At 38.5% G+C, this 72,089-nt stretch overlaps 4 protein-coding genes and 1 pseudogene across 4 annotated transcripts; 1 reads left to right on the forward strand and 4 right to left on the reverse strand.

The window, feature by feature from the left end:
• Positions 1-1,550: 1,550 nt before the first annotated feature.
• LOC147474783 (uncharacterized) lies at positions 1,551-2,713 on the reverse strand. The gene is made up of 2 exons (XM_086585189.1): positions 1,925-2,713; positions 1,551-1,829 (listed from the first exon to the last, which is right to left on the reverse strand). Exons 1-2 carry the CDS (start codon positions 2,711-2,713, stop codon positions 1,551-1,553), a joined length of 1,068 nt encoding a protein of 355 aa, XP_086441315.1.
• Positions 2,714-20,940: 18,227 nt separating this feature from the next.
• LOC147474784 (uncharacterized) lies at positions 20,941-21,754 on the reverse strand (annotated as a pseudogene).
• A 1,800-nt stretch (positions 21,755-23,554) lies between these two features.
• Positions 23,555-30,414, forward strand: LOC147474785 (frataxin, mitochondrial-like). Its single transcript, XM_086583955.1, has 6 exons — positions 23,555-23,846; positions 23,927-23,960; positions 25,033-25,077; positions 25,476-25,535; positions 25,649-25,722; positions 30,257-30,414. The coding sequence occupies exons 1-6, from the start codon at positions 23,626-23,628 to the stop codon at positions 30,384-30,386; spliced, it is 564 nt and encodes a 187-aa protein (XP_086440081.1). The 5' UTR covers positions 23,555-23,625; the 3' UTR covers positions 30,387-30,414.
• Positions 30,415-32,045: 1,631 nt separating this feature from the next.
• On the reverse strand, positions 32,046-33,563 carry LOC147474786 (protein FAR1-RELATED SEQUENCE 5-like). The gene is made up of 2 exons (XM_086585190.1): positions 32,662-33,563; positions 32,046-32,484 (listed from the first exon to the last, which is right to left on the reverse strand). Exons 1-2 carry the CDS (start codon positions 33,561-33,563, stop codon positions 32,046-32,048), a joined length of 1,341 nt encoding a protein of 446 aa, XP_086441316.1.
• A 25,366-nt stretch (positions 33,564-58,929) lies between these two features.
• LOC147474787 (uncharacterized) lies at positions 58,930-65,884 on the reverse strand. The gene is given in 3 exon segments (XM_086585191.1): positions 58,930-64,182; positions 64,185-65,064; positions 65,110-65,884. Coding segments are annotated over 3 exon segments (1,983 nt in total). The 5' UTR covers positions 65,662-65,884; the 3' UTR covers positions 58,930-63,631.
• Positions 65,885-72,089: the final 6,205 nt, after the last annotated feature.

Raw genomic sequence — 72,089 nt, forward strand, 5'->3', positions numbered from 1 at the left:
CCCCGAAATACTTTGAGACTCCGATTATGGATTCCTTGCCTTGGCATTTTGTTTACTCAACTTGGTTATATTGTCTTGTGTGTCCATTTGTGTGAATTCTGTATTCCTTTTGATGTGGACTTGACATTAAGGATGTTTTGTTTCATGTACTAGTGTTACATCTTTTACTACTTTTGTTTCTCAGTAACAAAGTATTAACCCCACTTAGAATCTGTTTGCTCTTGCACTCATATTTTACTTTACTCTAATGGTCTCCGAGCCTATGGATTCTCCTTCCCGCTCCTCTTTAGCTTATTGTGTTTGGATAACTTTCCATTGCGGCTCGTGCGCCCTACTAAATATAAGATACTCTCTCTTTCATACTCTACCATTGCTTTTCGGTTGTCTCTCTTACTATTATTTTACATAACTCTATGCTCTGGGGCCTTTCTCCCCAAGAGCTTGCTAGGGCAACTCTCTTTGCCCTACAGTTTGATTCGGCTGTTATGTCTGCGAAGGGCTCTTCACCCCGCTGTCTCTCTATGGCTGATGAGCCTACTGGGGCCAACTCACCTTGCCCCCAAGTTTGATTCAGACATCATGTTCGCGAATGGCTCTTCCCCCTCGTTGTCTCTTGATAGCTGAGGAGCCTGCTGGGGGCAACTCACCTTGTCCCCAAGTTTGATTCGGACATCATGTCTGCGAAGGGCTCTTCCCCCCCGCTGTCTCTCAATGGTTGAAGAGCTTCACTGGGGCAACCTCATATTGCCCCCTCGGACATCATGTCCGCGATGGGCTCTTCCCCCCCGCTCTCTCTCCGGGGTCGAGGATCCCGGCCGGGGCAACTCACCTTGCCCATAAGTTTGATTTGGACATCATGTCTCAAGGGCGGATCTCCCCACGCCTCCTCTCGATGGCTGAGGGAGCCCTACTTCAACTAACTCACCTTGCCCCCAAGTTTAATTCGGACATCATGTTCGCGAAGGGCTCTTCCCCCCCGCTGTCTCTCAATGGATGATAAGCCTTTAATAAGTCGCCATATCAATTCTCAAAAGTGTCGTTATATTATATATTTGCAAACATCTCAAGTCCCTTGCACTGGACATGTATTACATTTAAGTGTAAAACTTTTTCAATATTCTTGCATTCCAGGGTCTCTTTATCAATTTTCCTTCCATTGTTTGCAGCTTGTAGGTGCCAGCCCCTCCTACATCCACCACTGTATAGGGTCCCTCCCAATTTGGGCCTAGCTTCCTGTCATTCACCCTCTTGGTAGTTGGAGTCACTCTGCGGAGCACAGAATCTCCCACTTGGAATTGCCTCGGCTTTAAACTCTTGTTATACTGCCTTTGCAAGCCTCTGTGGTACTCCTCTAGCCTGACACACGCGGATTGCCTCCTCTCCTCTACCAAATTCAAGTCCCTAGATAGTATGCACCAGTTCAAACCCTCCTCAACAACCTTAGTCCGGGTTGTAGATGCCACTATTTTTGACGGGATCACTACCTCTATGTCGTAAGCTAGTGAGAAAGGAGTTTTTCTAGTGGAAGTCCGCGGTGTAGTTCGGTAAGCCTAGAGCATATGACTCAACTCATCGGCCCACACCCCTTTTCGATCCTCCAGCTTTCTCTTGAGATTGTTCATTATGGTCTTGTTAGATGATTCAGCCCGTTTATTACCCTTTGGATTGTAGGGAGCAGAGAATCCCTGTTTCACATTGTATGCCTGTAAGAAATCTTTCACCTTTGATCCCGTGAACTGTGTTCCATTGTCCGCTATGATAGAATGTGGAAGTCCAAACATACATATGATATTTTCCCATAAAAATTTAATCGCCTGCTCCTCCTTCACCTGTTGCAATGCCACGACCTCTATCCATTTGTTGAAATAATCTATAGCAGCTAGCATGAATCTCCTCTACGGCTGGCCATAGGCAGCGAACCTACAATATCCATGGCCCACATGGCGAATGGCCACGGACTTGATACATTGTGCAGCGGCTCGGCTGGTGCAAATATCAATTGAGAAAACCTCTGACATTTTCCACACTTTTTAGCAAACTCCACCGCGTCCCTTTTTATATGGGGCCAAAAGTAACCCTGAGTCAATAGCCGGTGTGTTGTGGTTCTCCCCGCTGAATGGCTCCTACAATCTCCCCCATGCAGTCTTGCCAATACCTCTCGTGCCAGATTTGGTCCCAGACATTTCAACAGTGGCCCATCGAAATTCTTTTGGTATAGCTCTCCCTCTAGCAATGTGTATTTATGTGACGTTTGTTCCAACCTTCTCCTCTCTTTCTTATCAACTACCTCTCCTCCGGACGGAAAGTGTTTAATAGGGTCCATCCATCCTCCTTCCCCTTCTGTGGTTTGGCATACCTTTTCCACCTCCTTGATGCTCGGTTTCTCCAATCTCCTTACTTTTATCGTTCTTTCTTCAGACCCCGGTATTGCGCCCACTACATAAGCTAGGGCGTCCGTATGCCTGTTCTCACCGCGACCCAAATGTATGAACTTGATTTTTTTGAACTTCGCACCTTTTCTTTGTACAACCTCCAAATATCTCGACATTCGTGCACATCTAGGGACGAATCCTCTGTTTGCCTGGCATACTACCAAGTTCGAGTCCGAATACACTGTTAGCTCATCCACCCCCAAATCCTCTGCCATTCCCAAACCCGTTATCACAGCCTCATATTCTAATTCATTATTGGCTGCCGTGAACCCCAGCTTCATAGTTAGTTCTATTCTATCGTTATCTGGTGTAACTAATATGACCCATATTCTGCTGCATATATCTGTAGCGGACCCATCCACGAATATTCTCCATCCGTTCCTCTTATCCCATGGATCTAGCAAGTTCGGTTCCACCTCATGTTAAGGCTCTATGATCATCTCTTCCCCCCAAGTAGGATCCTCTACTGGGAACTCCGCCAAAAACTCCACCACTACCTGTGCTTTCTCCGCGGTCCTTATCTGATATTGGATTTCATATAAACATCACCACCCATTTTAGCATTTTTCCGGACTTCTCTGCTTTCAGTGATTGCTTGAGGGACAGATTTATTACCACCACTACCGAATGTGCTTCAAAGTAAGGTTTTAACTTCAATGCAGAGAATATCAATGCCAAAGCGTACTTCTCAACTCTAATGTACCGGGTCTATGCATCCAACAAGGTTTTGCTCTGGAAATATACCAATTTTTCTATCCTATCGACCACTCGGACGAGGACTGAGCTTACTGCGTACTCTGTAACCCCCAGATATAAGTACAACCTCTCTCCTTGTTCCAGCCACGATAGCAAAGGAGCCTTGCCCAAATAACTCTTCAGTTCCTTAAATGCTTTCTCACATTCAGACGTCTAAACAAAGTCCGGGGTACTCCTTAACAATTGATACAACAACTTACATTTGTCTAACGACTTCAAAATGAACCTATTCAATGTCGCGACCCTTCCCGCTAGTTGCTGCGTACCTCTTTAATATTATGAGGAGAGGGCATCTCTATCAAAGATCATATTTAGTCGGGATTAATCTCTATTCCCTGATGAGTAACAATGTAACCCATAAACTTCCCTATGGTCACCGCGAATGTGCACTTCTCTGGATTGAGCTTCAAATTATGTGTCTGTAGTATGCTAAATGTTTCCCTTAGGCCCTCCAAGTTCTCTTCCTCCAACATGCTCTTTTCCACCATGTCATCTATATGTATTTCAATTCCCTTTCGGATCTTGCTCTCGAACCTTTTCTCTCCCAACCGCTGGAAAGTGGCCCTAGCGTTCTTCAAACTGAATGACATCCTCGTATAACAATATGTACCGCCTTCCACCACGAAGGACATCTTCTCTTGATCTGGTCTGTACATCGCGACCTGATTATACCCCATAGATGCGTCCATGAACAAAAATATTTTGAACCCCGCCGTTATGTCCACTAACTCATCCACACGTGGCATGGGGTAACTGTCTATAGGACACTCTAGGTTAACGTCTGTGAAGTCAACACACATGTGGACCTTGCCATTTTTCTTTGGTACCGCAACGACGTTAGATAGCCAGTCTGTGAACTCCACCTCTCGTATTATTCCTCCCCCTTTTAGCCTTGTAACCTCCTCCCGAATCCCCTCATCATACTTCGGCCTAATACTCCTCATCTTCTGTCTCACAAGCTTTGTGTATTCATTCATGTGCAGGCGATGACATGCGAAGCCTTGATCTAATCCTGTGATATCCTCAATTACCCAAACAAAGACATCCTTATTTTCTGACAAGAACTACACCAGCTTTCTCTTCCACTCCTCCGATAAACTGGATCCAACTGACATAAATTTCTCTTCCTCTCTCATTCCCAAATTCACTATCTCGATCTCGTCGAGGGTCTTCGGTCCCATCAACAACTCCGCCTCCTCTACCACAGTGGCACACTGTAATTGCTATGCTTGCCTCTTCTTGGAGTGGGATGACTCCCCTTCTGTTCTGCGGACCATACCTTTCACCGTCTCCTGATGACTATTCTTAGCTGCCACTTGATCACAGCGAACTTCATACATCCCTTTCGTGGTGGGGAACCGAATTACCAGTATGTTGACGGTACCGCCTTCATTTCGTGGATCCAACGTCTCCCCAGAATGACATTATATTGAGAGTTGGAATCCACTACCATAAACCGAGTGAATACTGTCACAGGTCATGTTGTCACAGGCAGCAAGAGTTCTCTCATAGGCTCTGTCATATTTCTATTGAACCCATACAAATTGGTCCGCGGAGATCTAAGCTGCCTTAGATCAATCCTCATTTCCTCTAAGGCTCCTCTGAATAACAAGTCCATGACACTACTGCAATTAATCAACACCTTCTTAACTATGTAATTGCCCATCGCTACCATAATGACCAACACGTCTTCGTGGGGGGAATCGACGACCTTGAGATCAGCGCTTAGGAATACAATCTGATCCCATCCCTTTACCGACCATGATTTCGGCCGCGGCACTCCCGTTACCTCATTGATTTGCTGTATACTCGCAGTTCTCCTTATCTTCTCTCTATGGGCGTTCTGACTCAGAACCTGTCACACCCCGAATTTCGATAGAATTCGGAAAAACATTATTTGTTCCCGACTCTTCGATCTCCGAGGTGTGACGCACTCTCCACTTCCAAAAACCCATAAACAGTTTAAATATGCGGATAATTAAAAACCAATAAATTTTTTAACTTAAACAAAAGTCCTCTTCAATACAAAAATTAACAAATGAAAATGTGATGCTAACGCAAACCACAAGCAGCAACCAATCTTCTTCAACACTAAACCTGTCAAGACTTATCAACTATGTTCATTTAATGAACACACCCAATAAGCAAATATGCAAATCGGGTCAACATTATAAAAATGCTGGTGTGAGTAGCTCTAAAATACAACATATACTTATACATATATTTACACAATCTATAAGGCAGTTAGTTCCTCCACCGAGGTGCTTTAACTCCCAACAACTAATACGACATTCTTAACTACAATAGGTAAGACAGGTAATTCCTCCACTGAGGCGCCTTAACTTCCAACAACTAATACAACATACCATACGCATAATAAAAATACATTTAGTTCCTCCACGAGGCGCCTTAGGTTCTAACTAAACGACTAACCAGCCAAACATATACAATCATCTATCTAAAGATATATCATTAACCAACATATTACCATAATTATATTAATTAAGGCTTTCTTTGTGTGTCCCTAAAATTCACGTCGTATCTATGTCTTACCTAGTTTCCCTGGCTACCACAATCGCTTCCCAACGCCAAACATGTACATCCACATGCCTCCCCTTACATAATGAACCACTCCGTGCGTAACTACCGAAATGGATGGGATGCCGTAACCGTAACCTCTCACACGAAAGCCATTATGTAAGTACTGCCACTATTCGGCATAAAATATCGTGTGTCTCGTTCTATTTTGCGAACGGAATAATCAAGTCACTATTCGGCTATGCCAGAAGGGCCATTCAGCTTTACTGAAATGCCAGAAGGGCCAATCACATTACTTACGCCAGAAGGCCATTCAGATTCAATCAAACGCCGGAAGGGCCAATCAAATTACTTAAGCCGAAGGCCATTCAAATTCAATCAAACGCCGTAAGGCCAATCAAATTACTTTACCCGAAGGCCATTCAGATTCACTGAAACGCCAGAAGGGCCAATCACATTACTTACGCCTGAAGGCCATTCAGATTCACTGAAACGCCAGAAGGGCCAAATTACATGAGTTGTGGTAGCTAGGTTCTAGGATTTTCGTTACGTAATTTATTCAAATGTCATCCATTTATGACTCATAATAATTCCACTATATGATGTGCAGGTCAAATACCTTATTGTACTATGCCACAATATTTAGAAATATCTTAATTATATCTCATAACCACTTTCATTCTTTCACGTGCCAATATATTATTGCACTACGCCACACTCCCATGGGAAATATCCACAAATACTCTACTAGCATCTCACAAATAAAATAATGGAGTGTATATACATTTATTTCTCCATGACTATTGCATTTAATATATATATATATCCCAACATATTATATAATGTCACAATATCAACGTCAAATCTTAATTAGATAATGACAATCAAATTTATACAAGCTTCCACAACATTTTAGCATTTGATTTGTCCATACAACTTACAATATAAAACGTAGCACAATTAAACAGTCCACAGTCCACAATCAAATCCCAATACTAAAGTCCATAAATCTAAGTCCGTATATAATTTAATACTCATAAAAACATTTATATCAAATTCTTATTATCAGAATTCCCCTCTAGTTACGTGCCAATATTATATTGCACTACTCACGTCAAAACTTAATTAGATAATGACAAACAAGGTTATACAATATCGACAATATTTTATTACTACATTTGTCCATATTCTTAAATATGTGAAAAACTGGAAAAAGTCAACATTCCACAGTCAACGGTCAAAGTCAAAGTCAACACGTCATTGTCAAAGTCAACACGTCATTATCAAAGTCAAACTGTCGTTTCCATGTTCAACAGGTTCAGAGTCATAGCCATGGTTCATGGCTAAAGTCAAAGGTGCATAGTTCATGGGCTCATGGCTAAGGTCATGGTTCGGACCCACTAGCCAAGCCCAAACCCAAACCTTATAACCCAAAAGTCTAAAATGTTGAAAGACCCATTTGGATCTCTATTAAGTCCTATGGACTGGCCCCAAACAATATTAGAAACTGGCCCAAAACTAATTGGAAAAGGCCCAAACAAAACAAACTAAAATCGGGCCCAAAAACCAACTAAGGCCCAAGACCAAATAATAGAACTTTGGCCCAACCCAACTAACAAGCTAAGGCCCAAAAACTGAAATTAGATTTCGGCCCAACCAAAACTAAAACATTTCGGCCCAAGCCCAAACTAACCCTCTTGTTCATCTTCTCCAAAGGTTCTCTCTCCACCACCACGAAAATCGACCACCACAAAACCTTCACACACCACCCCAAACAAACCCATCGAAAATTGTGTGGGTGAAAAACCCCACAACTTTAATAAAACAAAAATCCCCAAATCCTTCAATCCAAACTTCACCAAACTAGATCTGAAAATAATTCCCGCCGCCATTAACGCTTGTTTCAAGCTTCCAACAGCCCCTATTCGACCGCCCTCACCCACTCAAACACACCCCCCCCCTTCAACCCATCCTAAATCAACCAACACAATCCATCCAAAAATAGTTCGAATTATTTACTGAGGAAGGACGTCTGGGCGTCTTGCCGCCATTTGACGCCTCCTCTCCTCCGAAGCTTTCAAAGAAACACCTCACTACACGACCCAATCAAACATCCAACCAATATAACAACCTAATAAACACAATACAAGTTCAAACAAGGTGAGGTGATTTTCTCGTTCTCTAGGATGGGCCCCATTTCCGACCTCTTCTTCCTTGTTCCAACAGTTAATAAAGACTTTCAATGCTTAACTAAATAACTATACTAACATCTAACCAGTCCAAAAATTCCACGTGACGACGAGAAAATAATCCGACATAGGAAAAGTAGAAAACTAAGTGCGAACAAAACTCTGACAATAAAGCTTTTGTGAAATAGAGTAAAAATATAATTACTCACCTGTAATAAAACTTCACTCGACGAAACCCTCATCGTCCGAATCGTCGCGCTCCAACGCTCAAGCAAACACGTTTCTATCTCTGCCTCCATTTTTATTATATTATTTATCTAAGAACCCTATTCTCCATAACAATACGAATATATACTCGGGTTTGAAACCCAAGCCCAACACAGACTCGGGCCCAGAAACCAGACCCACCTATCCCAAATTCAATCCAACCAATTTTAAATAAATAAATAAATAAATAAATAAATTAATAAATAATTACGTATTTTAAATACGGGCGTTACAGAACCTCCCCACTGAAAATCACGTTAATTGTTCCTAGTATCCTACCCTAAGCCGATTCTTGCTCCTTAGTCCAGGCATCCACCACAAACTCTCTCATCCTTCCCTTTTCTACTAGCCTATGAATCAACCATTTCAATGCATAACATTCATTAGTCTCATGATTTTGTACCTGGTGATACGCACAATATGGCTTGTTCGGCATCTCTATCGGTTTGCTTTGAGGTCCTTCATATCCCTGAATATTTTTGATCAAATGCAAGATCTCACTCAATGGCCTATGTAGTGGAGTTTGTTCCAGTTCGCGGTACGACTTTCTCTCCCTATTCTCTCTCCTCACCCCCTCCCTAGGGGTGGGCAATGGGCCGGGCTAGCCCGGCCCTAAATATTTAAAGCCCTTTATATATTAGGGCCGGGCCGGGTCATAAGTCTAAATCTCAAGCCCTGACCCTACCCTAAGCCCTCTTTAAAGGCTTTAGGGCCGGGCCTATATATTTTCTTCTTTTTATTGCATCAATTTAAAAACTCATTTATATTACAAAAATGTACATAAATCTACAAACTCAAATTCCCACCAATCTAGTAATAATCCCGGATAAGTTCAACAATTTAAAATATACATCCACAATATAAAATGTTACAATCTATAATTCTATATCCATCCAAAGATAATTTTTATCTTCATTGATAGTTACAAAATGTTATTAGATTCCAGTCTGTTGGTCTAAGTAAATAGATGACCTACTTCACTATGCAAAGACAAAAAGAAAGCCTGCTAAAGGAAAATTCGCTGACTGTTAATACAATAGAGACTTAAGATCCCCTTAATGAACTAGGATAATATACATTATAGAAAATAATCAAAATTAATTAAGTATATATGTTATAGAAAATAATCGAATGTTAGTTCACAGAGAGGAAGACTGCCAGTGTGAACTTGACAGCACCTTAATGTCTTCCAAGGCCATGACAATCTTTTTGGCAATCAAACTGGAAGGCCCTCAATTCTTCTCACTTCGTATATGAAATAGAATGGCATACCATAATTTTCCTGTAAAGAAACTTTAGCACTTGATTGCAAGACAACTCAGGAAAAAATTAATTAAGTATACCATCCATCTTTGATGCTTTTAGGATATTATATAGAAAGTTCTTTTTTTCTTAAAAATAAAAGTTCGAATCAAAAAACATAAACCGAAAAGTAACTTGTTCCACAAAACTCCAAGATCTTTTCCAACAAAGAATACCAATCCGAACAAAACTCGGCGACTCCACCTAGTAAAAGAATCTAGGTACTTTACCACCAACATTCTTCCTTCCTCGCCTCTTCATGATCCATGATGCCAAAGATAAGTTGTCATAATATATCCAAACTGCAGTGTCCAACAGAAACAATTTTGGATGCTTCACATACAACATGATCTAGAGCATTCTGTCACTGTAATTTGTCTAGACTCTAGATGGAAGCAGCACATGTAACTTCATTCAAAACTAAAGGACTAAACAAGAGGATCAGACTAACCTGTCTAGATGGAAGCAACCTTGCAGTCCAGGGCTCGATGTCTTTAACGCCAACATCAAAACGAGGACTAATGACTCCACACTTGTTAAGTCGCCCATTGAGTTCAACCACAATCTTTCCAGATCTATGATCATTGACATACTCAAACTCCCCAATATAACCATGCTTCTGCATAACAAGAAGGAACTTGATTTTTTTTATATAGAAAGTTCTTAATCCTTCACAAATGAAACAAGTATATATTATCCATGTTTCCGAGGGAATAAAGAATGTTGCATTTACCACTTTACCAGTGCACTAAGCTGAAAATGTTGTTTCAGACAAGCAAGGTACATAGCACGCACTATGGTCTTGACAGGGTGAGAATCTCATATACAAGAAGGCTACAGATGACAGCCAAGACACCATTGATTGAGCGAAGAGTTGCAGCAGTGAAAATTTCAGAAAATGAAGAAACTAACTCTGTACAAAACATTCTAGGAAACAAAGAAGCAACATGGCCAAGTGAAAGAAAGTACCTGCAACAGTTATAAGAAAACATAAATTAACATATAATAAGAAGAAAAGCAGAAAATGAGATTATTACTAGATTCTATAACATAAAGAATATAAGAATTAAATGAGATGAATCATGAATAAAGTAAACAGAAATTCTTACAAGTTATAAACAATTAATCAGTAGAGTATTGCTCACCTCCAAAATAATATCAAGGAAGTGAATCTTCATAATTCCTCCACTGCCAAAACAGAGTCACAAAAAGTGGGAGAACCTTGTGAGATAGCTACAAAATAAATAAGTTCCAAGTCCAAAAGATTCTCCTACGCAAAAAAGGATCGCTGCATATACAAAATTACAGGTCCTGATCTTCCATTAACATGTGTGCCTCGAAGTCTTCCAAATTTTCATCTTGTAACCCTTCCTCAGCTTGAAACCAGTCTTTTAAACAAATTAACGCCTCAACTGTTTCAGGTAACAAAGAACTTCGACATTTGCTCACGACACGTTCACTTGCACTAAATGCTGATTCAGACGGTACAGTAGATACTGGTATAGTTAATAAATCACGTGCCATTGCAGCAAGAATAGGATACGCAGTTCCTTGGGTCTTCCAACATTCTAGAACATCAAATGATTTGCTAGAATCAACGATAGTCGGTTGGTCTAAGTAACGATGCAAATCAGATTTGCATGTTTTAACAACCTAACTCCTACGCTTTGATAACAAGGCAAAGACCATGTTATCATCTCCAATGAACCCGGTAGTTGCTTGATCCACAACACTCCCATCTTGATTCATCTTTTGAGAATACTCCTCAAAGAGTTCATATAACGTAACTCTATAATCTTTCAGTTTTGGATTCTCTTTAGGAATAGGATTAGCCCGCAATGTGGGGGGCAACATAGTCATAATTAAGGTCCAAGCACAACTCTAAGACTGTGAGCTTATAACGAGGGTCCATGCAAGAAGCTAAGCCAAGAACCTTTGGAATGTCCTTCCAATATTTGTCATACTTCAATTTTATGCTTTCACACAGATACCTAAAGCTAGGTTCATGTTCATACCTTTTCAAAAGCATTGCAATCTTAGTCACCAAAACAAAAACACTAGAGGTAACATATTTCATCCCGAAAAACAGCTTAGTTGACTCATAAAATGGTTTCAAAAAGTCTCGAATGACAACTGCGTTATGCCAATCAGCATCAGAAGGTATATTCACAAAATCTGAATCATAAAAAAACAGTTCGAATGCACCCTTGTATGGTGCAGCAGCTAACAACATGAGGTAAGTCGAATTCCATCTTGTTTGAATATCAATGGGCAACCTTCGTTTTTTCATGTTGGAACTTTCACAAGCATCGAAAAACTTCTCAAGCTTCGATTGAGAAGACTTGGCATGTCTCACACTTTCTCTTATATTATGAAGAGAGCTCTCAACAAATTTCTATCCGTCTTTCACTAACAGGTTTAAAATATGTGCACAGCAGCGTTGATGGAACAACTCTCTACCCACCTTATCATTTCTAAAAAGTGAACTTCACAGTCTAGACACACAAAATCATTATTGGAAGCATTATCCAATGTTATAGTCCCTATCTTGTCACATAGATTCCATGCTAACAAGTTAGTATAGATGGCATCACCGATTGCTTTACCCGTATGAGGTGAAGGCAGCATAGAGAAACTAATAATTCTCTTGTGTAACTTCCAGTCTTCAGTAATAAAATGGGCAATAAGACACACATACCCTAAAACCTGATTTGAAGTCCACATATCAGATGTGAAACAGACCTTACCAGGGATATTTTTCAAAAGCTCTTTTAGATCATCTTTTCCTTTTGAAAACATTTCAAACATATCGACTCTTAAGGTTTTACGACTAATAGGCTTGAACTGAGGGCCAAAATGCCTTCAAAGATATACCTTTTAAAAGTAGGTTTGTCAACTTTATTGAAAGGCAATTCTTCACGAATGATGTACCTAACAGTTTCTTTCCGAGCTCTTTCTTGATTAAAGGTAAAACAATAAATCCCACCGGATTTCGCCTACTATGGTCTACGTCCCCAACACGCTCTCGATTAAACTTCACACACCGGATCATATGTCTCTTAAGGTGGGTTGACCCACTAGAACCCCCAAAAACCAGTTTTGAACTACAAATTTTGCAAACGACTTTCATTAAAGCTTTCCCATCAGGTTTTTTAATCACAACCCTGTCCTTGTCTTTCTCGGAAACTTGGTCAAATTGTTTCCAAACAATTGACGTCTTCCTAGTAGATAATTTAGGTGGAATTTGAACCACAGGTTCAACATTTGGTTCCTCAGCAACACCCATATCAACATCGATACCCATATTATCAACATTAACATCCATGACAAATCAATGAACAAAAATTTGAGTAAAATCAGAAACCAACAAACCTCGACAACGTGCAACACGTATATCACAAGGGAAGAAATACTACTGAAACCTGTACACAAATGAAATAGCATAATAATCAATCACCAATACCATAACACATAACAAATGACAAAGGTTGTTTTTTGTTTTTTGGTTTATGTGTAGAAGTAAGTGGGAAATAAGTGAGAGAAACCTTTTTGAGAGAGTGAGAGAGTAGAGTAGAAGGGATCAGGAGATTTGATGAATAAAATTTTATTTTTTATTAGGCTCATTGTAATGGTGCTCATTACAATGGTGCTCATTGTTCGTAATGGTGAGAGAGATACCTTTTCCTTTGATCATTACAATGGTTAGAGAGATACATTTTTGAGAGAGTGAGAGAGTAGATTTAATTCGAGCCTGCTAAGTTAGATTGGGAGTTCCAAGAGATAGAAACAATTAGGTTTAGTTAGATAAGTTTTTGTTATATATCACAAGTTATTGGAAATACCCCCCCTGTAAGTGATAAATTACAAAGGGCAATATTATTTTAATTGTAAATATTTAACAAATAGTTGGACAATTATGGTATGTATATTTATAGTGGTCAAAGTATAACTAGGGCTAATTAGGGCTGAATTAGGGTCAGGCCTATTTTTCAGAACCTTAGCCCTAGCCTTGTCTTAGAAGGTATTAGGGCCGGGCCGGCCCTGCCCTAAACTCTGTGAGGGCTTTCATTGTGAGGGCTTTATAGGGCTTAGGGTTGGGTCGGTCAGGGCCGGGTTAGGGTCGTTAGGGCCAAATTCCCACCCCTACCCTCCCTACTCTTTTCTGGTCGTGATGAGTATCCGCGGTACCCACCATTCCCTCTATCGAATGCCTCCATTTTCTGATAATCCCCCTATTTTTCTAAAGATAGTACCGCCTTCCCTGACCTTCTGGAATCTTTCTGCATTGTGTCCTTATACCTTATGTATTTTTCCACCCGAGGATATAACTCGTGTAGGGTCGCGATCTCATTTTTTACTATGGAATGATGCACTCCCGTTCCAGTTTGCAGACCTCTTTCAAATGCTATTACCGCGGTCCTTTCATCTATGTTTTCCACCTTCAACGTCTCTGCCTTGAATCGGCACAGATAATCCCTCACTGATTTCGTGGATCTTTGCCTAACGTTGAACAATGTCGCGATGTCAACCAACCTCCTTTTCTGATGTATAAAATGATCTATGAATGCCTATTCTAATTCTTGAAAACTATGTATGCTCCTAGATGGCAACCTGTAGTACCAATCCGAAGCCCTTCCCTTGAGACTAGCCGGGAATATCATACACCGCAACCCACATACTGAGCCTCTTGCCAAAGAGGCATCTGTTATCAAAAATGATGAATGTGATTTGCTAGGTCCCCCTTGTCATCATATCTTTTGAATCGGGGCTGATTAAAGCACTTTAGAACCTCTGAAGCCCATATATTGTCTACTAATGGGTTACAGTTCAGACTCGCCACCATTGGCTGGCCACTCCACCTTGCATTTTCACCTGTTGAAGGTTCGCCTCTCGGTCCTTGTTTATCATTTCTTGAACTTGCTCCATCGTAAGGCTGGTTACTGGGTTTTCAACGAGGTCTGACATGACTTCTTTATTATCAGACTCCCCACTTGCTTCCTCTCCCGGTCCTTCCTCCGTCCTTTCTCTTTCTCTTCTGAATGCGTCATTCTCTTCCCTTAGCCTCACGATCTCTTCCATGAGCCATGTTTCTTCCGATGCCGAACTTGCGTCTGTCTCCTCTGCTCGGTTTCCTCCTCCATTACTCACCACCTCCACTTCTGGCTCTTGCACCACCACCTTTTTCGGCCTTCCAGCCCCTCTCTTCACCACTGTCGTCATCTGTATGTTGCTTTGCTCTCTCTCTCTCTCCCCACAGAAGGAGCCAAATGTTGTAACTCTAATGCTTAACACTCTTCTCTCCTTTCTCTCTTAGGTCTCGCCTCTCTCTAGTATGGCCAAAAGTCCCTTCTTCTCTCTCTCTCTCACTGTTCTCTTTTTACCCCCTTGTTTTCCATCTTAGTCGTCCACCTATCCCTCCATCCCTCACTCTCACTTCTTCCACGTGTAGGGTTTCTACCGCGTACCTACAGGACCGCGGACCGATCTTATACTCGCGAGTTCTCCGCATATCTTGCCTCGGGCCCATCATATTGTTGATCCTCTACACCCCGGCTTCCACTACCACATCTTGCATCGGGCCAATATTACCCATGATCCTTTATATCACAGACCCTACCACTATAGTTATAGACATGTTTTTTAATGTCTTTAGGTAACCCATTGCTAGAGAGTTAGTTTGAGACCTTGAGGAGCTCCATCCATGCTGACTTTCACAAAACTTTTAGTGGTTCCGATCCGTCTCGGATGGAAAATATTCTTCCTATATGAATCTTATAAGTAGCCACCCAATCACTTGTTGCCTGGCAAAAGAAAGAAAACTTCATATCATTTTGGTGACTACTAAAAAATTCTATGGTAGGGATGTAGTGCTATAGGCACACCAGTAACGAAGAATTTCTTTTATTTTTCCATTTTTTTTTTGTCGGTTAATGAGTCTTGGGGATTAAGCCCACTTCTGAAGCACAATATTTAAAACATCATGCCACATGGAGAAATTTAATTGTATTAAAGTAATTAAACACATCACCTAATCCCCTTAATTAGAGGCCGGGCTCTGGAGAAGAAGTTGCCGACGGGGTTTACTAACTTAACTCATAAATGTGAAAATTTATTTAAAAGCATATAAGTTAACCATAAATTACGGGCCAAGGACAAAACCTAATAATAATTTCACCATATAAGTCCACTTCAATTTTAATTTCACCATGACTCCAAAACTAGGATGTCATCATGTCATCATTTTTTTACTTATAATTTCGGCTCAATGACACATTTTCATTAATAATTTTGGCTCAAGGACAAACCGGGTTAACATCATCATATGTAAATTCAAATTTATATATGACAATTTTAAATTTACCTAGTTTTTCTTTACCTATGCAAATTTAAATTTACATATGTAAAATTAAATTTTCATATGAAAATATAATTTTTTTTGCACACAAGTAGGGATATTATTAGTAATAATAAAAAAATGTTACATCGAGAGTATAGGTTAAACTTAAGACTATAAACAACACAGATATCCTATTCAAATATATAGTAGGTCCTGTGAGGACATTCTATACTGGTAATGAATAGGGGTCTACTTGTGCTCCAAATTGTTTCTCCCATAATCATAGTAGCTCCCTTCTTTGCGGCCGCATCCGCACCAAAATTGGCCTCTCGCAATGTATGTGAGATGCACCAATGATCGAGTTTTTGAGTTGCCTCTTCCATCTTGTTGTTAAGGTCCATGGAATGGAGCCTTTTCTGAAAGAGAGAACTGCTGGCATCGAGTCACTTTCCAACCATAGCCTCCTCCAGTTGTTTTCTACAGCTCGTTCCATTGTTAGAACAATTGCTGTACATTCAGCCACATAGTTTGAGGTGACTCCCATTCCATGTGCAAGAACCACCAAAAAAATTGAATTATGATATTTGAATATAACACCCGCATCTCCAATCCCAAGATTTCCTAATGCAGAGCCATCAGTGTTAGCTTTGATTGTACCTGGTAGTGGTGGAACCCATGAAACTTCTCTGATTCTACCCGAAGTTCTTGCTCTCCCCCGTATGTTGAAGAGTGCAATATAATCAGATCATCGACAGTGTTGAACAATGTCCCTCTAGCAATAAGACCAGAAACTTTGACTCCTTTAATTACATCTGATTTCAGGTGCATTAAGTTTAGCTTCATGTCCTCAAAGAGGATTTTGTTCCTTGTTTTCCAAATTTGAGTCATTAGTTGTACTGCTCCTGCGTTCCAAAGCTCATTCCTAATAGGGCTATGAACTCTCGCTGCTTTCATGACATTCTGAAGGTCCAAAATAGGAAGTGAGACCTTAAAAAGTTCAGCCAGCCAAGACCACACAACTCTCTTACAATATCACATTCCCATAGCATATGTGAGACACTCTCCTCCTCTTTGTTACATATTCTGCACCTAGAAGCTAGAGGAATGCCCTTCCTTTTAACTTTCTCATCAGTGGGCACCGCTCTCTGAACCAATTTCCAAGCCAAATCAGCAGCCCTAGGATGTATGTGTTTGCACCAAATCCACTTATGCCAACTCACCTTTGTTTCTTTTTTCCTAACTGCTTTGAATGTATCTTTGACAGAGAAGATTCCATCTTTGGCCGGCTTCCAGATTCTTTTGTCATGCTCATCTTTGGAAGGTGGCAACAATGAGTTAACATCAATGCCAGTTCTGTTAAGCACTGCAGCTACTGGGGATGGAATGACCCAATTGTTATCAACTATGATGTCCGACACTTTAGCTCTGAATTCCTTCCAGTTAATGCCTTGGACAAATTCTGCAATTGCATTACCGGCCCAAGCATCTTGCCAAAGGTTTATGTCAGTACGTTTTCCTACAATCTAGCCCATATGTGGAGCCATTTCTTGAAGCGCCCATCTCAGCCTAGGCTACACCGAGGACTTCTTGTAGTAAGTGATCCACTGCCCACTCTTCATAGTGAACTTGCTCAGCATAAATTTGCTCCACTCAGTTTTCTTAGTAAAGAGGGACCAAGAAAGCTTCATGAGAAGAGCTAGATTGAGTTCTCTTAGTTTCCTAAGACCCAACCCCCCTTCATCTAGGGGCTTGCAAACATTTTCCCACTTCAATGTAATACCCTTTCGAACAGTTGGATCACCTGACCATACAAAATTTCTTATGGCTGCTTCACATTCTCTAATACATTTGGATCGCCATTTGTATACTGCCATATTGTAAATAGGTAGGCTATTGAGTATCGAGTTAGCAAGCAATACTCTACCTTGAAAGGAAAGCATTTTCCCAGCCCACCCACTAGCTCTTTGTTTGACTCTATCCACTAGAACTTGCAAATGAGCTCTAGTTACTTTTCCCTTGAAAATAGGAGCTCTAAGGTATCTTTCTGGCAGTCGACCCTCTTGGAAACCGAAGAGTTCTCCTATTCTTTGTTTCTTTGCTTCTGTCTAGCCCCAAGAAAAAGTTTACTCTTTGAGGCATTGAAGAATTGGCCTGCTGAATGTTGATAAGAAGTAAGAAACTTCTCTAGGAATTTGAGACCCCTAATGTCTCCATTTGCAAAGACAAAAATGTCATCAGTAAAAAGAATATGAGTGGGACTCGGATAGTTGCCAATGGCTGCCATATGTTTTATCTTACCCAAATTGTAAAGCTAGTTGAGTCCTCTACTAAAAACATCCTCTGCTATATCAAAAAGAATATGAGATAGTGGATCCCCTTGCTTGAGCCCTCTACCAGCACCAAAGAAACCACACGAACCTCCATTGATCGTAATAGAAATTCTTGCACTCTTGAGGAGCGTCAAGATCCAAGAGCACCACACCTAGTTAAAACCAAATCTCGATAGCACTTCTAACAAGAATTCCCAATTGAGAGAATCAAAAGGCTGTGTGATGTCTAGTTTGATTCCCACATTGCCTCCTATAGTCTTTGTGTCTAGCTCATTCATCATCTCAGAAGCAAGAGCTATGCCAGTTGTCCCTGTCCTTCTTGGATAAAAGCAAGTTGTTCCCTACTAATAATGTGGTGTACAATATATTTGATTCTCAAGGAAAGAATTTTAGTGATAATCTTGAAAAGAAAATTGCTAAGACAAATAAGCCTAAACTGGTTTATATTGCTAGCATTTTCAATTTTAGGAACTAAGACAAGGAAGCTAGAGTTCATACCTTGAGGAAGAACATTGTCTCTAAAGAAAGATATGATAGCTGAGCTCACATCGAGACCAATAATACTCTAGAAAGTATGATAGAATATGCCTTGGAATCCATCAGGGCCCGGGGTGCTATATGCATCCATAACAAAGACTGCATCCTTCACTTCCTCTCTTGAAGGAATAACTGTGAGGTAAGCGTTACCATTATTAGCTGAGACCAATCGAGGAATAAGATTAAGAAGATTCTGGTCCATAGTCACTTCATGGTGCTTGTATTTCTCTTCATATGCCATGACCAAGTAATCTTTGATCTGATCTTGTTGTTTGAGTAGAGTACCATCAACATTTTTAAACTCCATAATTTGAGATCTTGACAATCTAATTTTTGTGGTTGCATGAAAATAGGTAGTGTTTTGGTCCCCTTCAATAGCTTATGAAACTCTTGCCTTTTCCTTTGCCATCATTGCTTGCACTTTCATAACTTCTTCTAGTTCGGTGGCTTTGTCTTGCTCAAGCTTATGTAACTCAGGATCGAAAGGATACAACTCTTGGTCTTTAAGAATAAGTTCCTAGTCATTATCAATCTGTTTGATGTGTTGATTGAAGTTACCATAGATTTTATAGTTCCAATCTTTCAATACCATCTTGAGCCTTTTAAGTTTCTTTGTGACCTTCCTTATAGGAACATCAAACAAGGGCTCAGGCCAACTCTTCTCAATGACTTCCTTCAAGTTAGCATGGAGAATCCAAGCTCTTTTGAATTTGAAAGGAATATTAGTTGGTTTAGGTATCTTTGTGTTCCACCCCACAATTGGACTGTGATCCGAGAGTTTTCTCTTCATAATTCTACTTTTCCAACTTGCACTAGAGTCAATCCACTGCTGATTTATAAGAATTATGTCAATCTTTTGATACATTCTTTGGGCCCCTCTTCTTTTATTGCACCATGAATATTTGAAGCCCATAGTGGTAGAGTCAACAAGAGCATTGGAATGAATGAAACTATTAAACTCTATAACTGCTGCAAGACAAGGGATGCTGCCACCCTTTCTTTCTGTGGAGGAAGTAACAATGTTAAAATCCCCTACAATAGCCCATGCTGCACAACCACTTTCTAGAATAGACAACTCATCCCAAAGTTCTTTTTGAATGCCATAAACACAACTAGCATGCACGAAAGACATAATAGAATTCCCCACCTTGACTGTGATCTGCTGGTGAGATAAGCCAATAAGGTTTATATTCAAACCTTCCTTCCAAAAGACCCAGATATTACCTACTATATTAGGTATCATATGAAAATATAAATTTACATAGTATTTTACAAATGAAAATTTTAAATTTACATGCTGACATTAGCCCGTGTTTTTGGACTTAGGGCGAAATTAAAATTTAAGAGGACTTAGGGCGATTTTTTTTTGAAAATTGTTAGTATGATACTAACTGAAGAAATTCTAAGACAGTCGGATAGTGCCTCCACTTCAGAGTCTTCATTGATCACAAATAGTAAAGGAATGAATTCATACAAAGGCTGACATCGGTTAAAACATAAAAGGGGGGATGGAAATCTCATAGCCTTGATGATATTGAACAGGAACCTAGAGATACAAGTGATGATTTGTGTTACAATTGTGGCATGCAAGACCATTACAGTTATGAATGTAAAGCTCTAAGAAATAACAACATTAGAGGCCAAAAAGGGGGACTTTGGGCCTCTACGTCCATTAGGTTAAGTCTAAAGAGACCACAGCTGCTAGAAATTACTTCAGTACCATTTTCATCCACTTTTACAATTCTATTTGGGGCAAGGCCGGGTCCATTGAAAAGCTGATTCCGAACCGGTCGTTTTGACATAAAGTAAGCCCAAGTGTAATGATTGATTAATGGGATAACTAAAAAATGAAGCTTTATTGATAATCTCTAATGGAGTTACAAAAGTGATTTCGTTTCTCTCCGATTACAAGAAAAAGTTTGAAAAAAAAATAGACTCTCCTCTCTCTCTATCTCTCTCTCTCTCTCATACAATTAAAAGAGTCATGTCAATATCTCAGTTTATAAACAAAATTACCGGTTGAAATATCGGTTAGTACGATATTTGGCCACTACAGTCAGCTTGCCAAGAATAGGCATAAATGTTGAAGTGCATAACGCTAAGTGGAGTATGTGTAAATGTGTAACTACCCAATTCCTCAAATATTGTCCATCTTTCAAAAGACCACGAGAAATGGATCAATACTTTAAAGTACTTCAATGTAACTAACAATTTTCAACAATCTAAGCGTATATCATATTCGTTAGGCAATATTAAGCTACACAGATTTTGTCCATTCTAATAATTTCAAGATAACATTTTTTCTCCAGAAGAACAGGGTAAAATTCAGTGATCTCTAGCTGGGAGACGACAATAAGATGTTGATTTCGAACAAAACAACGAAATTCTATTTCAGCATGGAAAGATGAGTACCACTTTCGAAGGGCAAGAAAAATGTTGGAGGTCTAGATGGAGTCCTATCAGTGCAAGATTCATAGGCATGTCAAAGACCATGAACCAATGATATTGAGGATCGTACAAGGGTGTGATTTCACTGAAGGAGGTGCATTTAAGGTTTCCAGTTGTACTAATCCAAGCAGAATCCTTTGGGGTACTCCAATTTAGCTTAGGGAATCTAGCGCCACCAGGATAGACTCCTTGATGCCTAGCTCAAATTCTGGGAAACTTGGTGGTGAAGGAGGTTGTTCTTCAGACCCTTTAGTGACTTGGAAATCCTCTTCTTCTTCAGGATTGTGGATTCTCCTAGGTAAGGCATCTTCACTAGAGATGGATTGGGGAAGCATGAAGTGTCCAGAATCATCCGAAGGTGATGAACAAAGGTCTCCGGAAGCTCATGGATTAGGGTTCTGATTGAAACTGATTTGAAAATTGGGTACAATTGTTGAATTTGGCATCTGTTCACTTCTTCTTCCGCATATTTAGACCTACTGATATTTATCGTTGAACATAACTGGTAAAGACCCAATCGCAAAGAAACAAGGGTTCAAATTTTTTGCTCTCTTGAATATCTGGTAACGCCTCGTTGGTATTGTCAGTCTTGAAACTGACTAGAATACTGCACTGCATTGGGTTTAGGGTAAACATACACAATCTTCTAAAAAAAAAACCTACAGAAGCAATTAGTTAAATCCAAATAAAAACAAACAACATATAGTGAAAACCCAAATTTGATTACATTTCCACCAATAACAGTATGAGTAATGGAAACAAAATAAGAAACCCGAATAAAGTAAAAGATTCATTTTGGCTGATCATCAGCATCCCATTCATCTCAATAAGAACTTAAACCCTCAAAAGTTCAGATAAGCAGCCATCATGACAGATATGTGAAACTATAATACTCCAGGGAGAAAACTATATCAAACAACTTTTTTGTACCAAAGTAAAGATTTAGAAAACAAATTTAATAGTCATATAATAGTGAAGTTTCTGTTAGGAATATACAATTTAATTGTACTTACTCTTTACCAATTACCAAACTATACAAATCTTTTGTCTTGTAAGTGTCTTGTACTTCTTAATTAAATCCGAGCTTAGTGTAGATACACTATATCCTTAAGACAGATTTTCTCCCTCACAGTGCTTGAAGGTTGATGGGAAACTGTCTCCCAAGATAGAATGGATTTCCTTTTATAGAAAGCTAGCACTTTAATTCTATAGAATCAGTGAATACAACATAGTATTTGATTAAGAACAAGGGGAGAAGAGAAAGATCAGAACTCTGTGTGATCTGGTGTGTCTTTCTCTCCAAATTCATCCACTATTTATAGGTGAGTGGTGCCTCTTCGAAACAATACAGTGACTCTTGGGAAAAAGTAAACAACTCTTTGAAAAGTCACATGTTTCGAAAAGACACACCATTTTGGTATAAAACACTGTTTCAAACCAGTGCCTATTTCGAAAGGTCACACCTTTTTGGCATGATGCACTATTTCGAACCAGTGCACATTTCGAAAGGTCGCACCTTTTCGCATAATGCACTATTTTGAACCAGTGCACCATTTCGAAAATGTTTTTCTCACTTTACGTACTGTTTCTTTTTAGAAACCCATTTCATATCAATATGGGATAATTTGGGAGACAAATTACTCATTCATATCTCAAATGGATTTAAGCAAATCATTTTTCTAACAGTTTCCTTCCTAGTTGTCTACAACCCTATAGCATAGCCAACAATTTGAATAGAAATGTAAACCCAATAATTATTTAGCAAAAGAAAAATATAAATACAATCTTACAATGTATGGTTTGCATGTATGTGTGGAAGAAGGAAAGAAAAAAAGCGTGTGAATTAAGAATGAGAAAAGTGAATGAAGAGAACAAATATTACAAGTTTATGGTTTGCACAAAGAACTACGACAATTATTTTACAGTGAACTTCTTCTTTGCTGATGAGGGTATGCTTTAAATAGAAATGCTTGTAGAGATTCAATTAATGAAGTGTTTCTGCAATTTAACTTTATGTATTTAGTTTATTCTATACCAATCATCATTGGCAATTATGTAAATAGGTATGATAAGTTAAAAGTAGTAGTGACTGGTGAAAGAAATTAATAAGCATGCAATGAAACTACAATTATTTATAATGAACGAAAAAGTAATCACTGGTTTAGTACCATTAAACAATGAAACGCAGAATAAAACAATTGTAGAAATCAAAGGGAATAAAAATTAATTTAGATAGACTACAAGAAACCTGATAAGTAAAACAATTACCACGTGAATTGCAATTCAGAGAACAACACAACTGAAACCCAATGAAAGACCAGAATCCAGTATCACACAACAATAATTCTAGGGAGACAGGGAATGAAGCCCTTTTTAGTGACTGGCTGACGTGGCTATACTCTCTCACGTGAGTACTTACAAAAGCAGAAACTCAAATATAAGAGAGAAATTCAACGGAAAACAAACACTCAAAGCGTCTGTTGAGCAAGATGTTTTTATCTTCTTCAAGATGTCTATTGAGTAAGATAACAATACTGAAATCTACATCTGTACTATCTTATTTGATATCTTCTTCTTCACAATCTCTTCTAAAACCACTCAAAACGTCTCAACATTCTTTCTTTTCTCCTACAATCACTTCTAGAGTGTCTTTTTGTTCTCGTCCTCTAAATCTTGATGAAGCTCAAGTACCTGCATCAATTGATTATCAGTGCGTAATACTTATCTCAATCAGTGTTTATTTTCTTTGAATTTGTTATGACTCTAAAAGGGTTTATGGTGGAATTGTAGGTCTCTTTTGGAGGAGGATGAGTACCATAAGTTAGTTGATTCTACAACAAGAAATTGGGCCTAACACCCAATTTTGGAGAAAATGAAGTCTAGAGGACACGGTTTTTGGTGAGTAACTCACAAGGACAAATTCTAGCAATTAGTAACTCACGAATCCACGATTTCAAATTTTTTAACCCTCAAGGACAAAATAAGTTGGCCCGGCCATTTTACTTTTTTTAAATGTCAGTTATACCCTTTCGTGAAAATAACCCTCAAGGACAAATGGCCCGGATTTAAAATAAATATTTTCTAATTTTACCCTTTCTGTCATTTTACTATGAACAATGAGTGTTCATACCTTCTGCTAGTGTATAAACAATGATTGTTCATATCCAAATAGGTGAATGTTCCTTATACAATATATTGATGTATGAACATTGAATGTTCATACCCAAAGGACTATGAACATTGAATGTGACTATGAACATTGAATGTTCATACCAAAAGGACTATGAACATTCAATGTTCATACCCAATCAATGTTCATACCCAAAGGACCAAGGACTATGAACATCGAATGTTCATACCCAAAGGATTATGAACATTGAATGTTCATACCCAATCAATGTTCATACCCAAGGACTATGAACATTGAATGTTCATATCCAATGACTATGAACATCGAATGTTCATACCTAAAAGACTATGAACATTGTTCATACCCAATCAATATTCATACCCAAGGACTGTGAACATTGAATGTTCATATCCAAGGACTATGAACATCGAATGTTCATACCCAATCAATATTCATACCCAAGGATTGTGAACATTGAATGTTCATACCCAAAGGACTATGAACATTGAATGTTCATACCCAATCAATGTTCATACCCAAAGACTATGAACATTCAATGTTCATACTAAATACACCAGGTCGTTTCGTCTGGGCTGGGCCTTAATTATTTCGCGTCAGGGGTATACTTGACATTTCATCTACCCGATCCGTTTTTTATTTCGCGTCAAGGGTATACTTTAACTTTCATCTACCCGGTTCTTGAGAGTTACAAAAATAAAAAGGTGTCCTTGAGAGTTACTTTTTTTGGCATTTTTGTCCTTGAGAGTCACTCCTTGATTCTACAATCCATGATCTTCAAGAGAAATTTGAGGTAGATATTTTACGAAATTTATGGTCTCTTTATTATTTGCTTAATAAAATAGAAAGTATGTTTTTAACTTGTATTTATTTATCTTGAAAACAGAGTTTGTGAAATTTATCAAATTTTCGCCTGCTAAACATATTTCTCCGAAAGAGAAAATTAACTAATCGAAAGCACCAATTGTTGTTTGTAAAATAAAACTAGATTCTGTAAGGACACTGCTTTGTGTGAAATTTATATCAACATACTCTGGGGGTTGTTGTTAGATTGAATTATTCATAGTTCATATAAGGAGATTTACAAAATTTTCATCTGTATCAAGCCCCTTAATATTGTGATATACAACTTTATGCTTTTCTGTTCATTTATTTATTTTTTCTTTGTTGTTTTGTTGAAATTTTGTTTAGGAATATGGTGATTGCAGTCAAGTTGATGGTTTCAACATAGATTATGGAGTGAGGACAATTGTTTTTGGATTGCAATTGCTTTAAAGTGCAAATATAAAGCATTGATTTTAAGCTTTATATTTACACTTTAAGCTAACTTTAAAGTGTAAATATAAAGCATTGATTTTCTCAAGCTTGGGAACTTGGGCACCTTTGTGTTGAACAAGCAAACGCCAAATAGACAGCTCTGGTTATCGTCCCCTGTGAGGTATTAAATATGCAATTTATGTGTTACAGAATGCTTTACACTGGAAAATTTTCATTTTTCCTTTTCTAGACCTAGAGAAAATTCCTTATGGAAGCTTCACATTTCAACCTCCTTAAGACGTTTATGAGGCCTTTTGTAGATGCCATATTGCTTTAAAGAATTCTATTAGTATTTGATTGAAGGGGCCGGGGAGGGGACAATCCTACCTTGAAAAGGAAAGAAGCTTGTGTCTCCACCACTTAACGGGCTTTTTATTTTTTCCACCAGAGGCCATGTAGCTCTATCTAGTACTTACTCTACCTTAAAAGTTAAAACAAAGAGTCAACCAAAATAAGTTTAAGGAAGCATGCCTTCCTTAAAGCCCAAAGACAGATGCAATTCTCTCCTAGCAAGTGTATGATCCCCGTGAAGATTTTACTCGCCTTTACTTCTGTTACAAGTTAAGTGGTAGGATTGATTGTTTGTCTTAACTAAATTGTTAGTCATGGTTATATTTCATTGTCGTTTTGGGGTATACTTCATTTCACATTCTAAAATCTCATGAGATCTTACACATCTGTCAAATTATGTCTTCCATCTTGCAGAAGGCATTAAGTTAATTTGTGATTTTGCTATGCATCAATGACACGGAGACAATGGTGCTCAACATTGTACTAAATATCTTAAAGGATGGTTTCTAGGGCCATATAGAAATTTAGCCAAACCAACTCATAATTGCTGAGACACTAGAACTTTTAGAATTGACTGCTTTTCATGGATATAATCTTCTTATCTTTTATCAGTAATTTACCGTGAGTATGCAATACATTGGTTTTGGTAATTCGAATCACTAAAAGAAACATGCCTACTGACATATTTGGACCTTTTGTCCGTCACTGTATGACGCCTCATCTAAAGTTTTCTTCTGTTTAGTTGAGGTGTAGCTCCATGTCAGTAAAATAGAAATCATTCTCGAAGGGGATTAAGGAGGTTTTAACAAAATTTTCACAAACTAGAGACACGCATTATTTGTGTGTATGTGTCCCATTACGCATTACGGGATATGTATCAGACATGGATTATTTTTAAATATGGTGTGTCCATGCAACATAGCTAATAAGATATGATCAAGTGTAACGCCTATATTTAAAATACTATTTATTTATTTATTTATTTATTTTCATTTAAAATTTATTGGATTGGATTTGGGATATGTGGGCCTGATTTCTGGGCCCGAGTCTGTGTTGGGCTTTGGTTTCAAACCCAGATATATATTTAGATTTTTCCAGAGAATAAGGTTTTTAGATAAAAAAATAAAATAAAAATGGAGGCGGCTTGATTGCTAGAGAGTTAGAGCAAGACGATTTGGACTATGAGGGATTCGTGGAGCTTTTAATACCGGTGAGTAATTATATTATTTTTAAATCGATTTCACCAAAGCTTTACTGTTAGAGTTTTGGTTCTCGCTCAGTTTTTCTGCTTTTCCTATTTTTGTTGTTTTGCTCCTCCTGTGAAATATTTGGACTGGTTAGGTTAGATGGTAGTATAGTTATTTACTAAATCCTTGAAACTCTGGATTTAACTGTTGGAACTCGGAAGGAGTCGTCAATGGTGTCGCAAGTCCAACAGCAAGAAACCGTCCTACATTTTTGGTGGAACTCTTCTGTGGTGGTGTTGATATTGTAGTTTTACCTGTTATTTTGTATTGTGGATTGGTTGATTGATGAATGGTGGTAGTGGGGAGTTTGGGTGTGGTTGAAAGCTTCAAGGATGCGACAATGGAGGTCGGATCCAAGGTTGATACTGTGGTGGTGTTGATTTTGTAGTTTGAACTGTTATTTTGTATTGTGGGTTGGTTGATTGATGAATGGGGGTAGTGAGGAGGTTTGAGTGTTGATTGAAAGCTAGAAGGAGGCATTAATGGCGGTCGGATCTTGGTTGGGGAGTGATTTTTGAAGTTTATAGGTTAGAGTTTTGTATGTATTAAAGTGGCAGGGGTTTTCGCAGGGAGTCCAACTGCTGGGATGAAGGGGAGAGATAGGGGTGGCCAGTGCGCGAGCTGGTGCGGTGGAGGAAGTCGGTGAGCTGAGGAAGATAAAGAAGACGACCTGTTGGGGTTGGGCCTTGGGTCTTAGCTAGTTTAAGTTGTTGGGCCATTTCATTTTAAGTTGTGTTGGGCCCATTTCATTTTAAGTTGTGTTAGGCCAATTCATTTCTTTTTGGTTTGGGGCCAGTTTCTATTTTTATTCTGGGCCGACCCATTTGACTTAAAATGGGTCAAAGTGAGTCTTTAAGGGTTTAGACTTTTGGGCCTTGGTTTCGGCCCCAGTTTTGGGCTTTATTTTGGTTAGTTGGATTAGGACCATGGGTTGAAGTGTTTACCCTCGAGTTTGCGTTAGGACCTGTTTGGATGAATGCCGAATTGGTGACTATTGGGTTTGACCATTGACCGTTGACTGTGGAATGTTGACTTTTTCCAGATTTTCACATATTTAAGAATATGGACAAATGTATTAATAAAATGTTGTCGAAAATTGTATAACTTTGTTTGTCATTATCTAATTAAGATTTGACGTGAGTAGTGTGTAAAGAATATAAATACTGGCACGTAATAAGAGGGGAATTCTTATAAGACTTAGATATATATATTTTTATGAGAATTAAACTACACATGGACTTATATTCATGGACTTTAGTATTGGGTTTTGATGGTGGATTGAGTTCACATAAATATATTGAATGAATGCATTACATGATTGATTACTATTATGAGTTGCTACTTAAATGAATTATAGTATGTATGAATGCTTGAGATATTCCATATGGTGTAGTGGCAATATATGATTGACACGTGAAATAATAAGTTTCGAGATTTGATATAGAGATACTTGGATATCGTGCAATGACTAGTATTGGAACGTGATAATATGGATTGTATTATAATGAGAAACGTTGAGCTTCAGTACAATTAAGTATACGGGCATGAGATAGAACAAGAATTATTATGAGACAGGAATATATGACACCTGAATAAATTACGTAACGAAAATCCTAGAACCTAGCTACCACAACTCATGTGATTTGGCCCTAGTGATTGGCGTTTGTGATATGATTGGCCCTTCTGGCGTTTCAGTGAATATGAATGGCCCTTCGGGCATAAGTAATTTAATTGGCCCTTCTGGCGTTTCAGTGAATCTGAATGGCCCTTCTGGCGTAGCCGAATAGTGACTTGATTATTCCGTTCGCAAAATTAGAACGAGAAGCGCGATATTTTTATACCGAATGGTGGCAATACTCACATAATGACTTTCGTGTGAGGGTTACCTGGTATGTGATATCCCGCTTAGGGTAGTTACGCACGTAGAGGTTCATTATGTGAGGGGAGGCATGTGGATGTACATATTCGGCGTTGGGTAGCAATTGTGGTAGCCAGGGAAACGAGGTAAGACATAGATACGACGTGATTTTAAGGACACACAAAGAAAGCCTTAAATAATATAATTATGGTAATATGTTAGTTAATGATATATCTTTAGATAGATGATTGTATATAGTTTTGCAGAAGGGTGGGTCAAACTAATTACTTATGCAGAGATGACCCACTCTGTAATTGAGCATGAAATGCGGTAAGTATAGAATATGCTTGGCTGGTTATTAGTTTAGTTAGAACCTAAGGCACCTCGGTAGAGGAACTAAATGCCTTTGTATTATTGTTGGGAACCTAAGGCGCCTCAGTGGAAGAACTATCTGCCTTAATTATTGTACTTAAGGATGTTGCATTATTCGTTGGATGTTAAGGCGCCTCGGTTGGAGGAACTAACTGCCTTATGGATTGTGTATGTATATGTATAAGTATATGTTGTATTTTAGAGTTACTCACACCAGCATTTTTATAATGCTGACCCGATTTGCATGTTTGCTTATTGGGTGTGTTCATTAAATGAACATAGTTGATAAGTCTTAACAGGTTTAGTGTTGAAGAAGGTTGGTTGCTGCTTATGGTTTGTGTTAGCGTCACATTTCAAGATAGGTTTTGTTTTCCCTTGAGGTGAAATAGATTTTCAGTTGAGACAATGTTATTTGTATTTTTATTTGTAATTTTAAATAAAAAGTTATTGAAAAGAGATTTGTAACCTAATCTTATTTGTGAATTTTTGTAATGAAGAGACTTTTGTTTATTGAAATTTTTATTGGTTTTTAATTATTCGCGTATCTAAACTGATTATGGGGTTTTTTTGGGAGTTGAGAGTGCATCACACCTCGAAAATCGAAGAGTCGGGAACAAATATTGTTTTTCCAAATTCTGTCGAAATTCGGGGTGTGATATCAAGCCTTCAGAATGATTGTTTAGTTCAACTTGTAGCAAATATTTAGTTTTATGCTATTCTTTTAAATCAAATTCATTGCAATAGGGAATAAGCCTAAAAGGTTGAATGGTTGATAACTCTTTCATTATATACTATGCCCTCCATCTCTAGCTATGAACTGAATCGTTTCTAGTTACTTTTCTTTCTTTTCATTATAGTCAGTTCCTTGATCATTATTCTTCTTGCAGTGGTTCGTCAAGGTTCGATTGGGATAAAAGTAGTCGAGCTTGGGTATATAGGCATACTAAAACAAATTTATTGTGGCTTTTAGAGAGTGAAGTGGAGCAGTTGTGTGGTGAACCCATCAGTCTTTCTTAAATTGTTGTAGAAACTAAAACATAAATCTATTGGCACGGATGATGTGTTTTTCTTGGAATATATATTTTAAGCAGTCCTTAATAGTTTTGGATGTATAAATGGAACAACCTTCACATTGTATCCTAATAATAATCATCATGTTGGTGCGATTTGTCAGTGATTTTTTTTTACTTTATTAATTAGCTCAAAACAATTCTCAGATGATACCGTAATCAGCCATGTGTCCCTTGTTGCACACCTTCAAGCTATGCCTCCTGTTGTTGCAAACTCCATCGAACTACTTCACATTTGATTTTTCGATTCCAAAAAAAGTGTGCAAAGACGCAAATAGTTCGAGTAAATTTGTCGAATTGACGGAATTGTTATGCCAACTATTTTCTCTATTGCCTACTCATACTGGTTTTTGCTGTGTGATATGATTTAAGGAAGAAGACTATTAGAAAAATTTGACAGCATTCCACCTATAATTTGGACTAAAGCATCTAATATAGGAGAAAGATAACAGAGCCTGTTCAAATATAACATTGTAACACAACTTGTTCATCTGATACATATTATACCATTGACCAAAACAAACACAGTCTTGTAGCCCATAATTTTTTTATAATACTAGCAGTCTAGAAAAATGGTTGACATTGGAACAAAAAAGGACAAAGCATCAAAACATAAGCTACAACATGTCTAATTGCTTATTTTTCGGGATTAAATCCTTCGCTCTCAAAAATGGGTAGTAATCTGCCCACTCAAAGCTGACGGCATTTGAGAAGCCCATGCCATTTCTGCCATTGGAGAAGCTTCTTCTAGTATCGAGTCCCTGGTAATTGGAACTACTCGGGGTGCCTTTAGGAAGCCCATGCCATTTGTGCCATTGGAGAAGTTTAGTTTAGCATCGAGTCTCTAGGAATTGGAGCTACTTGGGGTGTCCAGTACATTTAGGAAGCCCATGCCATTTGTGCCATTGGAGAAGCTTCGACTAGCGTCGAGTTCCATAAAATTGGTGCCACTAGGGATGCCTAGTACATTTGGTTCCCGCGAAACACTGCCTAGAACATTTGGTACCTACAAACAAGGCAATGTCGAAGGTTGTTATATGTTAAATCCAAGAAAATATACCTTAAAATAGTTTACAATATCAAAAAGAGATACTCCAAGGTTTTTGAGATTGATAAACTATTTTTTGAAACAGTAGAAAGAAGTCAAGGAGTATGATAACAGTCATAACACAAAGATAAAGAAGAGTTACACCCTGTAGATAACTTCATAACAAGAAATCTTTCCAAATTAAAATGTTAGAAAGGCATGGGAATTGGTTGGAAGTGTGCTCAGGCAGAGAAAAGTGCAGGCCATACAAGATTCTAAAAAGTAGATTAGAAAATGAAAATAACATGTAGCCTAACATGCACTACCAACTAAAAGGATAAAATGAAGTAAATCACACAAACCGGCATATTGAGATTGAACGAATCATGTGTCCTGTATTTTTTTGAACCGTGTATGGCGTAGCTACTTTGAGAAGCCTACACAATGAAAACAGAAAGTGACACTAGTTATGATCAATACAGACTAAACATTGACATTTCTTTAAATTAAAAAAAACTAACCTTTTCCAAATTAATGGTATCCATGTTCGTTCCAGTAGCCCTCTTCATCCTCAGCTCTTTATTTTCTGTACCCTTCTCTTTCTAATCTCTTTTCTGCCTTCTTCTGTTTCTCTTTTTCCTTTCTAACAACTTTTTTAATCGTAGATTCAAACCGTTTACTGCGTGGATGACCCTTACGACGGACAACCAAAGGACTAAGAATTTTGTTGCTTTCTACTGCCAAAGAATTTCTACCACCACTATGTACTTGTGTATGAATTTCAGGTGTACTAGCATGACTGCCTTCATCAATTTCATCACTTATCTTTAGTTCGTTAAGCAACCCCTTAATCCAACGGAAAACCATTTCTGTCTTACCTTCATTTTCAGCTGCCAAGTCTGCCGCTTCAAAAAAGGCATTACACATCCTATCAAAGCGCCTGTTTTCAGGGTTTAGCTCCCAATCAGAATATATAATTTTAATCTTTTTATGACACCTCTTCACATCCTTCCTCCACCTACAGATAATATATTTATCTAGTAAAGTATAAATTTGTTTATGGACCAAGACAGTAAGGGCATGCTTACATAAGATTCCTCTAAACTCAAATAATTGACAATTGCACTTAATGTCAGAATCATTCTCTCTGAAACAAACTCTAAAAGTGGCTCAATGAGTCTTTGTCCCTACAAACATGTTTTGCGCAACATCGTACACCTGAAAGCTACATTCCTCTTTAACGGAAGAAATAACACAGTAAAGTTGACCTTTCACCTCATCTTGAAACTCCTTGAATTTTGCTGTAGTGTAAGCATCTTGAACTTGTTTCTCGAATGGATAATCAGTAATGCATGGAATCCAACGATCGAAAGAATTGAAATCCTCTTCATTCTCCTTTTGCACCTTACTCTGTAGTGCGTTCTCATATTGTTCAACAAATTTCTTTAAGCTTGTCTTTGAATTAACATAACCATCAAAAAAGGCATTCATACTTTCACTTCTTTGAGTCGAGGACATTCCCGCCCAAAAGGTATTTCGTAAAAGTACCGGAATCCAACGACTTTTTTCACTGTACAACCCACTCAACCACTTATTCTCTTCAAGGTTAAATTCTTTGATGAAACTATTCCACCATCCATCAAATTCTTCACAAGTCAAAGAGTCATAAACTGCTTTTTGCATTGCATACTTGATAGACTCATATTGAGTGCAACCACTTAATTTCACGGGTAACTTCTTCATAATGTGCCATAAACACCACCTGTGACGTGTGTTGGGAAAGACGATTTCAATAACTTTCTTCATTACTTTGTCTTGGTCAGTGATTATAGCAGTGGGAGCGTGACCATTCATACATGCAAGCCAAGTCTCAAAAAGCCAAATAAATGTCTTCTCATTTTCATTCGATATCAACCCACACCCGAAAAGTGTTGATTGGCCGTGATGATTAACACCAACAAACGGAGCAAAAGGCATATCATACTTGTTAGTCAAGTACGTTGTGTCAAAGGTAACGGCATCCCCAAACTCCTCATAAGCTGCCCTGCTCCTTGCATCTGCCCAAAAAACATTTTTTAACCTCCCATCATCATCCATATCTATCAAATAAAAAAAATTTGCATTATTAGCTTGCATTTTCTGGAAATAGTGTTGAAGTGCCATAGCATCCCCATCACCAAGTGTTAGGCGCCTATATTGGTCGACATAATTATAGCAATCTTTTTTGATAAATTCCAGGTTCTCATTCCCACCAGCTTCATACAAAAAGAACCAAAGGTTTTGCTTGTATTGATGCTCACCTTATCATCATATACAAGTTTCCTTTTCACATAATTGCTCATCTTCCGATTCCTCTTGTAAAATCTCGATTTTCCAGGACTCAATTCATGATTATGATCCAACGTTAGAGTCGTTACCCGCAACTTTCCATCTGAACATATAGCAGCTCTAATCTTAGCCTTACATCCAGTTTTGCTAATAGGATGTAATTTGAAGGGATTCCTTGACTTGCATTTCGAAATTCCCGACCGAGTGCATGCAAGAATCACAAACTTAACCGCCCCATCTTGTCCCTTTTCTGTAGATCTTATTTTCACTGGAAATCCCTTTTGATTACCATATCTAGTAAAATATTCCATATACTCATCAATAATGCCGAACTCCATTCCTAGTTCTGGATCTCCTAGAACTTCTTCAACTTCATCAACTTTTTCATTTTCCACACACTCTTGAAATTCAGCTACATCCGCCATATCCTTTTCGACACCGTACTCGTCAGTAATACCAGATAACTCATTTTCCATTTCTGCAAGATGAAATTAAATGATTACTAAATGTGTCAAGTGATACAATATCAATTTGATTTATAACATTTTGAAAATATGGTTTAATACATGTATATACGAAGGATTTAACAGATCAAAATGAGTTTGTAAGCTTCAATGAATTATAAGTATGCATGCAAAATAAAAACTTAGTCAAGAATACAATCAAATACCTAAATTACGATTGATATGGTTGAAATTAACTAGTTTTGATTTATCAGTGTCTGGAATCTTCGAAAGTTTGAAATCTCGGTGATGGATCACATAGAAAAAGAGAAAAGATGAGAAATTTGGGCATGGACAGAAGTACAGAGAAGAGAAGAGACGTTTAAGTTTCCACTTTTTCCCACTTCTTCTTTAGTTTCCAACTTTCCCTCTCTTTTTAGCCTTCGTAGCCTTTGTTACTATTGTTGTAAGTATTCACGTGAGAGAGTATAGCCACGTCAGCCAGTCACTAAAACGGGCTTCATTCCCTGTCTCCCTAGAATTATTGATCACACAAAGACGCAGAAAAAAGACATAGTTGAACCATGCATGCAATCTATCAATTTCAACTTTATCATAAAAATACAAAGCATAGCATGTAGAGCATTGTATCCATATGAATGTGTCGACAACAAATTAATGATGGTATGCATCAATGAAAGAAAGAATGAGCAGTGAAAATATTTTTTTTCTTAAAAAAACAGTGGGAAAATATACTTTTGAGTTTTGAGAATAACAGTGTATTCTTGTTTCTTCTTCATTAGGAAATCAGGAAAGTAGTTACGATGTTGAGAAGTATATTTTGGTTTATATTTGAAAAGACTTTCAAGCGTATAACTGCTTTGTTTTTGCAATTGAAGGAATTACCCTTGTAATTAAAGGCACCCTAAATTAGAGATTAGAGATTTTCATAACCCAAACTCGTTGAACCAGAAATGGTTACAACAGGGAGTCCGCTTTTCTGCAGGGAAAGAGATCGACCACTATGTAAATTTTTCCCTTTGACTGAGGTTTTATTAAGTAGAAAAATCAAAATTAACAGCCATCAATATATTCATAATTCAATCAAGTCTGACAAGGGAAGGGAATGCACTGAAAATCCAATACCAAACAAAAGAAGAATAAAGAAGCAAAAAGCTTTTTCTAAGATGAAAAAGACCGGCCTAACCAATGTCTGCTGAAGAAACTACTCTTTCGGGTTGGATAGTCATCCCTGTTCCGTGATAAACATTATCAACTTAATGATCCCAGCCTTTTTTATTAGTTTTGAGTCTGCAAATAGAGTTCCATTCAGAAGCTTGACAGCCTGTGACCCTCGGTTTTTCAATCAAATGGTTTGCTTCCAGTTATTCTGCCAACAATTCCCTAATCAGAACCTATAATTTCTCAGTGAAGTTTTCTTGTTTGTCCCGTTCCCTGGTGTCTCTGCTGAGTTTTGCCGCCGTTTGTACTTAATTCCGTTGTTTTGCACCTTGTAGACCCTGGTTTCCCAGGTCATTCTCGATCTTAGAAAAGTTATACATGTCATTGTTTGGTTTCTTAAATATTTCAGTGTTGTTATTACTGTCTGTGGTAATTTTATAAATATTTCAGTGCTGTTGTTACTGTCTGTGGTAATTTCAAATTCTCCCTCAAACATCAATTTTTTGCTATGATGGGCTTTTATCTCTGTCAGGTGGAAGGTTTCTACTATTCTTCACGGGTCGAGACATTTGTATGAACCCAATTCATACCTTTTAATCTTACATGTCTCTCTCCTCCGTTTCTTCTCGGAAAAATACTCATTTTCTTTTCTAGGTCAATGTTTTTGGACCTGTCTGATATTGGTCCCATCTATTTGGCCCAATATCATACAAGGTCTACTTGTCTCTCTCTCTCACTCTTTTTTGGGTTATCTTCTTATGCTTTCATTTTCCTTAAGTGTTATATTCTTGGTAGGGCTAGAAATGGAGCGGGTTCGGGTTGGATTCTCACTCAAAACTCTTTACCATATTAAGATCCATCTGGATTCGGGTCGGATTTCGGATATCCATATCCATTAAAAAACACACAAAAAAATACACTATTTTAATGATTTTCATATATAAATGTAAAGTATAAATTAATTTTTAGGCATCAAAATATAAATCTTGTTAAAATGATTCAGGTCGGACTCTAGTCACAAACATGAAAACTATATCCGTTAAAATAAATTTGGATATGGTCGGATTCGGGTTGAATCCTGGCCTCTTCTAAATGTGATGTTAGTGGTCATAAATATGGTTACTACATATGCCCCCTCTCAGGTCCGTTAACGAAGACAGTGGACCCGAGAAGACTTTGACGTTTCCTGTATTCGTACTTGGATTCCAAACCTTTGCAGTATCATGACTTGGTCTCATAATTTTGAGTACTCCTCTGAAACTAGCTCTGTGATATAAATTTTTTGAAAGCAGTTTTTAATTGAGGCGAGCCACCTCGAAATGTTTAATAGTTTAACCATGTCTCCATTTATATCATTCTGGCTCATATTGATAGTTTCTCAGCTCATCCCTTGAAGTTTAAAACTCTACTTGATTGCCAAGATACGGAACCCAGGAGAATGGTACTGAAATTAAGATCGCAGGACCAATTTGAAGTCGTTAAGATTAAGTGAACGCCTGTTGGAGGGTATCTTCCTATGTAATAGTGCATGTAGCTAACAAAGTAAATTTCAAATGCCTGAAACTGTTCTTTCCTGACGAAAGACCACAAAGTTGAACTTAATAGCAGGTTGTTCCCTACATATAGCTCAGTTGTGCCCTTTCTTAGCACTAAGCAGCACAACATTATATACTGAAAAACAGATAACCTGACAGAGGTAGAAGATCTGAAGATGAAGAGAAACTTATTTTTGTGTGAATTACTTCTTATCATCCTCAACTTGAGTACATATATTCTTGAAGTTGGAGCTCAATCTTGCAACCCAAGCGGCAAAGTGAGGGGAAGAAAACCTCCTCCAGGTCAATGCAACACAGAGAATGACTCGGACTGTTGTAAACAAGGAAAGATGTACACCATATATAAGTGTTTGCCACCTGTGTCTAGCCAAACAAAGGCAGTCCTGACAATCAACAATTTTGAGGAAGGAGGAGATGGTGGTGGACCATCAAAATGTGACAATCAGTACAACTCCAATGACACACCAGTTGTAGCACTCTCAACAGGATGGTTCAATCACGAAAGTAGGTGCCTCGAAAACATAACAATCAGCGGTAATGGCCACATCTTACACCGGCCTCTTTGGTAGTCAGAAACCCTAACCTTCAGGCAAGGTAAATGAGCTCACCGATTTGATTAATGAGTATGACCATCGCAGAGCTTTTAATTTTTAATTTTTTCTTTTTGAGTTATAGTCATGGTCATTGGTCAGGTATGATACTTGTTCTGCGTAGGGAGTTTTACATCAAAATATGCTTGTGTTACGTAAATTACATGCTAAAAAGGATGGTACATGTGTTTCTTCACGAATTCCTTATTTTGACATCGCCCTACCTGTCTTCTTGGTAATCGTAGTAATTATCTTTTCCCTTCATATTCCTGATCGTCTAAGTTGAAAACAGATAATACGTGCAGGAAAGTATGGCGGTGAATTCTATAAAATCGATATTACCGACTGTGCATCTGTCATCTGAGGCTTCCATTTACAAGGTTCAAGTACTACTTCGCAGTGTTGATGAAGCAGCATAGACGCCTAGAATGGTATCCTTCGGACCTTTGCACTATGGCAAGGAAGAATTGCGAGACATGGAAGCTCATAAGCGGCAATATCTAAAAGACTTTCTCGCTCGTTCTCCAAGAATCAAGTTGGAAGACTGCATTGGAGTTTTGAAGGATCTGGAAGATAAAGCACTTGATTGTTATGCACAAACCATCAGCCTCAATAGCAATGACTTCATCAAACTTATGTTGTTAGATGCTTGCTTCATAATCGAGTTGTTCCTTAAGTGGAGGAAACGGAATTCTTTAGGCAACAGTATTGACGAACTCATTTACAATAAATTTCGGATGAAATATTGGATGCGCTTTGATCTGTTGTTACTTGAGAATCAGCTTCCATTTTTTGTTATCGAAAAATTATATGACCTATACCTAAGTAATAGCTCTGATGGAGACAATGTCAGTCTTCTTGTTCTCACCATTGAGTACTTCTCATAAAACAGTGGAAGGTGTAGTTTTCAAAGGCTCTCACAGCTATGAAGCATCACATACTCCATTTATGCTTACTTGCCTACAAAAGAAAGGGTGACCTTTGATGGTGATGCAGAGCTTATACCTAGTGCAATTGGAACTCCAAAACGCTGGAATACAGGGAGTGACTCTCAAGGACAAAACTGTCGAAAAAGTAACTCTCAAGGACACCTTTTTTTTTCGTAGCTCACAAGGACTGAGTAGATGAAAGGTCAAGTATAACCTTGACGTGAAATAAAAAACAGATCGGATAGATGAAATGTCAAGTATACCCCTGACACGAAATAATTAACGGCCCGACCCAGATGAAACGACTCGGTGTATTTAGTATGAACATTGAATGTTCATAGTCCTTGGGTATGAACATTGATTGAGTATGAACATTGAATATTCATAGTCCTTTGGGTATGAACATTGATTGGGTATGAACATTGAATGTTCATAATTCTTGGGTATGAACATTCAATGTTTATAGTCCTTTGGGTATAAACATTGATTGGGTATGAACATTGAATGTTAATAGTCTTTTTGGTATGAATATTCAATGTTTATACATCAATATCTCTACTATTAGTATAGCCTATAATGATCGTGGTCTCTTAAATTCATCCGGGACTTTTTCTGACGCATAATACCCTTGATGAATAATAAAATCATATGCCTACCTATTTATTAATGAGGACTACTTTGTCTTTTGATGTGTTTATAAATTTTCAGTACCAATATTGTCCTTAAATAAAATAATTGCTTAACACCTTTAAATAGGGCCAATTAGTCTTTTCATGTGGGAATATATTCTAAAACCAAATCCACGCAATGCTCAATTGTACGCATTACTATAAATGCCATTTATTAATTATTAGTAATAATTGGGTTATTTAATAAGAGTTGTATTTAATCAGCTAATAGCCTAATACGAACAGTCTCTTCTCCCTTCTCTCCCATCTCTACTCTTTCTTATCAAACAAACGAAAAGTCCTTCAACTTCTCTCTCACTAACGAATGGTTGCTCTCAAAGATGCAGGTTGGTTTGGGTCTCTCAAAAAAGGAAGTCTTTTCGCATGGATGTGACCCCCATTTCTAAGAGTCTTTAGTTCCAAGAGTGTGTTTTGCACTTGATACGGCGTGTCTTGGTAATAGTTGTAGTACACCTGTAAATAAATTTCTTTTCTTTGATGGATTTGTGGTCTAAGTCAATTTTATTTGCCTTTATTTGGTTTTACAGTGAGGAGGAAGCTAGGAAGAAAATTTACTCGGTGTAATGCGCAAAGTACATCTTTTTCCTTTATGCATGCTTAGCCTTTGGAAATTGCGGACAAAATTATAGGTATTTCCATCATCTGTTAATGAATGATTGGTTTCTTTTACAGTATTTATATGAAAACTATGTATTATTCTGCCCATAACTGTTTTGAAGATTCGAAATTGGCATTTTATGTGGTGCCTCTGTCGGTTCGATTATCATTCACTTGGCTCGGTGTAGATGTCATTGGTTCTACATTTTTTTTTCTTAAATATTAATTGTCTTCTTTTACTGGTTAATTAACTTTAATTGTATTCTAAATAATCATATAATTTATGTTTTGATCTATCCTTTTTCACGGTCTACACTTGAATATTCATTGCATGGATTGTTCCAATTTAGAGGGTAGAGTTGTCTCATCAAGTGCAATTTGCAACTTCTCATTGCAAATGTATGGTCTTCTGCCTAAATTTTTTCTATTTTTTCATTGGATTTTTGGTCTTTCAACATATGAATACCAAGTTGGCTCTATATTGGAATGCTTTCATTTGTTATGATCTTTGATTTAATTGATTAGAACATTTACTTTTATTTCTTTTCATCGTTTCATTTATTCTTTGGTGTCCTTTTGGACATCTTGGACATACATCTTCTAGGTCCCTTGACTATAGGTCCTTAGTGTGGAGGAGAGAGGTCGCCGAGTACAAGTCATTGGTGTGTAGGTTGCCTAAAAAGCGTGTTAGGGGAGATTTGTGGATGATGGCACATCTTTGTTTGGGATTGGTAATTGGTATTATCTCCTTACAATTATGAAATCAATATTATCAAAACAATTTAAATTTGTATTAGAATTTCAGTTCATTACTAATATATGGAATATGGACATTGGAATCAATGATTCGAATATGTCCTAAAATCGATCGCATAGTAACAAAATAACGAGTGTAGGTGGGGTACACCGACGCCTCGTGGGCAATGTCGAGACTTGACCTTGCTTTGAACTGAACGGTCGGCTCAAGCGTTTAACCTCTTGAAGAGTTTAATTTTTTTTAAGGTGAATGCACGCGAAAAACCAATAATGAAGGTCCGAAACTATATAAAGATGGTGGCGTCGATCTTGAGAGGAACCTAATTGATAAATCCATATCTGAAAAGCGTAGAGAGACTACTACGCTTTACTTCCTCAAGTCGAAATGGCACAAAGCTCACCATGTCATAATCATCACCATGCTAAGAAGATCACGTTTACTCTTCGCGGCAAAAACAGCTCTTGAATGACTTTGTACAATATCATTAATTAGTGCTAACAAGAATTAATAGAGCGGATAATACAGCCCCTAAACTAATAATAGTGAAAAGTGCAAGCCTCACGTGTGATGTGAGGACTTCGTGTATATATATAAACCCCAAATGTCCAAAGATGTTCTACAAATAGTGAAACTTCCCTTAAAATTGATAGCAAAAATGATTGAAATATCATGTAAATCAACCCAAAAGCTTACGAAATAATGGGAAAAATGTTAGTTTATCCCATTATTGCGATACCAAAAGCTTGCCAATCTTTGGAAAGGAGACCTCCGTCACAACAAGCACAAACCGCCAAGGCGGCAGTACATCCCTGTTTCTCTTTACACGGATGCGACTATTTGTCATGTACAGCCCCTCTAACTGATTTTTGCCCAAGACTTCTTGAATCAAGAGTTCAACAAGCAGCGAAGTTTTCCATCCAGATCTGTATGCCTCATTCGCGACAAATATTCTGCACCAGATTAAGCGTTCGTCCCAACATCTCGGATAAATAGATACTTTACATTCAGAGTCAACAATCTCCGGATCTCATGGATACTTGCAATCGGGTTTCACAAGATCGGGAAAAGAGGTATGGAGTCATAATTCTCATTCCTGTATCAAATCTTGATTATTCTCTTTTTCAGTTTTTCCTTTTCTTGTATTGACATTAATGCATTTTGGTAATATAATTAATCTCGGTTGCAGAAATTTTCTGGTCTTGAAGATATCATCCATGATTCCAGAGCTGCGGGACATGAGCCATGTTTTCGATTTTGAATCTTTCATGTATAGGTACTTTCTAACTTTTACCACTTTCAATCATATGATATTTGTTATCGATGAGTGAATCTTTACTTGAGAAATTTCAGCATAGGGTCAAAGTAATGCGCGGCCAAAAGACAAGCTTCCTGCCTCACATGCGGTTTACGTGGCGTGAGAGGGTTCCATTTATCATGCTTGAGACTCCCCATTTTCATGCCTCAAATGCTAAGGACTTAGAGGGAGGACCTGGACTTGCATCACTTTCAAACCTGTTGATTGTCCAACAATTAGGTGCTTTGCACCTTTGGCCCCACTAACACTTCCTCTGAATTTGTCTCCCAACGGACACTAAAATTTGGATGTTTTGTCTACTGACGGGAAAGTCGGGGAACTTTTGTTTGATCTTTGAAAGCGTGGGAAGACGTAAAGTTCTGTTTCTTTTCACTTCTACACCCCTTCCCCTCTCCTTGGTGGCTGGTCATTATCTTGGATAACATATCAAAAACTTTGTTCCCTTTTCGGGAGCTTCCATTTTAAGTGGCTTGGAATCTCTTAATGTTAATCTTCGGACCACCACTGGCGGTAAGTGAAAATGTCAATTCTGTGTTATAATTTCTTTTTATCACATTTCTTTGGTTCGAGGGTGCACTTCACGGTGGAAACCGGTGGAAATAATAGTTTAGTACCGAGCGAGGGTAGGAAATAATGCTCATCACTCGTGCATTGATCCAGATACCAAAATGTGCTTCTTTTGTAGGGGATGCTCAATTGGATCATTGTGAATTGAACATGGATGATTATCTGCAGCGTCAAGATCTGGCCCTGCCCCAAGGTAGGTGGGAAATTCATTCCGCCTCGATCGACTCGGCGATGGTGCGATTCCTGGCATATGTACACCATAGTAGCTAAGGCAACCCCGTCCCAGCTCGCATTGTATTTGAAGTTGAGGATTTCACTTCTGATGTAGTCAGTGAGAAGCTAAGTTCCGTTTTTAGCTTTAGCGAGCCTGTTTTAGATGTTTTTTTCCCGTTTCTTATTGTTTTTTTTTTAAAGTTTCCCTAAAACATCAATTAATTACTTCATCCAAATCTTGCTTTGTATCAAAGTGATTTATGGATATCGTAGTATTGAATTGAGCGGTTTCATCAATGTAAAGAGTGTTTTGGTCCTTCAAGGCCTATCTATGAAGTATCAATTTTATGCATGTGTTTGTCAACAAATTTTTCTTGTTTGCTATTATATTTCCTTTGGCATTGCAACTTATAACAATGTTTTATATGTTTTCACCCTTATTCGTGTTCATGGTTATTAGTGTTGGCTATAAATTCAAGACATAATATGTGTTATGTTTTATTTTTTTTTTCCCGGTGGAAATCGACTTTCCAAGAAATCTACCAAATGAAGTCTGAGAAATATAAAGGATAGGGTGGTAAACATGATAGGAGAGTGTAAAATGTGAGGGATATATTACATATATTTCCTAATAAATTGGGGCAAAGGGAGATGACAATACATATGCCAAGTGAATGTCATTTGTGATCGTCTATCTTGGAATTTTTTGGTAGTCTATCACTCTATGTTGTTGTATTGATTCTTTGATAAATGATAATCTGTCCCTTAGTGAAATAACAATGATATGATGATTAGGATATCAAAAGCAAAAGCAACATTCACCGGGTTAGGCCTTATCTACTCAATAGCCATTTTATGTTCTTAATCCATGTGATGCCCTCATTTGCGGTGTAGCTGCATAAAGTTTGTCGAGCATTGCTTTCAAGCTTTCAGCTCAGGGTGCTAGCTTAGCCGGGTAGTCCATTAATCCTTTCTTAAAATCATTAAAGTGTTTTCTTTAACCAAAATAGAAAAGAGAATCCTTTTTGTTGAAATTTTAGCCATGTGGTCATTCCATAGTCTATTTTTATTTCAATTCTATTAGATATTGGCGTGTCTAATTCAATTTTAACGCCAAATATAATTGTTTCTAATTATTGTTATTTGTGGTCTACTCGATCTTTTCTTTGATAAATAGTTTTCGCAGACTTATCGATATTTAATATGCATGGTGGGTTTGTTGTAATATAATGTCTTGGAGCTTTATGTATCCGTCGTCCATCCTTTGAGTACGTGGAGCTTTAGAGCTTCACTCGACTGCCTACTTGATATGCCACTCTTCTAGAAAGGCCTGTACACATATATAAAGTGCCACGTACACCATTCAGAATGTATGACAAATTTCAAACATTAGATAAGCATGTTAAGCTTAGAAATTTTTGTTGTTTTGGGGAATATGCAATTGTCGAGTTTGACGGAGACTGCATAAATCTTTTGGTGTAAAGTGTCGATTGGAGTGTTGAGTTTAAAACTGCCATTGTGCACCATTCATCTTTGTCTTCCCCTGCTCTGTTTAAATTGAGAGTAATTCTCATGCATATATCGTGACTTATTTTCTGTATACTATAGTGGCATGAATTATGTGCTTGTATTATATTGAACACATTACAAACTATTTATCAATGTGTGTAGGCTCTTAGATAATCTTTGTCGATTAATGATTTTCTCATTTTTTAAAATTCTAGCTTTTCGTTTGAAAGATCAGTTCTCTTTGTGATTATGTCGAAGAAAATATTAATTGTTTAGGTAGTTTACATTATACTTATTATGGGTCAAAGTTATGAATTTTTTTGGAATAGAGTTCTATACATTACCTCAAATTTGTATTGCTAAATTGTGGCGTACTTCATCCAACATTGCAGATCCATTTTTTGTTGCAAAAAAGGTCCAAAGGAACATAAAAAGTCAGTATACAAGCATGCTTGGCTGAGTCCACCGAAAGTAAATAATGAAGAGTTAAACCAACAAATGCGGAAAGCGGTGTAATTGTTAAGCCCGGCCGGTGCATATGACCCAAGAACTTAAAACCTTACGGGGCATTAGAAGTAATGCGCATCAACAGAGACAAGTAGAAGCAGACAAAAGGAAATAAGTTATAGCAAGGCAAATGGAATTTCCGTCAAGAGAACGTAAGTGTAGTTCCACAACAGTGCAGTGCATGCACCATTTAATAATCGGACAACACAATCACCATCATCATTCTGAGTTGCCCGAGGCACCGAAAAGATCGTCATTCTATTGCACACCAACGGCGGCTGGCGAGGACTTGTGAGCGAAGAAAACAACGTTATCTTTGCAAAGTTCCAGGTGGATGTCTAATGTACAAATGAGGCGGATGTATGAGGCTCATCGGTGGTGGGTAATGGCATGTCATGAATGCCCGAGAATATCACCCGGCAGCAATGGTCATTGTATATGTCTTATCTAGAAAAGGAGCAAAGTCGGGTGATTCACAACAAAGAAGAGCACAAAAATTTAGGAAAAGGCTTCAAAGAAAGTGCATCCCGGTTAGTGACTCATTTACTCGAGTGCACTCTGGGTGACCAAAGACATTCTTTGCACTCTTCTTTGTCGAGTGTTTCCCATCTTGTTTACGTCCCTTAAGGCCTCAACAAGTTGGGCTTCCTGGTAAAAGCAGATTATGAATCGTGAACTTACATTTGTACAACATTTGCTTATATGTTGGAGAGGTTTCTAGCCCACAATTAGCACACTTGAAAGTTGAAACCAATGTCAAAGTAGGAGACTCAACAGGTGAGTTGATTTTTTGTTTCGGTAAAGAACATGTGAGTTGATCACTTTGTGTGAAACTGTAAATCCGAATAATTCCAGTGCTATGGGCAAAAGGAAGGCAGAGGAAAGGTAAAACAAAACTTATATTTTCCCCTTTTTCAATAATTTGATTGTACTAAAATCATATGCAATTGACCATCAAGCAAATATTAGTATGATTTTAGTCTCTACTGGTAGTTTACTCAAGTAAGATTTATGTTGCTTTATGACTTGAATTTATTCTATTACATGCGGTAGCCAAGATTCATTTAAATGTAATATTTATTCTTTTTTCATACGGTATTGTGGGTTTTGGTCTAATTTGTTACAACGAAATCTGTTTGTTGGCTGTTGATGAAGCACATTGCATTTCAGAGTGGGGTCACAATTTCAGGTATCCAAACTTAACCAAAAATTTCAGGTTGGTTCATCGGTTAGTTTGGTTCCAAAACATATCTAAAAAAGCTCTCATTTATATCAAATATTTGAAAAATTGTTTAACCCACTTTATGTGTACTCTATTCAATACCTTATATATTATATTTCTTTACACACCAAGAACTTCCCCTCAAAAGAAACCACAATGAGAACAAGGGGAGAAATTAAAAAAAATATAGAGAAATAAAAGTAATTAGTTTTAATAAAAGTGTAAAGAGAAAATTAGAAAAAGATTGAGAAACTCTCTACCACTAATTGATAAACTCTGTAAACTTTGTGAAGTAGAACAGAATCGAGGGATTTTGCTAAAGATAAATTGTTGGGTGAGTCCGCCTGGTCAGTATGATAAACTGGTTATGTTGGCCATTCCTTTCATTTGAAAGATACTTTGAGATAGCCATGGGGATTTGGGTGGGTGCTTCAGAAAATGATTGGGATGGATAAATCTCTTTTGTAATGGGGACTTTTCCATGTGATAGTAAGTGTATGTATCGTAACTCCCCTGCCTCGGTACTTCCATTAGAGAACTGGAGCAAGTGAAAAATCAGGATTCTCCTAGCTCGAATATTTTCATATTACAAAGTCGGGTTTACCATTGAAAATTCTCCCATGAAATCAAAACAACATTTAGATATTGAATGCGATCTGATTTAAGTGTTGTCATATTCGGACATATTGAGTTTCCAATGGTGATTAAGTTGACTAACCCATTATTGTACATTATACAACTGGTTCACTAGATTTAATCACTATTAATTGAATGCCACATTTATGTATCGCTTTTAGAGCCGCAAGTGTGGGAGCTATCTACGGACCTCATTTAGGAGATCGTCTCATAGGCTTTCGAGGAACACACTCCAAATGAAACCCAATACATCGTGTTGTTGGATTATCCAGCCGAATCGGTATCATGTTCCAAACAACCATACGATTAGGCCGAGGCCTAGGCCGGGACCTTCGGGATATGAAAGAGGATATGGTCGGGATCAAAATTATTTCCATGGGAACTTTAGCAATCCTAGAGGTACAATTGTTAATTCTAGATCGGCACCTTCTTACAATGAAATGTGGAAAAATAGAATTTGAGCAGCAAAGAGAGGTATCGATTATCAAGAACAACAATACCACTTCTGACGGGGAAAGTCGTCTTTGACAATCAAAGATGGTCCAACATACCCCGGCCTCTGTGGCCACTAAGGAAGCCTAATACTCTATTTTCACCAAGTCAACAACATATGCACCCCGTCGGTATGTGGGTCAACCACCACGGCCACCAACCGACTAGATCGATAAACCCGACCTATGAAACCCACGGAATGTATGTCATACACCCGAAATTTACTGAAAACACTTGGGATGTATGTCGGGGCAACCTAAGGTGCTCTCATCGATGGTTAGATGATCTCTTGAAATCCTTGCATGCGGATCACCTCGAGCCATGGCTATGGCAAAGATGGTATAGAGCTGCAACTCTGGCGATCAAAGAGCGATTACCGGACATAAGCGGCGTATTCTTATGCTACACACCATTTTCCTTCCACCGCACATTTTGCTCTTGTGACAATGTTACAAAGTCAAATTAGCACATAATTACCCGCAAATCGGGTTCTCCGCTTTACCGCTTATGCATTGTGTGTAAACCGAGAGAGCAAGCTCCTAAGAATAATTTGTACATTTAATAAAAGATTTATAATGAATTTATTACATATTAGTGCTATATAGTTTTCGATAAGTGGGTTGGCTAATTTTCTGCATGGTTTAGAAAGGTTGCTAAATATTCTGCTTCTTGCTTTTAGATGCAATAGGTCGATGCTTACGCCTCAGTTGTCATTAAAATGTGTTCAACCAAACTCAATTGTCCGATCTTTGCATGACATTATGGCGAAAATGGAAAGTACCGGATAGGAGGTGGTCATGGCCAAGTTAAAGGCGTGTCCGAGGTCGACATCAAAATCAGCCTTGAAGTCCGAGGTCAAGATCAGCATCAAAATCAGCCTTCAGAAACATTGTTTGCTTTGCCGGGCGGCGAGAGATAGCGATTCTTATTTGTAGCATTGCATTGTCTCTTGTACTCTTAGGTGAAATTATTTGTCGATGGTAGGCGTTAAAAGAATATGAAAGCGGAAGGGTTGGAAATCCAAATATTATTTCTTCTCACTGTTAAAGCCAAAATCTCCCTCTCTCTCGACTCCTCGATCTCTCCATTGCGATTTTATTGCCATTTTATTTTTTTCAAAAGGTAAAAGTATTTTCCTCCTAAGCTTTTTCTATTCTTTTTCAGTTTTCTTTCATGATTCAATATATTACTAATTCGAACAACCCATTTTTCATTCTTTTTATATTACTTTGACGCATTTGGCTTTATTTTGTCGTCACTCGAACAGTAACATCTTAACCAATTCACTATCTGTTGTGGCAAGTTCTTCCAATTCAACAGATTTTGTACCCATAAAATCAAAGTTATTTCTCGCATCGGCAACTCATATTCGTTGAAGTGCTTTGTGGTTTGAATTGTGATGATTAGTCCCTTCTTGACTATTAGGAACAACAAAGACAAGTTAACTCTGGAGGGCCCTATCAAAATCGCTCAATACCCTTTTCAAGTTAGTCCTGAACTTATTTTGTTTCATGTCATTTGCTTATTTGATTTCCATATGGTGGTTTTTGGATTTTTTAATCTTTTGATTGATAACCTCTTGGTGTTAATTGTGTTTGCTTTTGTGTAGATTTTCAGCAATGTGCCATGGTGATACCTTGCTTTCAATAGGATGGTTAGACCTTAAACTCAAGCAATGATACTATGATACTAAACTATGTTTTTCACTATTTGTTATATCAGATGGCTTCTAGTATGGAACTATGGATTCTATGGTTTGATCATCATTGGACAGCACATACGCAATGAAGTTCAGTAAGAACTCACTGGTACAATCTGATTTTGTTATAGTCCTTTATCTATTGGTTCATTGTATATGTATGCATCACATCTTAGAAGATATGAAGAAACTTAAGTGACTATAGTGAGCTTAAATGCATCTTGGCCATTTCTCAATGTTTGAGCTAAATATGTGTGTATGGCTTCCTGTCACAATATCAAACTAATCATTCATCTCTTGCATGTTTGTGTTATTTGCCGTGCTGTTAATTGTTCTTAGACAAACATTTCATTTCAACTTGGTCTTGGAGTTTTCCATGTATATGAGCTTAGTTTTTTCATGTATATGTCCTGGACTCATCTCAATCAAGGAATGGCTGAGATTTTCAAGTATTGGTTGAGGAGATAAAAAACCATATAGATGAAAAAAAAACAATGGAGGTACTATTAGAATTTTGTTAGTTACAGGCAGATTAATATACGTTATTTGCTGACAGATTGTTCTTTAAGCTAAGTTATATACTGTGATTCTGACATGAGTAGCCACAAAATCAGGTGTAATGAATTGCTCTTTTATCACATGTTTGTTTGCACATTTTCTTATTTTCTTGGAGTCAAAACAATTTTGGATTTTAGTTTATTCGGTTAAATTCGAGAACTTAACATTTAGGGGAAGGCTACTTGGTTGTGGGCCAAGTTACTTGGTTACACTAACATATTCTTCTAAGACACGCTAGAAAAAGTTTTCTTGTAGCGATAGAAAAGAAAAGGTTAGGAAAAGAATTATTGGCTATTTTTAAAGGGAACAATGAGATATTTATATTTGGTTGGTCTACATGGATTGTGTTTGGTGATTGTTATTATGTTGGATGGCTTTGATATGAACTAATGAGGATATTGAAGCTATTTTTCTCTATAAGGATATGCACCCCATGAGTGAGAATGGTTCTAAAATACACCTGCTTGATTAAGGTATTAAAGATTTAGCGCTTTGAACCGTGTTGTTAGTTTATGTTTTTCCATAAAGAGAAATGTAATGAAGTTAGAAACACATGTATTTCTTGGTGATACAAAGTTAGTTCATATTTGAAGTGGGGGTTGGGAGACTTTATGTGGTTTATTTTTATACATTTCTTTTATAGTTCATGAAGTAGGAGCTTAAATTGACTAATTGACATGACTTGAAATCACTACATGCCCCCTCAACCCAAGTTGTTGTTATCCATCTTTTCGTTTTGTAAATCTGGTTCAGATTTTAGTGTTGAGAACATATATTTATGAGAGCATTTTGATATTATTTTCAAGAAGGGGTGATTTTCATATGTTTTGGTTGAGATTGGAATGAGGGGTTGGTTGGAAGGAGGCCTCTGAAAAGCGGGTTGATGGCTTAAAAGTCCGATTGTAAACTATTGTTATCAACTGTATTTTGTTCGATGAACTTAAAACTTTTTAGTTTTAAGTCCCCAACCTCAAAAGCTATGGGAGCTGCCCCTTCTTCAAAACTTTCTTGAGTTGTTGTTTTCTTGGGTTGTTTTGTTTTCTTCTTCGTGTTATTTACTTCTCTTAAAATTAGGTAATTTAAGGATTGTGCTCTAGCTTTGTTTAAGACGCCTTAACAGGAGAACTGATTGAAAAGTGCCCACTAAGAACTGAACAAGTCTTTTCAGTTCTCAGTTCTCAGTACCACTTTTCACTTTTACTGTGGCATTGAGAACTGAACAAGACGCGACAGCGAAAAGTAGTAGCAGTAAGAGACAAATGTGTGCTTACCAGTAAGGGCCATAGAGATTTCTATGAAGGCAATACATAACTGATTGGACAATGTTTGTATCCGTCACTTAATGAAGAGGTTGTTGCTCAATTTATATAATATTAAAGGTCATTCCATATAATATCAATTTACACTCTCAATCTACGTTATGCATGAAATTCATACAAGTATACTTTTCTATTGCACACCTTTATACCGTATTTTATACTTTCAGTTTTCTTTGCTCACTTCATATATATACTAGCAGTGTTCATCGTTACGTACTTATTAATAGAATCTAATCTATTTTTGTGATTGATTCTTATTGATTAGGAAAAAAATTAATGATTCACATATTGATTGATATTTAATGGTATGTGTAAGGACTTTGGCATTGCGAAAGTAAAAGGGCATTAGTTTATGTACTTCTCTAGTGGTTTCAAATATATAGCCCGATTTGAATCCTGACTATCTTCTTCTCCTTCTCTCTCCAATTTTTCTATGATTTCTCTTTCCAACTTTTCCATGCTTGGAATAATGAAAACTAGGTTTACTAATACATTTAAACTTTAGAATAGTGTACTTGACTACTTGCATCTTTTGTTTGGAGGGTGGTTTTCATCTATATGTTAAGAGCCTTAACACATAACTTGATATTTTTGCACAAAGAACCAAAGTTACATGAAGTACTGTTTATATTTTTGTGGGCTTTAGTGTAACTATAGATTGAAGTTACCGTCAGAAAATGATTTTTGGCTATTGTATAAATTTGTTGTTATTTAAGTAAAATTTTAGAAATCAAAATTGTGTGGAGAACTATGTGCACACAATTTTCGGTAACATTTATATGTGAAACTAAGCCAGCCAAACTCATCTCTAAACTGAAATGGTTCATATGGGTGAGGGGTTTGAATTGTTAAGGCATTCCTGTTTCGGGCTATTTGGACCCAAGGTTCAGTTTTGATGGAGTGAAGTCGCGCATTTAACTCAGTTAGATGGACCAACTTATATTGATGGGAAACATAGATCGTGCCACAAGTAGCACCTATTTTTATGCAGTATCACATGCCAACTACATTTAGACTTGATCAAATCAAAATCCTCACTTGCTTTCGAATCTTAAGGTAACCATTATTCCTCCGCGCCATTTATTTTGTTTATTTATTCAACTTTAATGTGAATTAACTAGCTATGGAAGGCACATCAAATTGCTATACGGTTGGAGGTATTTTGTACAAAAAAATGATAAAAAGGTATTTTGTAAAATTGGTACTGTAGTAGATTGTGCAATCCAATTTGACTTACTTAGGTAGTTAGGTAAAATGACGGAGAATATAAGGAAGTATTTGGTAATCAGTATTTTATTTTATTTTTTCTCAAACAAACACGCTACCATCCTTTATTCATAGTAGATCGTGGTTAGATGTTGGACAAATTTTTACTATTTCTTTTTCTGTTTTGGGTGAACCGTTTTACATGAATGTGGTATTGATAGTTTATATGGATGATGTGACAATAGATTGTATCTATCCATATCACCTTTTCACATGGCTTTCAAATAGGATTTTAAGTGTTTGTGAAAACATATTATGAAAGTAGCTGTTCTTCACACCAAATCATCGTCTTCAATTAGTTCCCTTTTGTTTGATTTTGATTGTTTTAATAATTTTTTAGCGTAAAAGTCTATTAAATTCGACATAATTTTACGAGATCTACCTCTATTACGTAATTTGACATCCGGACAACATGGATTTTTTTTTTTTAAGCTATACCAACGTAACCTTCCATGTTTCCATGTGGGTTTGCATTGTAGGTCTGCATCGGCACCTTTGCTTTACATTGTGACTTCTCTTGAGGCTACGATGTCTTACGTTAATCCTAATGTTGTTCTCATGGCTGATGCTCTAGCTCGAAAGACGTAAACAACCATCATCCTATACTTCTTCACCATCATCCAAGAGACCAAAGTTAGACAACCATAAACCTAAAAATTCCACCATTCCAAGGCCTTCTAAAAATGAACCTCATGCATTAACTCAATATTGAACAGGAAAGGATTGGACAAAGTACCATTCAGTTGGAGAAAAATCCCGTAGATTTCAATACTAATTCTCACGATTCGGAATGAGGGAGACTTAGTGTTGTTTTGTTTCTTGCTTTCGGGTTTTCGATTTGCTATATGATAATAAATAAATCAAGTTGAGCGAAGATGATTGAAATTCTTTGTATTGCTTTTCGGATTGTCATTACTACCACGCCCATTATCGGCGGTACATTGTTTACCTTTAGAGTAACAAGATTGCCACTTCTTTTTGGGTGTAGAGCTTGGCATCGGTGAGTCGATCTTATCAATAAGGCAAGAAATAAAACTTACAAGATTTGTAGAAGCACATTAAGTAAGAGCTTGGTATCCGTAAAGCCTTCTCTTATCAAAGTCAAGAAATATCGCGATTTAGGTGGTTTTGTCAAGGAAAGTTGTTCGTCCACGGCAGGTGATTCAATTACAAGTATGCTCCATTAACTGTTGTCAAAATTTTGAATAAATTTCCCACCATTGCCATTGAATCACGGGAAATATAGTAAAGTAAAGAAAAAAGCCGATCGAGAGACTTCTTAAATCGCATACAGATTAATGGACCACAAGATATAATTTGTCTACTTCAAAGCTGGGGATCGACTTAGGGGAGCAAACCGTCTAAGTTGTTTTAGGCCAAGCGGTACATTTATTCTAAAAAATCGACCTCCTTCACAACTTCATTTTAAGTTTTCTCCTCGAAGAAGTTGCGTTGAGAGATTGTAAAGAAAGTGTACTCATAATTTCCAAACTTTGATAAAATCATTCATTGCTCTTCTATAAAGTGGTGTTTTGAAGCTCTCAGAGTCATGTAGGCTTACTCATTGTGTCCTTATTGGATCTCGCTATCTCCGAAACCAACTAAAGGAATCTCTCAAATTCTTGAAAAGTTCCAGGGTACAAAATTCACATGTGAATATAAGTATGGCGGTGAACATGCTCAAATACAGGAAAATGGTTATGTTGAGATATATAGTCGGAATGGTGAACGAAATACAAGAAGTTTCCAGACATGGTAAATTCAGTTAAAAGATTAAAAACCTCCATAAGGTCTTCTTCAGCTGCTTTTCGATGTTAAGAAGCATTAAATTATGCATTTTCAGATCCTCACGTATAACTGTTAGCATCAATGACATAACCTTCGCTAGAGCCATGTGACAGACTATAAAATTATTTCAGTGGTGGTCACCCACTCTGTAAATGTAAACAGAATCTCTTACAAAATTTATATGTCCAGGTTATATTTTGTTATCAGTTATTACAATGTCCTTATCAATTAGTAAAGTTGTGATAGTTCACAAGTTCGCCATAATCACATACACTTCAATGTTTTTTTTTTTAACATTATCACATACCCTCCAATATATGTATTCCTTATCATCATCGTGCAAAGCACGTGCAACTTGCTAGTATTATATAAGGTACATTCACCTATTTGAATATGAACAATCACTGTTCATACACCAGTAGAAAGTATAAACACTTATTGTTCATAGTAAAAATGACAGAAAAGGTAAAATCGAAAAATATTTATTTTAAATCCAGGCCATTTGTCCTTGAGGGTTATTTTCACGGAAAGGTATAACTGGCATTTAAAAAAAGTAAAAGGGCCGGGCCAATTTATTTTGTCCTTGAGAGTTCCTAATTTTAAAATAGTGGGTTCGTGAATTACTTTTCCCCAAAATTTGTCCTTGTGAGTTACTCACAAAAAACAATATCCTCTAGAGTTAACTTTTTCCCCAAATTGGTTCTCTGGACTATTTTCTTGAATTTAAAAAGGGTCGTTCAGCTTGCCTTTGGGAAGTGAAGTTTATCAATGGAATGCTTGAAATCCCAACTGTGACGATATCAGACTCAACCAACTCTCGCTTCCGAAATCTAATCGCCTTGGAGCAAAGTGGTAAAGATGAGGCTACTTATTTTACTAATTACGTTCTGCTACTTGATTGCCTTATTAACACCTCCAGTGATGTTGCACTGCTCCGAGAATGTGGAATTATTACGAGTGTTATGGGCAGTGATGAAGAAGTATCCAAAATGATTAACAAGCTTTGCAAGGGGAGTATCACAAATCAATATGGTGCCTATGGTGGTTGACGAGTGTGACTCAACCATGGGGTGTGACAGACCATGATTATCAGCCTTCGTGTCCTAATAACATTGTGGATGGTTTAAGAGGGTGTCTAACCCGCGTTTGTTTTGGGTAAGAGGGTCCACGGATGGCTCCTCCCATCCGCATCTGTTCAGATAGCACGAACCCGCGTTTGTTTTGGGTAAGAGGGTCCACGGATGGCTCCTCCCACCCGCATCTGTTCAGATAGCACGAAATATATTCATGGACAGCTCAGCTTGTCCTCAATTTGATTTGAACACAAGAGTCTGCCCCCCCTCCCCCCGATAGAACACTGCACATCTGCGAAGGTCTTCTTGAACCCCTCTGCTCTCCTTCGGAATGCATCCGGGAACAGCTCAGCCTGCCGCTATTTGATTCGGACACGATGGTCCGCGGAGGGCTCATCCCCCCGGACTCATTCGGATAGCAACACGGCATATCCGTGAAGGGTCTTCTTGAACCACACCGCTTTCCTTCGGAATGCGCATCTAGGAATATCTCAGTTTGCCCCCTGTTTAATTCGGACACGAGGGTCCGCAAAAGGCTCATCCCCCCTGCACTCATTCGGATAACCCCACGGCATATCCGCAAAAGGTCTTCTCGAACCCATCCGCTCTCCTTTGGGATGCGCATCCGGAAAAAGCTCAGCCTACCTCCTGTTTAATTCGGACATGAGGGTCTGCGGAGGGCTCATCTCTCCCCCCCCAGTCTTTGGTAGTTAGGGGTCAGCTCAGTTTGCCCCCAAATTGATTCTGCGGATGACACATCACCCCCGCGGTCTTTGGCAGTTGGGGGCAGCCCAGTTTGCCCACAAATTGATTCCATGAAGGGCTCATCCCCCTGCCGTCTTTGGCAGTTGGGGGCAGCTCAGTTTGCCCCAAGTTGATTCCACGGAAGGCTCATACCCCACGTGGTCTTTGGTAGTTGGGAGCAGCTCAATTTGCCCCCAAATTGATTCCACGGAGGGTTCATCCCCCTTGCGGTCTTTGGCAGGTGGGGACAACTCAGTTTGCCCCCAAGTTGATTCCGCGGAGTGTTCATCCCCCTCGCGGTCTTTAGCAGTTGGGGCTAGCTCAGTTTGCCCCTAAGTTGATTCTGCGGAGGGCTCATACCCCACGCGGTCTTTGGTAGTTGGGGGCAGCTCAATTTGCCCCAAATTGATTCCGCGGATGGCACATCACCCCCGCTGTCTTTGGCAGTTGGGGGCAGCCCAGTTTGCCCACAAGTTGATTCCATGAAGAGCTCATCCCCCCGCCGTCTTTGGCAGTTGGGGGTAGCTCAGTTTGCCCCAAGTTGATTCCACGGAAGGCTCATACCCCACGTGGTCTTTGGCAGTTGGGAGCAGCTCAATTTGCCCCCAAATTAATTCCGCGGATGGCACATCACCCCCGCGGTCTTTGGTAGTTGAGGGCAGCCCAGTTTGCCCACAAGTTGATTCCATGAAGGGCTCATCCCCCCGCCGTCTTTGGCAGTTGGGGGCAGCTCAATTTGACTCAAGTTGATTCTGCAGAAGGCTCATACCCCACGTGGTCTTTGGCAGTTGGGAGCAGCTCAATTTGCCCCCAAATTGATTCCGCGGAAGGTTTATCCCCCCTACGGTCTTTGGCAGGTGGGGACAACTCAGTTTGCCCCCAAGTTGATTCCGCGGAGTGCTCATCCCCCTCGCGGTTTTTAGCAGTTGGGGCTAGCTTAGTTTGCCCCTAAGTTGATCCTGCGGAAAGCTCATACCCCACGCGGTCTTTGGCAGTTGGGAGTAGCTCAATTTGCCTCCAAATTAATTCCGCGGATGGCACATCACCCCCCCTTTGGTTAAAGTTTGTTGATTCCATGAAGGGCTCATCCCCTGCGTCTTTGGCGGTTAAAGGCGCCCGGTTTGACTTCGAGTTGATTCCATGAAGAAGGCTCATACCCCACGTGGTCTTTGGCGGTTAGGAGCAGCCCCAAATTGATTCCGCATGGTTCATCCCCTGCGGTCTTTGGCGGGGACAACAACTTCGCTTGCCCAAGTTGATTCCATGGAGTGCTCATACCCCACGCAGCTTTGGTAGTTAGGGGCGACTCAATTTGCCCCAAATTGATTCCCGTTCCCCCTCCCTTTGCCCACAAGTTGATTCCATGAAGAGCTCATCCCCCGTCTTTGGCGGGGCAGTTAGCTTGGGATTGGCCTGTTGATTCCACGGAAGGCTCATACCCCACGGTCTTTGGCGCTTAGGAGCAATTTGCCCCAAATTAATTCAGCGGATGGCACATCACCCCCAAGGTCTTTGGTAGTTGAGGCGGCCGGTTTGCCCACAAGTTGATTCCATGAAGGGCTCATCCCCCCACCGTCTTTGGCAGTTGGGGGCAGCTCAATTTGACTCAAGTTGATTCTGCAGAAGGCTCATACCCCACGTGGTCTTTGGCAGTTGGGAGCAGCTCAATTATGCCCCCAAATTGATTCCGCAGAAGGTTTATCCCCCCTACGGTCTTTGGCAGGTGGGGACAACTCAGTTTGCCCCCAAGTTGATTCCGCGGAGTGCTCATCCCCCACGCGGTTTTTAGCAGTTGGGGCTAGCTTAGTTTGCCCCTAAGTTGATCCTGCGGAAAGCTCATACCCCACGCTGTCTTTGGCGGTTAGAGCAAACTCAATTTGCCCCAAATTAATTCCATGGATGACACATCACCCCTGGTCTTTGGCGGTTAAGGGCAGCCCGTTTGCCCACAAGTTGATTCCATGAAGTGGCTCATCCCCCGTCTTTTGGCGGTTAGGGGCGGCCTCGGTTTGACTCGAAGTTGATTCCGCGGAAGGCTCATACCCCACGTGGTCTTTGGTAGTTAGGGAGCAACAATTTGCCCCAAATTGATTCTCCCTCAGGGTTCATCCCCCGCGGTCTTTGGCAGTGGGGACAACTCGGTTGCCCCAAGTTGATTCCAGGGAGTGCTCATACCCCACGCAGTTTTGGTAGTTACCCCAGCACTCAATTTGCCCCAAATTGATTCCGCCCGTTCCCCCCCTCACCCTCTTTTGGCGGTTAAGGGCGTTCCGATTTGCCCACAAGTTGATTCCATGAAGAGCTCATCCCCCGCCTTTGGCGGTTAGGGGGTAGCCTTCGGTTTGCTTAAGTTGATTCCACGGAAGGCTCATACCCCACGGTCTTTGGCAATTAGGAGCACTTCAATTTGCCCCAAATTAATTCCGCGGATGGCACATCACCCCCGCGTCTTTGTAGTTGAGGCGTTCCGCTTTGCCCACAAGTTGATTCCATGAAGTGGCTCATCCCCCCTGCCTTTGGCGGTTAGGGCAATTTGACTCAAGTTGATTCTGCAGAAGGCTCATACCCCACGTGGTCTTTGGCAGTTGGGAGCAGCTCAATTTGCCCCCAAATTGATTCCGCGGAAGGTTTATCCCCCTACGGTTTTGGCGCGGGGACAACTCGCTTTGCCCCTTGTTGATTCCGCTGGAGTGCTCATCCCCTCATGTTTTAGCAATTGGGCTAGCTTAGTTTGCCCCTAAGTTGATCCTGCGGAAAGCTCATACCCCACGCGGTCTTTGGCAGTTGGGAGCAGCTCAATTTGCCCCCAAATTAATTCCGCGGATGGCACATCACCCCAAATGGTCTTTGGCAAATAGGGGCCCCGCTTTGCCCCCACAAGTTGATTCCATGAAGGGCTCATCCCCCCGCCGTCTTTGGCAGTTGGGGGCAGCTCAGTTTGACTCAAGTTGATTCCGCGGAAGGCTCATACCCCACGTGGTCTTTGGCAGTTGGGAGCAGCTCAATTTGCCCCCAAATTGATTCCGCGGAGGGTTCATCCCCCCTGCGGTCTTTGGCAGGTGGGGACAACTCAGTTTGCCCCCAAGTTGATTCCGCGGAGTGCTCATACCCCACGCAGTCTTTGGTAGTTGGGGGCAGCTCAATTTGCCCCAAATTGATTCCCCCCCCCCCCCCCCTTTGGCAAAAGGGCGTTGCTTTGTTTGCCCCCAAGTTGATTCCGTGAAGGGCTCATGCCCCCCCGGTCTTTGGCAGCTGCGATCATATACTCAAGACTGTGTACATTCAGTAGACTTGTGACCTTTTCATGTTTCGGAGGGCCCAAACACCGCGTCTAGGACTTGCAAACTTTTCAACCTAGGACCTTCAATCCACAATAGTAGCACAAGGTCACACAAGTTGTGGGCATCTCTTTTCTTGTCAATGAAAGCAAGCCTTTTGTTATCTCTCTCTATAATGAATACCCATCACCAGCATGAAATCAAAATTAAGACAATAAATCCATATTATTACAACCAAATCCACATGCCACAACTTCAGTATAAGAAGACCATTAACAATTGTTGCAACTCTGTAGCCATAAATGGTATATTAATACACAAGTTGTACCTTTGTAGGTTACAAATATTGGTACTCTAATTGAAATAAATTGTCAGGGGAAGAAAAAGACAACGTCAAACATTAGAAATAATTAATGTAGTCATACAGGAGCAAAACTTCAATATTTATAGCTAGTTTCGTAGCTGCAAAAGATTGATAAAGGGATTCCCATAAGATATAGTCAAGCCATGTGTCATCATAGTAGCAACTAGAAAATAGCTATACTAAGCCAGGGATCAACTAACAAATGTAACTATTGGATCCGAATATCATCTTGCCCCCAAGTGTTAATTAGGACACCCATTCATGCCCTTTTCATTTTTTGGAGTATAATTGTCATCTAGCAGATCGATAGGTAAACTAGAATCAGCTGCACTACCATTTCAACCTTGAAGCCATTGGTGATTCACAAGTAATCACACATTTGTATGGTAAGAGATATTGGTAATACAATAATACAAGTAGACCATCCACCACAGCGAGGTTAACGTTTTAAAGTAGCAAACAATGTGAGGAAAGCAACGTCATGCTATCTAGAGAGACTAACGTTCGAAAGCAGGTGTTCTAACCAGATGACAATATCAAAGTAGCTTGATGTTACCATGTAAAACAAATGATGTTCTGAAACAGGTATGCAGATGTATATGTCGTGTTAAGATAATATGATAAGGTGTTTAACTTCAAGTACCAGTAGGTAACCAGGAAGGTGAAAGAAAACGTGCTTAAGTGTTGACTACCAAAATAGAAGAAATGGATAAGCTCAACTGATTTTGGTGATTAAATAATAAGAAGTGAAGTAAAAACTTATCTCGATTCAAACTGATGAGAAACCAGTGGGTGTTGGCAGCCATAGGGAGATTCCGAGAATTTTTTGATAGTGATTGGACTCCATTGCCATGAGGGAGGGCTTATAAACTGCATCGTTCTGCTTTGTATGAGAATAAGCTTGAGATGGTCCAGTGGAAGTTGGATTCTTATAATTGCTGGCAGAGAAGCCTTGTGAAAAATCAGCATGTAAGTAGCTTGTGACGTAATATGCGAGTGAAGATCAAGTGAAGTGTTTAGTAGTAAAAAATATAACGTCTTGGAGAAACAGCTGATGGGCGTTCTCCAGGTCACCTATGTCTTGTAACTGTCCAGTTCTAGCTGAAGCACAAGCTAGTCAAAAAGAGAAAACTTGCCAAAATCTAACAATGCAGGCTTAATAAGTGCAACAATACTTGCCAAAGAATGACAATATGGAAACTAATCTCTTGGATCAGTATCGAGACTAGAATTTGTAGCATGTGTGGGAAAGAACTCAATGTGGGTGTGGTGATAGCAAAGTGTAATTGTAAAAGAGAGATGCCAGATTATTTGGTACAACAGCATTCGAGTTAATGAAGTACAAATAGCAGAATTGGAAATACTTAGCTTTTCGAAATTGTAAGATAAAAGTGATGGAGTAAGAAGCGTATACTTAGCTGGCTGAAATAGATGAGTGACGTCTTGAGCAATCTCGTGGAAATCAAGTCAAGAGATATCAAGGGTTATGGAGTCGATACAGCAATGGACCTGATCTAGAGCCTTGCTTTAATGGAATTCGGTAGTGCGTGGACCAAGTGTCTGCACTGTTCATTGATCGAGTTTGGCAGTTCGTCATAGCAAATTGTGCGGTAATACGTGCCGCTAGAATTGATCGAATGCCTTGAGCAAATAATGTCCCTTTGACGAAGAGAATCGCCCGCGATAAAGTGAGCTATAGTGAGTCAGGGATCCGATTGAGCAAGCGTGCCAGCATCCCCAGCAGTGGGATGCTTGGTTGATAGCGTGGTGGGAGTCGTCATTGTTGTGCTTTGACTGGGAGGACGTTCCTTCAGTTTATTGAGAAGTTGCTGGAAAGCGCTACAAGACGTCGATTGCTACAGGACATGGAGATAGTTGTGGTATTGTCTTCTGAAATACGATACTGGAAATTTGCTACCTGAAAATTCATCTTGCACTACTACCATAGATGTTATAAAGGCATGACAAGAAAATATGTTATGGGAATAAATGAATAATATAGTTTGAATGCTAGAGTCACATGATATCATCTCAGGTAATGTGTTAAGCTAACATGCTAAGGTAACGTGCTGGAATTTAAATCCAAATATAACGTATTGGCATCTAGTGTTTGCTATTTTATTACGTGCTCAATAGGCATTCATACAAACAGTTTATCATTACCGTGATGAAGAGAATAACAGTACAATTATTGCATGTTATAAATGTAACCGTAAACGCATGCGACTATAAAATTGACTAAGATCTTGATATGCGAAGGTTATGAGCTACACTACACTTGTTATATAGGGTAATCCACCTATTATGCAGACAAATTGCTTGCTAATGGCTGTCATGTCCACAAGAAATAAACTACTTAAAATAAAGAAAAGGAGAAACTACTAAGAATTGGCCCTAGCCTTCACCAAGAGAGGGAACTTGAAAACGACATAAAAGAAACACAAAGGTTGCACAGCGGAGCGGATATCAAATATTGAAATATCAAACTTATCTGATTTGGTGTTATAGATTTGTCGCGCATTTGAAAGATAAACTAGACCAGACAAGGAGTTTAGTACTAGTGGCAAATCTGAGCTCTTGGGAGCTGTCATCTTCTTTGGAGCATTTTCGTTGTATTTTTACCCGACCACCTTCTTAACCAATCTATCATGTGAACCAGGCCAACCAGATGTGAGTTCTCCAGTAGAAATCAAATAAGCCTTCAATACTACCAACCAAAACTTGATTCAACCACAACCTCCATCCGAAATCAAGGTATAGTCAGCTGAAGAAGAAATTGATGTCTATACAGAGACAATTGAGGGATCTACTCGATTTTGAAGAAAGAGATTGAAACGGAGAAGAAGAGTAACATAGGTCGTGGGTTTTGTCCCCACAACATTTCCATTCCAATTGTTACTAATGGGCCATCAAGACTGTAAAAACTTCCAATGATTGCAAATATATCAATTTTTGGCTATGATTTGCTTATTTCTAATAGCAAGAAGGTTTCTACCCTGGTCCCCGTGTCTTATAAGGTTTTTCTATTCCTAAGCATTCCAACCAATCAATTGTTTTGATAGTAACTCCATCAGTATTAGATTAAACCACAGAATACTCATATGCCATCAACACTCATTACAATAAGGCTCTTGCCAAACAAACAGGAAAATCACCCTGAGGGTCTACAACTCCACAGATTACATAACAATTAGGGCTTTTGGATAGGCTAACAAGTAACACCTATTATTAAACAAAGAATTCATCAATAATTAGAGCCAAATACAGAGCAGTAGTATACTCTTCCATAAACAATAATAATGTGTGGCATGCACCCTTAAGTATATGGTATCTATTTTCATGCATCCACCTTTAAGAAGGACGTTTATGGTAAACACGTCGTCACAAGTATCACTACCAATAATACAGATTCAGCATAAGGTAATAATTTCCACTCAATCATTTCATAAATATATTAGAACGCCTTAAAATAGTTGCAAGGATCAATTAGAGAAAGAATCAATTAGAAAACTATGCATGTATTAGGAATTAGGACCACACAAAACTTTTATTGGACCAATTAAAAAGGTACTCCTATAGAGTGGAAAACATGTTAGAAAAAGTACTGCCCTCTAAGACTACATCAGAACTTATAAAGATAAAAATTATACAAGTCATCAAAATTTATCAATGAGTTCATTCGTATAGCAGATGATAATATCCCATACACAAAAGTTAGAATTGTACATTCGTCCATTAGCACATATGCAGACATCTATTTTTTTTTGAATAATGACTGAAGTTGAATGGTCGGAATTATCACTATAGCAGTTTAGGTGCCCATGTGACATGTGTTATGATATGGAAAAAAATGAAAAAAATAAAATAAAATAACAAGAACAAGAACAATAACAATAATAATAATAATTGACCGATGTTAGTAGGTCTTTTGGGTCTAGGGGCCCAAAATTTCAATGTCTGTCCGTCATCACAAAAGTGTGTGTAACACTTTCTTCTTCATTCTCTTCTTCCTCAAAATCCCCCATCTTTCTCTCAACCAAAACCATCAAAATCACACACACATTTCTTTTAATTCTTCTTCTTTACTTTTCTCTCGACCAACCACCAAATTCCTGCACACCTTTCTTTAATTCTTCTTTTTTACTTATTTTCTTCTTCTTTTTCTCTTCCTTCATAAAGTCTAGACCTAACGTCAGTTTTCACCGCCCTTCTTGGTTTTCTAGTAATAATAATAATAATATAATATAATTATAATAATAATAAGAAGAAAAAATTAAACAAGTGAAGCACATTATAATAATAATAAGTAAAAATCAGATAACAAGTGAAGCACATAATATATGCAAAGATGCACATCCTATATATGGAGACAGGAGACAAGTACACACTTTGTGTTGACACATAAATTAGCAAAAGAATGGATGAAGAAAACAACTTACAGAGTTCATCATCCTGGTGGGATTGGTTGGAATCTTCACAAGGAAATGTTATTAAGAATAAGTCCTTGGAGAATTAGCCATCAATCAACATGCATACTAACGCCTTTATTTGTCACTCAACAAGAACTTATGAAGAATCTCCCTGTCTTTGTCATTCGTTTCATCTGTCACAAGCACATGCAATATCATAGATGTAGTTTCAACATTCACTGAGAAACCCCTGTCAATCATTGCTTTATGAAATTGGAGTGCCTTTTGAATATCTTTTTCCTTGAGAAATCCTTGAACCATGATATTGAAAGTAAGGTCATCTGGAGCTATACTATTCTTTTCCATCTTTATGAACAAACTTTGAGCATCAATTAACATGCCCTCCTTACAAAAGCTATTGATCATTGTGGTATATGTTATGGTGTTGGGCAACACCTCTTTTGAAGAAAGGCTGTAAAATAGTTCTTTGGCTTCCAACAACTTTCCTTCTTTGCACATGTAGTGAATAATACTGTTATAAATCACAACATGAGCTCTTAACCCATTTCTTTCCATCAAATGAAACAATTCCATGGCTTCAGAAAGACCACTGTTAGCACACAAACCTTCTATTAAAGTACCATATGTGAGAATATCTGGACTTAATCCATGAGTTTGCATGTCTTCAAAAATTTCTTTGCGTCCACAACCCTCCCAACCTTACATAGCCCACCAATAAGGGTGTTATATGTAACAACATCAGGATTCAAGCACTTGCACTTCAAATTCTCATAAAGTTGCATAGTCTCATCTAATCTCTTAGCCTTGCAATAACCATTAATCATTGTATTATAGCTAACAATATTAGGTTCCAGACTAGCATCCACCATTAAATCAAAAACATTTGCAGCCTTTTCCATTCGACCCTGCAAACAACACCCATCCATCAAAGAGTTGTATCTAAGAGTGTTAGGCGCCACATTTATTTGAATCATCTCCTCTAATAGTTGATGTGCCTCACTAAGTTTCCCTTCTTTGCAATATGTATCAACCAAAATATTGTATGTTGTCACATCTGGCAAGATTCCTCGACTGATCATATCATGTAACAATTCAACTGCCTTGTTCCAATTACTGGAGATACATAGGCCATGAATCAAAGAATTATTTGTGACGACATCAGGCGTTATACCTCTTTGAAGCATCAATTCTAACACCTGAAGTGCTTCACTGGTCCTACCCTCATTGCCAAGGGCATCGACAAGAATGTTGAAGGTTACTACATTCGGTGAGATGCTCCTTTTCGACATATCTTCAAAGAAGCTGATGGCTCCTTTCAGTTGACGAATGCTGCATAGTCCAAGAATTAAAGAGTTGAAAGTAATGACATCTGGGACAACTCCCTTGTCAACCATTTTCTGAAAGAGATTGAAGTCATCATACACCCGGTTTTGCTTGCAAAGACAGTCAATGATCATACTGTATATGTGGATGTCCGGCTTAAGTTTTTCCTTTTCCATTGAGCTCATCAATTGAAGGGCAGTATCTGAATTTAATGATTTGCAGAACTAATTGGTGACAACCCCATAAGTGACTACATTGCATTGATATCAATTTGCCACTATTTTTTCAAACAATACCAAAGCAGGTGTCGGTTTTCCCTCCAAAAACATCCCCTTAAGTAGAGTGTTAAAAGTAAAAGCATCCGGTTGAAACCCACGTTTCAGAATAGTCCCCAAAACAGCAAACCCAAAATCCACCCGACCCATACAAGAGCAGCAATTGATCAAGGTGTTAAGCGTCACAATACTCGGTTGGACTCCAGCAGAAGCCATTGCATTGTACATGGACAAAACAGTAGAATAGTGTTTGGTCTTGACAAGGGCTCCTAGAAATTGAGTAAATGGGTGAATGGAAGGCAAGGGTCGATACCGAATCAACTCATTAAAGAAACCCAATGCCTCGTCAAGCTCAAGGGTTCCAAATTTACAACGATCTCTAACCAATTTGTCTAATAAATCAAAATGAAGACGGTTTTTATCGGCAGAAGTGGTTGATGATTGACGTGGGCGATACGTAGTAGTAGTAGTTTTGAAACGAAAGAAGGAAAGAGAATGCAAGATAGGAGAGAGAGTACCAGAAGAAACCCTTCTTAACATCGCCATTTTGAGCTAACGGCTGCAAAACAGTTGAGTTTTTTTTTTTGTTGTTTTTTCGATAATAAACTGCAACAGTTGAGTGTCGACCAGAACAATGAAACCCTCTTTTTCTCATTAAAAGTGGAAGCCCAAAACCCGAGCACAACCCAAGAAGCCCAAAACCCGAGCAAACTCTAAGAAATGAATCTCATGAGATATTTTTCATATTTATTTCTCAAGGTGAATATCGATTAAGATGGTGTAGGTTCAGAAAATTAGAATAGGATGATCATCATCTAAATTCGTAAGGCACATAAGAAAATCTCAATTGAATCACTTCCGGTTTGTTTTGATAGAACATTCAACATATCAAACTTGAGTTAAAAACTTTATTATCTACTTGCGATTGCCTAAGAAAACCGAATAGTTGCATATGTTCAGTATTCATGGTGGGGACTGGGGAGAGATTATTTGACAAACTTAATACAGTGTTAATATTATCTAGATACTTTACACTAGGGGTGGGAATTTGGCCCTAACGACCTTAACCCGGCCCTGACCGATCCGATCTTAAGCCCTATAAAACTCTCACAACTAAAGCCCTCACAGACTTTAGGGCAGGGCCGACCCGGCCCTAATGCCTTCTAAGGCAGGGTCAGGGCTAAGGTTATGAAACATAGGCCCGACCCTAACCAAGCCCTAGTTATAATTTCACTATAAAATACACAACTAAAACTATCCAACTCTTTGTTACATATTTTCAATTAAAATAACACTGTCCTTTGTAATTTATCACTTATCGTATAGGTACTTCTAATAACTTGTCTTATATCATAAAAACTTGTAAACCTAATTGTTTCCATCTCACAACTCACGTACACCTCACAACTCCCCGTCTAACCTAGTCGCCAAGAACAATAATGAGCACTGGGCACTAGCCTAATGAAAAATAGGTTGACGTCAGTAAAAACACATTCCATACTCTTATTTGTCTTTGTGTTCTTCAATGTTAAATGTAATTTTGATGAGATTTGAGTACAAGAAATAACGGATTTATGTCAGTGAAAGCTCATTCCAAAATGTGTCTTGTGCATTTTAATTGTAATTTTGAAATATAAATATGAGTCTCTATGTACTTCAGTTTATTAGATTGTGGATATGCATTTTAAATTGTTGGACTTATCAAGAATTATTACTAGATTGGTTGTTATTCAAATTTCAAAGTGGTGGGACTTTGAGTTTGCAAATCTTTGAAATATTTTTGTAATATAAATGAGTTTTAAAACTGATACAGTAAAAAGAAGAAAATATATAGGCTCGGCCCGACTCGGCCCTAAACTGTTAAAGAGGGCTTAGGGTAGGGTCAGGGCTTGAAATTTAGACCTGTGACCCGGCCCTATAGAGACTTTAGGGCCGGGCTGGCCCGACCCTAATAACTGAAAGGCTTTAAATGTTTAGGGCCGGGCTAGCCCGACCGGGCCCATTGCCCACCCCTACTTTACACTAGGTTCATACAACTTGACCTAACTCCATAAGAGAAAGTGTAACAATAAAAAAAAATTAGAAATAGAATCGTACCTTAAAAACCATGACTAAAGCAATTAGAAACTTTGCAAAGTATTGAAGAAAAATAATGAATTCTATGTAACAACGTTAGGATTCACTTCCTTGCAGGTCATATCGTTAAAGATTATATTTTGGATTCTTCAATTTGGGAGGAAGAGATATCACCTCGCAGTATCCACTTTACTACTTCCCAATACTTCTTGCCATGATTGGTCATCAACCTGTTAACATCTCCCACTGCACGGGAAATATTTGGGCGTGTGCAAACAATGTACCATTGCACGCCTAGGGGCTTGTGTCTTATACAAACTCTTTCTTAGCTTGTATACCATATTCTCTCTACCCAATTCAATGAAATACTCACGTTGCTGCACACACATCTCTTCCTCTTGGTCACCATGGAGGAAGATAATTTTCACATCTAATTGCTTAAGGTGTAAATTTTCTGCTGCAACAATACTCGACACTGACATCGTAGTATTCAGTTTCACAACTGGAGAGAATATCACTATGTAATAAGAGATGAGGGACTTCATCTCATTCTTCAGTGCAAGCTCCCACTGGCTCGTATCATCAACCTCCAATGTTTTATCATAACATTGGGGCATACCACCATCAGTACGTAGCAATAATACTGGCGATTCTCTATTGATCAGGTAAGCTACTATGCTTGGCTTCTGCCCAGAACTACTTGGGCATCCCTGCTAGTGTACACATACACTTAGCTTTTTCTGTTAGTGATATGTTCATACACTCTGCCACCCCATTCTGTTGAGGCATACCTAACATAGTATATTCCATCTTCATTCCATTATCTACACAATCGATCTTGAAACCTGTATCAACATACTCTCCTCTTTCACCGAATCTCAGCTCTTTCACCCTCAAGCCTGTCTCATTCTCAACCTTTGCCTTACACTTCTTGAACACTTCATAATCATCAAATTTATGTCTCAAGAAATATGCCCACACCTTTCACATGTGGTCATCAATGAAAGTCACAACATATGACTTTCTACCATGGGAAGAGACTGTAGCTGGTCACCAGACATATATATGGACGAACTCAAGCTTTTATGCTTTCAGAGGTCCGCCCACATTCTGAAAACTCACCCGCTTTTGTTCTCCAACGCAATTCTCATAGAAGCCAAATTCAGTCAACTGTAACATGGGTAGTTTTCCAACTGAGTGAAGGACTTGCATTCCTTTCTCACTCACGTGACCAAGTCTGCAGTGCCACCCATCCATATTCTCTTTGTTATACGCAACAACAATTGAACCACATGCATTTATGGTTCTATAGAGAGTATCATTATTCTTTCCTTCTGCCACTGTCATAGAACCCCTAGATACCCTCTAAGCATCACCAGTAAAGGTTGTCATATAACCTTCATCTGTCAACTGCCCCACAAAAATTGAGTTCTTCATCAAATCAGGGACATGTCTCACATCCCTCAATTTCCATGCAAACCTTTTCAATTTGATTTACACATCATCCTTGCCAACAATGTTACAAGGTTGATCATCACCAAGAAACACCGCCTAAGTCATCTTCGGTGTAGTTCTTAAAGAACTTCGATTTGAGATAGCATGAAACGATGCGCCAGAATCTATCACCCAAGACTCCCAATTGTTCTTCTCCATAAAACATATCAATGTGTCATCATCCGGCCACTTCAACAACATTAGCTTTTGTTCCTAAATTACTTAAAACAATAACAGAAAAAGAGAAACTTCTAAGAAAAATCAATATAAGGAGAGTGATCTACCCAGTAGAAGGAAAAGATTTTTGAATTTAGGTGACTCTAATTGCAAACCATCCCATGGTTTGGCCACTCTAGATCTTCCATCTCTTGTTTTGCAAGTAGGCAAATCTAGTAAAGATGATTAGCTCTATTTCTAGATAATCTAGTCTCTCCTCTCCTATTATCTAGTTAGCCCTAGTTAAAGTAATTCCAACTAGATTGTAAGACGAAACTCGAAACAACTAGAAATCACCTACAGAAGGAAATCTTTTTTGAATTAAAAGGGATATAATTGCCAACCATCCCATGGTTTGGCATACCTATATAAGACGAAGCATGCAAAACAACTATGAAAAACAACCGTAAGACACCTCCACTCAATCACCATCTCACCTCTGCTTTGTTTCACATCTCTTTGTTATAGAGGAAATACTATTCAAACGTTAATAGTGAAGATTGAAGGAAAGAACTTATGTAAGGCAGAAAACAAGGAAAGAAAATTATTTTGAAAATGAATGTAAAATAAAGAAAAGAAAAATTGTATACTCGCTCCATAGGGTCACACTTACTCAAACGACGAGTAAAAAGTGTTTTACAAAGAATATGCGAGATATACGTGGACTCAAGGCTCCGGCACTTAAAACCACACACTCTAAATGGAGGGTCCGGTTACTTTATTGATATATTCCTTTTAAAGCAAAAAACTAAAATGGAATGGGGAAGGAATACATCACAGAAAAGAGGATTTAATCCTCGTAGATAGGATGACCATGAAAGAGTTCTTAGTGCTCCTGCTTCATTCACGTCACTTGTCACTTCAAAGATTGTGTTTGTTGATTTAGGGTTTGGAATAGCCTGACCTGAGAACACACCTTTTTGGGTTTTGTCTTGGGCTAACAAGTTCAGAGATTGTTGCATGGATGCTAGGATTTGAGTTTGTTGTTGCATGATAGATAACATTATCTCGGCGGGCTTATCTATTTGGACACTAGTTGATGGTGTATTGGAATTAGGTCTCTTTGGTTGTTGATAGGTGAGTTTTGGTAGTTTTGGTTGAACTGGGATGGAACCAATGCTCTATTCTGATTGTTATAGGTACCTTGTCCTTATTTGAATGTATTTGGTGGTTTATTGAAATCTGGAGGTGGTTAGTGTAACTCCTGTATTTAAAATACGTATTTATTAATTAATTAATTAATTAGTTTAAAATTTTTGGATTGGATTTGGGATATGTGGGCCTGATTTTTGGGACCCGAGTCTGTGTTGGGCTTAGGTTTCAAACCCAAGTATATATTCATATTTTTCTAGAAAATAGGGTGGAGAGATAAACATAAAATAAAAAAAGAATGGAGGTGGAGATAAAAGCTCGTTGCCTAGAGCGTTGGAGTGCGACGCGACGATTCGGACTAGGAGGGATTCGTCGAGATATTAATAAAGGTGAGTAGATTAGTTTTCTATTTCACGAAACATGTTAATTATTTTGTTATTAATATTCGTTCTGTCATTGTTAAAACTTGTTAAAACTATCGCTATTAAAACTGATTAAACTCTGTTGAAACTTGGAAATTGGATTTGAACTGTTGAAGCTCGAAAGAGCGTCAATGGCGACTAAAGCCCAAAGAAAATATCGTTCAGTAAATGGGTTGAACTGGTATACAGTTTTGATGTTTGGCTGATGTCGGGGTTTAGGGATGAACGTTGGGTTGTGTTGGTACATTATTAGGGAGCTGTTCAAGCTCGGAGAACTCGTTAATGGAGGCGCATGACCCATTAGAAATCGGTTCTGTATGTTTATTATGAACTATTATGTTGTTGGGTTGGTAGATGCTGTTGAACTGTTAAACTGTGATTAGTGATGGGTGATTGAATGTTGGTCGGATGGAGTTGTTGAAGCTTTGACAAAAAACTCGAAGACTCGTCAATGGAGGTCGAGTTTTTCTGTAAGGGGTGAATGAGGTAAGGAATCAAGTTTTTTTTGTATAGTATAGTGTTGGATTTTGTTGGGGATCAAAACCCAACTGTTTCGATGGGTGGTAAGGTACTGTTGAAGCTTGGAGGTCCATTAATGGCGCAAAAATGCGATCTTGGAAGAGGAATGAAAATTTAATTGAGTAGTATCGGCATGTGGGGTTTTTCAGGGGGTGAAAAACCAAACTGGTTTGGGTTGGTTTGGAGTGTCGGTGGGTGGTGGATGGTGGCTGGAAGTGGTGGAGGAGAGAGCTGCTAGAGGAGGAAGCTGTGTTGGGTCAGTTGGGCTTGGGCCTTAGCTAGTTTAAGTTGTTGGGCCGAGCTCTATTTTGTTTCTTTGGGTCCGATTCTATTTGGGTTGGTTGGGCCAGTTCTATTTTGTTTCTTTGGGCCCGGTTTTAGTTGTTTGGTTGGGCCAGTTCTATTTTGTTCTTGGGTCCGACCACTTTAGTTTTCTTTGGGCCGAACCAATTAAAGTTTTGGGCCAGTTTCAAGTTTGTTTTGGGGCGGGGTTCTAAGGTTTGGGTTTGGGCTCGGCTAGTTGGGTCCAAACCATTTCCTTAGTCATGAGCCCATGAGCCATGCACCTTTGCCCTTAGCCATGAACCAGGGCTATGACCCTGAACTTGTTGAACATGGAAACGACAGTTTGACTTTGTCAATGACAGGTTGACTTTGACATTGACCGTTGACTGTGGAATGTTAATTTTTTTCCAGATTTTCACATATTTAAGAATATGGACAAAGGTAGTAATAAAATATTGTCGAAATTGTATAAATTTGTTTGTCATTATCTAATTAAGATTTGATGTGAGTAGTGTATAAAGAATATAAATATTGGCACGTAACAAGAGGGGAATTCTTACAAGACTTGTGATTTGGACTCGAATAATTATGCGTGATATTTGGACTTGAGTTGTTCTTTCTTTTTAAAGTCATTTCATTTTGATATTTGGTGGAATGGACTTATATTTTGATTATTTATATACTATTTATATTGTGCACAAATGGAAATAATGCGTGCCTTTGATGGTGAATTGAGTTCACATAAATATATTGAACGAATACGTTACATGATTGATTACTATTATGAGTTGTTACTTAAATGAATTGTAGTGTTTATGAAGGCTTGAGATATTCCATATGGTGTAGTGCAATATATAATTGACACGTAAA

This window comes from Coptis chinensis, chromosome 9 (assembly GCF_015680905.1).
Source record: "Coptis chinensis isolate HL-2020 chromosome 9, ASM1568090v1, whole genome shotgun sequence".
NCBI lineage: Eukaryota > Viridiplantae > Streptophyta > Magnoliopsida > Ranunculales > Ranunculaceae > Coptis > Coptis chinensis.

Excerpts from the sequence above, each read along its gene's own strand:
- LOC147474783 (XM_086585189.1), bottom strand. The coding sequence starts at position 2,713 with ATGAAGCTGGGGTTCACGGCAGCCAATAATGAATTAGAATATGAGGCT. Across the intron at positions 1,830-1,924 it reads CCATGTGGGCCATGGATATT|GTGAAGGAGGAGCAGGCGAT; the intron begins GTAGGTTCGCTG and ends GCATTGCAACAG.
- LOC147474785 (XM_086583955.1), top strand. The coding sequence starts at position 23,626 with ATGTTTTTATCTTCTTCAAGATGTCTATTGAGTAAGATAACAATACTG. Across the intron at positions 23,961-25,032 it reads AGGATGAGTACCATAAGTTA|TCACTCCTTGATTCTACAAT; the intron begins GTTGATTCTACA and ends TGTCCTTGAGAG. Across the intron at positions 25,536-25,648 it reads ATTATGGAGTGAGGACAATT|CTTGGGAACTTGGGCACCTT; the intron begins GTTTTTGGATTG and ends GATTTTCTCAAG.
- LOC147474786 (XM_086585190.1), bottom strand. The coding sequence starts at position 33,563 with ATGGATGATGATGGGAGGTTAAAAAATGTTTTTTGGGCAGATGCAAGG. Across the intron at positions 32,485-32,661 it reads TACGATGTTGCGCAAAACAT|GTGGAGGAAGGATGTGAAGA; the intron begins GTTTGTAGGGAC and ends TATTATCTGTAG.